This window comes from Sarcophilus harrisii, chromosome X, assembly GCF_902635505.1.
Source record: "Sarcophilus harrisii chromosome X, mSarHar1.11, whole genome shotgun sequence".
NCBI classification, from domain to species: Eukaryota; Metazoa; Chordata; class Mammalia; order Dasyuromorphia; family Dasyuridae; genus Sarcophilus; species Sarcophilus harrisii.
The window spans coordinates 77,737,199-77,801,592 of record NC_045432.1 but is presented as its reverse complement, the minus strand read 5'-3'; the positions used below and the strand labels follow the sequence as shown (position 1 = coordinate 77,801,592).

Genomic DNA, 64,394 nt, shown 5'->3' with positions numbered 1-64,394 from the left:
ACCTCTTTTCTTCCTTTATACTTCTTTAACTATTTCTGTCTTTGTGTCTTCATTCGTTTTTCTCTGTTTTCTCCCATTCTTTCAATTTCTCTTGACTACTTCATATTTCTTCATATCTTTATTTCTCTTTCTTAGTCACTTTTTTCTCTTATACCCTCTCATGTTTTTCTATCCTACCTCTATTCTTTCGTCATCTCTTTGTCCTCAGTCTCTCAGGCCTCGCTCTCACACTTTTTCATTCTGTCTTTTTCCATCTTTGAATCTCTCTTTATATCTATATCCACTCTTATTTCTCATTGCTTCTCTTCTCTAGCTTAGTCTCGTTACTTTCTCTCATATTCTCTTTTTCTTTATCTCTTTATTTCTCTCCTTCTTACTTTTTCCTCTCTGTTTTCTCCCATTCTTTCAATTTCTCTTGACTACTTCATATCTTTATTTCTCTTTCTTGGTCACTTTTTTCTCTTTCAACCTCTCATGTTTTTCTATCCTACCTCTATTCTTTCATCATCTCTTTGTCCCCAGTCTTTCTCAGGCCTCGCTCTCTCACATTGCATCTCTTTTCCTTCTCTTCAGTTATTTTGATCTATTCCTGTTTGTGTCTCAATCTTTTTTTCTCTCTCACTTTTTCATTGTCTTTTTCCATCTTTGAGTCTCTTTTTATATCTCTATCCACTCTTACTTCTCTTCTCCAGCTTAGTCTAGTTACTTCCTCTCATATTCTCTTTTACTTTATCTCTATCTCTTTACTTCTCTCCTTCTTACTTTTTCTTCTCTGTTTTCTCCCATTCTTTCCATTTCTCTTAACTACTTCATATTTCTTCATATCTTTATTTCTCTTATACCCTCTCATGTTTTTCTATCCTACTTCTATTCTTTCATCATCTCTTTGTCCCCAGTCTTTCTCAGGCCTCACTTTTTCATTCTGTCTTTTTCCATCTTTGAGTCTCTCTTTATATCTATATCCACTCTTATTTCTCATTGCTTCTCTTCTCCAGCTTAGTCTAGTTACTTTCTCTCATATTTTCTTTTACTTTATCTCTATCTCTTTATTTCTCTCCTTCTTACTTTTTCCTCTCTACCTCTTTTCTTCCTTTATACTTCTTTAACTATTTCTGTCTGTGTCTTCATTCGTTTTTCTCTCTGTTTTCTCCCATTCTTTCAATTTCTCTTGACTACTTCATATTTCTTCATATCTTTAGTTCTCTTTCTAAGTCACTTTTTTCTCTTATACCCTCTCATGTTTTTCTATCCTACCTCTATTCTTTCATCATCTCTTTGTCCCCAGTCTTTCTCAGGCCTCACTTTTTCATTCTGTCTTTTTCCATCTTTGAGTCTCTCTTTATATCTATATCCACTCTTATTTCTCATTGCTTCTCTTTTCTAGCTTAGTCTAGTTATTTTCTCTCATATTCTCTTTTATCTCTATCTCTTTATTTCTCTCCTTCTTACTTTTTCCTCTCTGTTTTCTCCCATTCTTTCAATTTCTCTTAACTACTTCATATCTTTATTTCTCTTTCTTGGTCACTTTTTTCTCTTTCAACCTCTCATGTTTTTCTATCCTACCTCTATTCTTTCATCATCTCTTTGTCCCCAGTCTTTCTCAGGCCTCGCTCTCTCACATTGCGTCTCTTTTCCTTCTCTTCAGTTATTTTGATCTATTTCTGTTTGTCTCAATCTTTTTTTCTCTCTCACTTTTTCATTCTGTCTTTTTCCATCTTTGAGTCTCTCTTTATATCTATATCCACTCTTACTTCTCATTGCTTCTCTTCTCTAGCTTAGTCTAGTTACTTTCTCTCATATTCTCTTTTACTTTATCTCTATCTCTTTATTTCTCTCCTTCTTACTTTTTCCTCTCTACCTCTTTTCTTCCTTTATACTTCTTTAATTCTATTTCTGTCTTTGTGTCTTGCATTCTTTTTTCTCTCTGTTTTCTCCCATTCTTTCAATTTCTCTTGACTATTTCATATCTTTATTTCTCTTTCTTGGTCACTTTTTTCTCTTTCAACCTCTCATGTTTTTCTATCCTACCTCTATTCTTTCGTCATCTCTTTGTCCTCAGTCTTTCTCACTTTTTCATTCTGTCTTTTTCCATCTTTGAGTCTCTCTTTATATCTATATCCACTCTTATTTCTCATTGCTTCTCTTCTCCAGCTTAGTCTCGTTACTTTCTCTCATATTCTCTTTTTCTTTATTTCTCTCCTTCTTTTCTTCCTTTATACTTCTTTAACTCTATTTCTATCTCCCATTTTCTTTTCTCTTGAATGCTTTCTGATCTTTCTTATTTTCTCTCAGTTTCTCTTTATGTCTGTATCTCACTCTTGTTCTTTGTCTTATTTCTTGCTGTCTCTCCACCTTCTCTCTCTATCATTATTAATCTCTTAATCTCATTCACACATACACTCTGTGTGTGTGTCTTTTCTTTCTTACTTTATCCCTTTTTCTTCCTCTTTATATTTCTTTATTTCTCTTACACCCTCTCATGTTTTTCTATCCTTCCTCTATTCTTTGATCATCTCTTTGTCACCAGTCTTTCTCAGGCCTCGCTCTCTCACATTGTGTCTTTTCTTTCTCTTCAGCTATTTTGATCTATTTCTGTTTGTGTCTCAATCTTTTTTCTCTCTCTCACTTTTTTATTCTGTCTTTGTGCCTTGCAGTCGTTTTTCTCTCTGTATTTCTATCTCCCATTTTCTTTTCTCTTGAATACTTTCTGATCTTTCTTATTTTCTCTCAGTTTCTCTTTATGTCTGTATCTCACTCTTGTTCTTTGTCTCATTTCTTGCTGTCTCTCCACCTTCTCTCTCCATCATTATTAATCTCATTCACACATACACTCTGTGCGTGTGTCTTATATTTCTTTATTTCTCTTACATCCTCTCATGTTTTTCTATCCTACCTCTATTCTTTCTCCATCTTTGTCCTAATCTTCCTCAGGATTATCTCTCTTTTCCTTCCCTTCATTTGTTTTGTTTTATTTCTGTTTGTGTCTCAATCTTTTTATTTCTTACTTTCATTGCTTCTCTTCTCCAGCTTGGTCTCATTACTTTCTCTCATATTCTCTTTTACTTTATTTCTCTCTTGTTACTTTTTCCTCTCTACTTTTCTTTTCCTTCCTCTATACTTCTTTCACTCTATTACTGTCTTTGTGCTTTTCTCTCTATTGTTCTCCTTGTTTCCCTTATGTCTATATCTCCTTCTTTTACTGTTTTCCTCTTCCTTTCCCCCCTTTCATTCACTGCATTTACTCCTCTCTCTCTTTTTTTCTTTCTCTATTTCTGTCTTTGAGCCTCCCACTCTCTGTCTCTTTTCTCTTTGCCTTGCTCTCAATTTCACACCCCATCTTTCATTCTCACTCACTTTTTTCTCTTTCAATCTGTCTTTTTTCTTCCGCTCACATTTTGTTTCTTTTTCTGTCTGTATCCGATTCCTTTGTCTCTTGCCTCCCATTCTCTCATTTCTGTCTTTCCCATGTCTGTCTTCATATCTTGCTGCCTCTCATCTTATTTCTTTGACTTCTATTCTTTATTCTCCCTTTTACTCCCTCAAACTGTCTCCCATTTTCTTCTTTCTTTCTTCCAATTTTTCTGGAATACTTGCTCTGTCTTTCATGCTCCCTCTCTCTTCCCATCTCTCACTCTTTTTATGCCTTTTTCCCCTCTTTCTACTTACTCACTCTTTTTTCTCTGTCTTATTTCCTCATGTTTTTCCTATACCTCCTCCACTCTATTTCTTGCTTTCACTCTCATTCTCTTTTTAAGTCTTTTTCCATCTCTTTGCCCTGATCTTTCTGTCTTGCTCTCTTAAAGTCTGTTTCTCACACATATTGTTTTCCTCCCATTCTCTTCCTTTCCCTCAATTCCACCTTTCATACTTTCTCTACTTTACTCTCAATTTCTATTTCTTTTGCTCTATTTTTTTTGTCTCACATTCTTTTTTCTTTGATTTCTATTCCCTGTCTTCTATTCTTTCTTACTCTTTCATGCACTCAATCTGTCTTCCTTTTAGTTTCACTCTAATTACTTTTCTCTGTATTTTCTCCTCTCTCCATTTTTTACTATGTCCCATTCTTTTCATTCTGTTCTTTCACTCCCATTCCTTATCTCTTTCTCAATCTTCATTAACATCTCTACTCTTCTTTTTGTCTGTATTCCAATCATTTCTCTTTCCCTCTCCCTTCTTCTCTTAACTTCTTTCTCTCACTGTTTTCCTTTTCTCTCCATTTCTGTCTTTGTGTCTATTCCACTCTTATTTCTCACTCCTCTCTTTTCCTTGACAAATATCCTCTCATTCTCTTCCTTTCCCCCAGTCCTACTCTTCCATTCTTTTTCTCTCCATCCTCTCTCTTATTTCTCTCATTCCCTCTCTTTTTCTTCCTCTTTACTTCTTCCTATTCCTTTTGTTTTATTTCTGTCTCCCATTTTCTTCTCACTTCCAATTTCTCTTGACTACTTTTTCTCTGTTCTTCACTCTCATTTCTTTGTCCTTTATCTCTCTATTTCTCTCACTCTATTTTAATCATTTCTTCTGCACTCTCGTACTTTCACTCACTTTCTACTTCCTCCTCTTTTTTCTTTTTGTCTCCCCTTTTTTGTTCTGTCTCAGTCTCTCATGGTTTTCTATATATCTCTCTCACTTTTTGTTTCTTTTTCTATCTATATTCCAGTCTTATTTTTCTCTCCTTCTTGCTTCTTCTCTATTACTCTATTTTCTCCTCTCTCTTTTTTTCTATTTCTGTCTTTGTGTCTCTCTCTCCATTTTGTTCACTGGTTCAGCCTCTCTGATTCCCACTCTTTATCTCTCTCTCTTTCATTCACTTTTTGTCCCCTTGATCTGCCTTCCTTTTTGTTTCTCTCTCCTTCCTCCTTTTTTCTATTTTTGTCTTTGTGTCTCCCACTATCATGTTTTTCTCTCTTTCTATTCTTTCTTGCTGTCTCTCCCCTTCATTCATTACTTTTTGTTTCTCTGTTCTTTATTTCTCTCTCATTCTCTTCCTTACTATCTTCTTTTCCTCCCCCTGTCCTTGTGTCACCTTATCTTTCTCCATCTCTTTGTCTCACCCATGTTTGTTTCTGCCTCTCTGTATCCCACTCTTATTACTCTCAACTTCTTTCGCTTTTTTTCTTTATCTTCTATTCTTTCTTTCTCCTGATCTTTCTCACCCATGTCTGTCTTATTCTCATTCTCTTATTTGATCTCAGAACCATTCTTTTATACTTTCTCTCCATCTTCCTTTCACTTGCATTCTTTTCTCTCGCCTCTCTTCCTCTGTCTCACTCTCCACCTCTCTCCTCATTATTTTCTCTCATTGTCTCACCCTGTCTCTTTTTTTCTCTATTTCTGTCTTGCACTCTTGTTTCTCTCAGTTTCACTCTCATTACTTTTTCTCTGTTTCTGTCTCCCATCCTTATTTCTCTTTACCTCTCACATTCCCTTTTCTCCTATTCTTTCATTCTCTTTCACAATCTTTTCTTTTTTAAAATTTCTGTCTTTGTGTGTCCCTTTCTCTTCTCTACTCTCTTACTGTTTTTCTCACTCTCAAATGCTCACTCTTTTGTTTCCCTCTCATTTTGTTCTTTCTTCCAGTCTTTCACGCTATCACTTTTTCTCTCTCCATTTCACTTTAATTATTTTTCTCTGTCTCCCATTTTCTTCTTTCTTTCAATTTCTTTTGAATATTTGCTGTATCTCCCTCTCTATCTTTTTCATACTTTCTCTTCCACTTTCCTTCTCACTCTATTTACTCCTCTCTTTCTATTTCTGTCTGTCTCATTCATCACCTTTTCTCTTAACTTCTTTTTTTTCTCTCTCTTTTCCCCTCTTTTCCTTTCTCTTTATTTCTGCTTTGTGATTTACATTCTTTTTTCTGTCGATATCCCACTCATTTGTCTCTCCCTCTCTCTTCTTTTTGTTTCAATTCTATTCATTTTCTCTCTCCTCCACTTTCTTCATCTTAAATTTTCTTCTCTATTGTCCTTTATCTGTCTTCTATTCTTTCTTATTTTTCCTCTTCTTCTCCCTTCCAATGTTTCACTATCTCTTTCCCTTTCTTTTTTTTCCTCTTTACTTCGTTCTCTCTCTCTTATTTCTTAATCTGTCTGCATCCCCCCCCAATTTGTCTCCATTTTTGTTTCCCTTTCTCAGTCCTACTCTCTTGCTCATGCTTTTTGTCAAAATCTCTATTCTTTCCTGCTTTTTCTCTCTCCTATTTTCTTCTCTTACTGTTTTATTCTTTCTTACTTTCACTCTTTCACCTCCTCTCTTTCTCTCTTCTAGTCTTTCCTTCCCACTAGCCCTTTTTCTTCTTCTAAATTTCTGTCTTTGTGTCTTGTATTCTGTTTTCACTCTACTTTTCTCTATTTCCTCCCATTCTTTCAATTTCTCTTGACTACTTGATATTTCTTTATTTCTTTTTCTTGGTCACTTTTTTCCCTCTTTCCCCCTCGCATGTTTTTCTATCCCACCTCTATTCTTTCTTCATCATTTTGTCCTAATCTTTCTCAGGATTATCTCTCACATTGTTTCTCTTTTCCTTCTCTTCCGTTATTTTGATCTATTTCTGTATGTGTCTCAATCTTTTTTTCGTTCTCACTCTTACGGTTTCCTCTCTACCTTTTCTTTCCTTCCTCTATACTTCTTTCACTCTATTTCTGTCTCCCATTTTCTTCTTTCTTCCAATTTCTTATTTTCTCACTCTTTTACTGTATTTACTCCTCTCTTTTTTCTCTTTTCTGTCTTTGTGCCTCCCACTCTTTCTCAGTCTCTTTACATATTTATTCATCTTTTTCTTTATGCCTCTCTGTCTGTATCCCCCTCTTATTTCTTGGTCTCCTTACTTTCTCACTCACTGTTTCCCTTTCTGTTTCACTCTATCGTATTATTCACTGTTGATCTCTCTCTGCCTTACTCTCAATTTCACACCCTATCTCTCATTCTCACTCAATCTCTCTTTTTCTTTATTTCTTTTGCTCTATTTTTGTCTAAGTCACATTCTCACGCTTTGTTTCTTTTTCTGTGTCCCATTCATTTCTTTCTCTCTCAATCTCAATCTCTCCCCATCTCTCACTCTATTTACTCCTTTCTTTTTTCCCCTCTCTTCATACTTTTACTCACTTTTTTCTGTCTCATTCTCTCGTATTTTTCTATCCCTCTTCCATTCTATTTCTTGCTTTCACTTTCTCAGTCCCATTCTTTAGTACTTTCTCTTCATCTTTTATTTCTCTCTCCCTCTTACTTCTTTCTCTCACTGTTTCCCTTTCTCTGAGTCCTACACCTTCATACTTGGTCTCATTCTCATTACTTTTTCTCCTTTTCTCTCCATCTCTGTATCTTTTTATGTCTATTCCACTATTATTTTTCACTCCTCTCTTTTCTTTGATTTCTATTCTCTCTCTTCTCAACTTCTTTCATGCAGTCTTTTCCCCTCAATCTATCTTCTTTTTTCTCTCTCACATATTTTTACTCTCTTTCTTCTTTCGCTCTATTTCTGTCTCTGTCCATCTGTATTACACTCATATTTCTCTCCTTGCTTCTTCTCTATCTCTTACTCTATTTCCTCCTCTCTCTCCTTTGCTGTCTCTCCATTTTGTTTATTGGTTCATTTTTTCTCTCACCTTTTCCCTTTCTCTTTTACTCTCAGTCTCACTCTTGCCTCCTTTTCTCTCCCGCTAAAGCTTCTCTTTGCCACTCTTATTTCTCAGTCCCATTCTTTCATACTTTATCTCTTTCACTCACTTTTCCCCTTGATCTATTTTCCTTTTTGTTTGTCTCTCATTCTCTCTCACTCCTCTTTTCAGTCGTTCTGTCTCCCCCTCTCATGTTTTTCTATCCTTCTGTTCTTTCTTTTCTCTTTCACTTTCTCTCTTTTACTCTATTTCTGTCATTGTGTCTGTCTTAAGCTTTTCTTTCTATCTCCTCCTCACTCTCATTACTTTTTGTTTTTCTGTTCTTTATTTCTCCCTCTTGCTTCTTCTGTTGACTTCTTTCTCTCTCGTTCTCTTCTTTTCTCTCCATCTCTTTAGCCTGATCTTGCTTAGGCTTCTCTTCCTCACCCAGGTCTGTCTGTCTTTATCCCATTCTGATTCTCTTACTTGCTTTCAGAACCACTCTTTCATACTTTCTCTCCATCTTACTCTCCCATCCTTTTTCTCCTCCACTTTCTCACCCCATGTCTCTCCCCCTTTCTTTCTTCTGTTCTTTATAATTTACACTCTTTCACCCTGTCTCTATTTCTCTCAGTATCACTCTCATTACTTTATCTGTTTCTGGCCCCCTTTTTTTCTCTTTTAATTTCTCTTAACTACTGCTGCTCTCCTTTTGTCTTGCTCTCTGTCTCTTCTTTCTTTCACTCTCATTTCTTCTCCTTTCTCTGTTTCTGTCTCCTCATCTCTTCATTTCCAGCTCTCTCTCTCACTATTTTTTCCTCTTTCTGTCTCAGTATCTCATTCTTTTTCTCTTCTCCACTCCCTTACTGTTTTTCTCAGTCTCAAATGTTCACTCTTTTTTTTTTTTTTTGCTTTCTCCCCCTTACTCGTTGTCTCTTTTTCTGTCTACATCCCATTCTTATTTCCCTCTTCTCTCAATATTTCCCTCCCTATATCTCTTTATTTCTCTCTCTTGTCCTTTGTCTTCTATTCTTTCTTTCATTCCCTCTCTCTGTCTTCCCTCTGTTTCTCTTTCCATACTTTTTTCTCTGTGTCTCTCATTTTCTATCTCTGTTTCAGGCCTACTTCTTTCATACTTTCTCTTCCACTTTCCTTCTCACTCTATTTATTCCTCTCTTTTTCTATCTACTTTTTCTCTCTCTCCCTTTTCCCCTCTTTTCCTTTCTCTTTATTTCTGCTTTGTGTTTCACATTCTTTTTTGTCTATATCCCACTCATTTCTCTCTTCCACTTTCTCCATCTCAAATTTTCTTCTCTCTTGTTCTTTGTCTCTCTCATTTTCTTTCTCTGTCTTCTATTCTTTCTTATTTCTTTTTCTGGCTGAATCCCACTCTTGCTTTGCTTTCCTTTCTTCTTTGCCTTCTGTTCTTTCACTCTCTCTTCCCTCTCAGTCCCACACTTTCATACTTTCTCCATGTCTTTGTCAAAATCTCTCTCTCTCCTTTCCTGCTTTTTCTCTTTCCCTCTTTATAAATCTGTCTCCCATTTTCTTTTCTATTTTATTCTCTCGTATGTTCACTCTTTCACCTCGTCTCTATTTCTGTCTCTGTACCTTGCAGTCTTTTCTGGACTACTTTCTATTCGTTCTTATTTTCTTTCACTGTTTTTGTCGTTTCAGGAACTCAAGTTTTTCTATCCCTCCTCCACTCTATTTCTTGCTGTCTCTTTCTCTATTGCTCTCCTTTTCTCTTCCTGTCTCTCTCCCTCTGTTTCTCTTTATGGTTCATTCTATTTTATTGGCTCTCAGTCCTACTCTTTCATATTTTGCCTTTTCTCCCTTGTTCTTTTTCCCTGTTTTTCTTCCTGTTTCTTTTGCTCTAATTCTGCTTTGTGTCTCATACTCTCTTTTTTCTCTTGTTCTTTGTCTCATTTCTTGCTGTCTCTCCACCTTCTCTCTCTATCATTATTAATCTTACTCTCATTCACATATACACTCTCTCTGTGTGTGTCTTATCTTTCCTACTTTATCCCTTTTTCTTCCTCTTTATTTCTTTCTTCTAATTTCTCTTGATATTGTCTCCATTTCTTTATTTCTCTTTCTTGATTACTTTTTTTCTCTTATACCCTCTCATGTTTTTCTATCCTACCTCTGTTCTTTCTTCATCTCTTTGTCCTAATCTTTCTCAGGATGGTCTCTCGCACGTTGTTTCTCTTTTCCTTCTCTTCATTTGTTTTGTTCTATTTCTGTTTGTGTCTCAATCTTTTTTTCTCTCTCACTTTTTCGTTCTGTCTTTTTCCATCTTTTACTCTCTTTTTATATCTGTATCCACTCTTATTTCTCATTGCTTCTCTTCTCCAGCTCAGTTTCATTACGTTCTCTCATATTATCTTTTACCTTATCTCTATCTCTTTATTTCTCTCTCCTCTTACCTTTTCCTCTCTATGTTTCTGTCTTCCAATTTCTCTTGAATACTTTCTGATCTTTCTTACTTTCTCTCTATTGCTCTTTTTCGATTTCTGTCTTTGTACCTCCCACTCTGTCTCTTTCCATCTTTATTAATCTTTTTCTTTATACCTCTCTGTGTCCCCCTCTTGTTCCTTATCTCTTTCCTTTTACTCTTGGTCTCCTTACTTTTTCTCACTGTTTCCCTTTCTGTTTCACGCTATGGTATTCACTCTGTCTCACTCTTTCATACTTTCTCTCAATTTCTTCCTCTCTTGCACTGTCTTTCTTTCTCCATCTCACATTTCCATCTCTCTCTCCTTGTCTGTCTTAAACTCTGTTTCTCACACTTACTGTTTCCTTCTTTATCCCACGCTGTCATACTTTCTCTCCCTTGTTATTTTTTCTACTCTTTCACTCCTTCAATCTGTCTTCCTTTTTGTTTCACTCTAATTCTTTTCTTCTCCCTTCCAATCTTTTGCCCTCTCTATTTCTCTCCCTCATTCTTTTCCCTCTTTTTCTTCAGTTTTTACTCTCTCCCTCTGTTTCTGTTTGTATCCCATTCTTACTTCTCTCTTCTTTTATTCTCATTCCCTATCTCTTTCTCTAATCCCCTCTTTAATACTTTCTCTTCCTCTTCCTCTATGTACTTCTCTCTCCCTTTTTCTATTTCTGTCTTTGTGTCTCTCTTTCTTGGTCCCACTTTCATTACTTTGTGTCCGTCTCTCTCCATCTCTGTATCTTTCTATGTCTCTATTCCACTCTTATTTCTCATTCCTCTCTTTTGTTTGACTTCTATCCTCTCATTCTCTTTCTTTCTTTCTCTCCTCAACTTCTTTTACTCACTCACTTTTTCCCCCTCAATCTGTCTTCCATTTTGTTTCTCTCATTCTCTTCTACTCTTTCACCCTCTTTATTTCTCTCTCTCCTGTTCCATTTCTGTGAACCATTTTCTTCTCACTTGCAATTTCTCTTGACTACTTGTTCTCTGTTCTTTCTTACTTTCTCTCTCTCACTCACTTTCTTTTTCCTCCTCTTTTTTTCTCTATATTCCACTCTTATTTCTCTCTCTCCTTGCTTCTTCTCTATTACTCTATTTCTGTCTTTGTTTCTCTCTCCTACTTTCCTTTCATCTTTACTTCTATTTCTCTTGCTCTATTTCTGTCTCGCACTTTCTTTTTAATTCCTCTCAATCTCTCTCCTTCCTCCTCTTTTTTTCTATTTTTGTCTTTGTGTCTCCACCTCTTATGTTTTTCTAATACTCTGTTCTTTCTTACTTATCTCCCTCTCTATTGCTCTCCTTTTGTCTTGCTATCTCTCTCCCTTTCACTTTTTCTCTCAACTTCTCCCTCCCTCTCTTTCACTTTCTCTCTGTTGCTCTATTTCTGTCGTTTTGTCTTACTTTCTCAGGCTTCTCTTCCTTTCCCTCATCCCACTCTTTCATATTATCTTTCTTTTCGATCCTTTCTCTGTCTCTATATACTCCTCTCTTTTGTGTTTCATTCTGTCTCTTTTTTCTATTTCTGTCCTTGTGTCTCCCTATTTCTCTATCTCTTTGTCCTGATCTTTCTCACCCATGGCTGTTTGTCTTATTTTCATTCTCTTCTTTGCTTTCAAAATTTCTCTCCATCTTCCTTTCACTTGCATTTTCTCTCTCCTCTCTTCCTGTCTCTCATCTTCCTTTCCTTTACTTTGTCTCTGTCTTACTCTCTCTCTCTTTTTTCCTATTTCTGTCTCATCCTTTTTCTCCTCTCACTTCTCATTACTTTCTCTGTGTCTCCCCCCCCCCCTGCTCTTCTTTATTACTTCCACTCTTTCACCCTATCACTTTATTTCTCTCTTCCTTTCTTTGTCTTCTTCATCTTTACTTCTCTCTATTTCTGTCTCCCATTTTATTCTCTGTAAATATTGCTCTGTCTCTTCATCTCCTCATTTCCAGCTATCTCTCACTTTGTTCCTCTTTCTGCCAGTATCCCATCCTTATTTCTCTTTACCTTTCACTTACTTCAATCTTTGCCCCCTCTATTTCTCCTTCTCTGTTGACTCCTTTCTCTTTACTCTCTAATTTTTCTCCTCTCATTTCTTTGCCTTCTATTCTTTCTTACTTTCTATCTTTCTCTCTTAGTTCCCACTATGTCATACTTTCTCTACCTCTTTATTTCTCTCTCCTACTATTTACTCCTCTCTTATTCTTTGTTTCTGCCTTTATCTCTCCCTTTTTTCCCCTTTTCTCTCTGTATCTTTGTCCTTCACTTTTTCCTTTCTCTGTCTGAATCCCCCCCTTTTGTTTCTCTCATTCTCTTCCCTCCCTTCTTGTGATCTCTCTATTGCACTTCTTTTCTCTTGCTGTCTATCTGTATCCTACTCTTATTACTTTCTCCCTTTCATTCTTTTCCCCCCTCAATCTGTCTTCCTTTCTCTTTTTCTGTCTTACTCTAAATCCACCTCTCCCTCCAACCTTTCCCCCATCTTACCTTTCCAACTGCTGCCAAGTGACCTTGCTCCACGCTCTGTCTGCTCCACCCGGGGCCAACCTCCCTTGGTGTTCCTCTCGAAGCTACGCCATTCTCAGATGACATTTTCTGTGACTGTCAACCTGGCTTAGTCTTGGACACCGATGTCAGTGTCCCAGCTTACCTGGCTTGTTTCCAGTCCTAGCTCCAATGTCACCATCTGCCTCTCAAGATTCTCTTCCATTTACCCTGGAGATACACTGAGTGCTCAGAGTTGCCGGCACATTGCCTGCCACTTAGAAACTCTCAATAAAGTTTTCTTGAAATGAGCAGAACCAGGAGATCATTATATACTTCAACAACAACACTATATGATGATCAAGTCTGATGGACGTGGCCCTGTTCAACAATGAGATGAAAAAAATTAGCTCCAATAGAACAGTAATGAATAGAACCAGCTACACCCAGGCAAAGAATTCTGGGAGATGACTAAGAACCACTACACAGAATTCCCAATCCCTCTATTTTTGTCCGCCTGCATTTTGGATCTCCTTCACAGGCTAATTGGACACTTTCAAAATAACTGTTTGGACATGTATAGATATATTGTATTTAACTTATACTTCAACATATTTAACATGTATTGGTCATCCTGCCATCTGGGGGAAGGAGGGGAAAAATTGGAACAAAAGGTTTGGCAATTGTCAATGCTGCAAAATTACCCAGGTATATATCTTCTAAATAAAAAGCTATAATAATTTTTTTAAAAAGTTTTCTTGCCTTGACTTTGTGCGTTCGTTATTACCATTCAGGGCACCGTCCACCGACAAGAAAACTTCCTTCCTTAAGCACATCTCTCAGAGACATCCCCTTCTCTCCACTCAAACCGTCCCCACCACCTTGCAATGAGATGCAAGCTCTCATTACCTCACTTCCTGGTCCGGTCCATTTTCCACTCCCTCTCAAAGCAATCTCTCTAAAGCTCGTATCTGACCTTAGCAATCCCCTACACTGTAAATAACGGCACCTCCCTCCAAGATCCAATGGGCAAACCTCTCTTTAGCTCTTAATGATCTCCTCAAACTGTCTCCTTCAAGAGTTCCCATTCAGGAGCTCCTTCACAAAGAACATCCCAGCTTTCCTTGATAAGTCCCAGCACACAGAAACAGCCTCCTTTCCCTTTGCCCTGTATCTATGCTGAGCATCCAGCTGCTCCCATGGTGTCCGCTCCAATTACAATCTGAGTCCTCAAAGGCAGGGCCCTCGTCTATCCCTTCTTTCTCGCCACACTCTCATCCCCCTGCCTAGCACTTAGAGAAGCCAGAAATACTTGATAAATCCCGTTACCCTGCTCAACCTGCCATCTGGGGGAGGGGGAAGGAGGCGGAAAATTGGAACAAAAGGCTTTGCAACGGTCAATGCTGACAAACTACCCATGCATATATCTTGCAGATAAAAAGCTACATTAAAAAAAAAAGCAAAACTTCTATCCCAAACGTATATTTTAGGGATTTTTTTAACCTCTAGTAGAACTGGAATTTGGTCTCCAATCCAATATTCCCAGGGAAATATGAAGTCTGATAAGTATACTAGTGTGCTAGGAAGACAGAAATTGACAGAATATTGCAATACAATCTTGTACCAAAAGCTCCATGTGATGAAAAGTTAAGATATATACCCAAGGGATTGGAATAAATGTTTCAACGGTCAAAAAAAAAAGGATAAATACTATTACCCATCCTCCTCCCAAGCTCTCCATCATCTCCAACTCCTTGTTCAGTCTAACTGCACAGAGCACCTCTGACCACAAATGGTCTTTCCTAGCTTCCCAATACATACTGGTTCTCCCTTCGCACACCACCTCTCAGACATATCCCATTCTCCCTTCACTCCGCTGCCTAATATTCCTAAAGTTCGCACTAATCCCACTGACCTTTCCTTCCAGCTCCCAACCCTCAGCCCCTCGGGAACTACACTGGAAAAGCTGTTGTCTCTGCATTATTTCCCAGATTAAATATAAAAGCCCTGCTTTGGCTTTTCATGCCCTGTCCTGCCTGTGTAGTGTACCCATCCCTTCCATGGATGCTTCCAACTACAACCCTGGCGCAGATGCTTCTCACCACGGCCTTCTCTATGCGTCAGGGAACTCCCAGGATGCCAGGCCATCTTCCACTCGCCTCCCCTAAGGATCGACCGTCTCAGTCCCCTGTTGTGTAAATGTTCTGTGCCTCCCTATTTCATACACACTGAAATAAAAAAGTCTTCTGTTTCTCTCTTAATCTCTTCCCTTTCTAACTTTCCCGTCTTCTTATACTTTGGCTCAACAGACCCTCTAATCCAACACACTGGGCTCCTTGCTGCTCCTCCCAAAGGACAAGCCCTCTCTGCTTTATCCATTTTCTAAGGCTTTACTCTCATGATTGCATATGGGCTGTTTGCGTTCCCTTGTCCCTTTCAGCATCCTGCACGTCCAGGTTTTATCCCATTGTCTGGCACATGGTGCAGACATCCCTATTCTTTTTTATTACATTTCTTATCATAGCTTTTTATTTACAAGATATGCATGGGTAATTTTTCAGCACTGACCCTTGCAAAACCTTCCAACTTTTCTCCCTCCTTCCCCTCCCCCCTCCCCTAGATGACAAATAGTCCCATACATGTTAAATATGGTAAAGTATAAGACATCCCTATTCTTGTTGGAGGGGATGCGGGAAAACTGGGGCTGATGCACTGTTGGTGGAGTTGTGAACGAATCCAACCATTCTGGAGAGCGATCTGGAATTATGCCAAAAAGTTATCCAACTGTGATTCAGCAGTGCTACTACTGGGCTTCTATCCCAAAGAGAAACTAAAGAAGGGAAAGGGAGCTGTATGTGCCAAAATGTTTGCAGCAGCCCTCTTTGTAGTGGCCAGAAACTGGAAAATGAATGGATGCCCATCAACTGGAGAATGGTTGGGTAAATTGTGGTATATGAAGGTTATGGAATATTATTGTTCTGTAAGAAATGACCAGCAGGAGGATTTCAGAAAGGCCTGGAGAGACTTACAGGGACTGATGCTGAGGGAAGTGAGCAGGGCCAGGAGATCGTTATATACTTCAACAACAATACTAGATGAGGATGTATTCTGATGGAAGGGGATTTCTTTGACAAAGAGAAGACCTAACTCAGTTTCAATTGATCAAGGATGGACAGAAGCAGCTACACCCAAAGAAAGAACACTGGGAAATGAATGTAAACTGTTTGCATTTTTGTTTTTCTTCCTGGGTTATTTCTACCTTCTGAATCCAATTCTTCCCGTGCAACAAGAGAACTATTCGGTCCTGCACACATGTATTGTATCTAGGACATACTATAACATATTTAACATGTAGAGGACTGCCTGACATCCAGGGGAGGAGGTAGAGGGAAGGAAGGGAAAAGTCGGAACAGAAGTGAGTGCAAGAGATAAGGTTGTAAATAATTACCCAGGCATGGGTTCTGGCAATAAAAGTTATAATAATAATAAAAAGACATCCCTATTCTTGTAGAGTGGCCATCATCTTCCTAAGGATCCAAGCTTTCCTATTAACCTCAAAGCTGTCCGCTAGTCCCCTCACGTACTCAACTACTACCCCAAGTTGTCCTTTCTACTTTCACAGCATCTCCTATTTTTTCCTTCCCGACAGTCTCCTGTTGTCTATTTTTTCTCTCCACTCCCGCAGTCACTCTCCGATGCAGCCCAGCATCCCCTCTGCTTTGGACTCTGGTCAATTAGCCTTCTCCTTCTCCTTCCCTCTCAAGGCTTTCCCTGATCTAGTCCATTCTCTACTAAACTGCTGAATGTCTGGATATTCTTCACCCCGCGCCACTTCCTACTTTTATAGTCTTCTCCTACTTGCCCTGCACAACGCGCTATGGAACACCAGCTTCCCTGCCCTTCCTTCCACACAGCTAGACTCAGTGTTTCAACAGAAGGCCCCCAGTTTGAAACTACAAGGCTCCCCCTTCTCATTCCTACCTCCTGGTCCTTTGAACATATTCTTCCCCCTTCAAAATGTGACCTTCGCAAGATCAGGAACCAGCCCTGCCTTTCTTTGGATTCCCATTGTTTAGCACATGGCCTGGCCCAGAGGAAGCTCTAACTAAAGGCTGATTGGCTGGACTGGTTTCAAAAGCTTGATGATTTTACCTTCCCAACGTCTCTCTCCCCAAATGCTTCATTCACTCATTCATTCATCCATTCGTTCGTTCATTTATGCACACGTGCTCTTCCATCCGTGCACAGCAGCCCCCTGGCTCGTCTTCCCTGCTGACCAGCCCACCCGGGAGCTCTTTTCCTCTATTTGCAGGGATTTCTCCTGGTCCCCTACAGGCTTTGTCATTTCTCCCTAGACTTACTTGTCCCATGTGCTCACTGGCTGTCTCCCAGACTGTACCAGAGCTACCTGCGACTTCCACTTAATGGCTCTGTCTTCTGCATTCAGGAGTTCACCTCAGTTTGATTTTACTATTTCTTCTATGATCACATATGGGTTTGTTGACTTGCCCTGTCCTTCAGAGGCAACTAGAATTGCCAAGTTGTCTCTACAGATGCTACATGTTCCAGATCAATGTTTTACCTCTTTGGGTGAGTGCCCAGACTTCCCTCACTCTGGAACCTCGGTCCTTCTCCCTTGAGACCTGCTCACCTTGGTACATCACTCTACCATGCTGGCCCCTTTCAGCCACTGGTGAACTCTTTTGAGGTCCCTATTTGGGAAAGGGGCCCAGGCTGTGTAACCTCCATTCACCTTCTGCCTCTATTTCTGATTTCCCAGCCTACTATCTCAACCTCAAACTTTCCCCCCCTTCCCCTTTGACCTTCAGTGGCGGGGGCCTCCTCATGCTGGAACGTCCATCGACGCTGGATCATCAGTCCACCATGCTGGTCTCCTTCTGCCTTTTCTGAGATCCTCCAAAGTTCTCCACTTCAGGGACAGTCCCGGGTCACATAACGTTGATTCTACTTCCAGCACCGTTTCTGAACTGGATGTCGAGCCAATACTTCAACTGTAGTCTCACCTCTGTACCTCTTCCAGTGGCCGGGGCCTCCTCATGGTGGGACATTCATCAGCTTAGGTGGTCTTCTCACAGGCCTGTTCTACACTGGCCTCCTCCTGCCATTTCTGAGGTCACCTCTGGGTCTCTCCTTCAGGGAAGGGCCCAAGTCACATCACCTCGATGCCAATTCCAGCAGGGTTTTGAATTTGCCTCGGATGCAGTCTTGTCCTTGAACCTTTTCCAGTCACTGGGCCTCCTCGTGATAGAACATCCATGCACTTTGCGGCCTTCTCACCCTAGCTCATCAGGCCACCATGGTGGCTTCCTGCTGCTGTTACCGAGGTCCTCCAAAGTTCTCCTTTTCAGGGATGAGTCTAGATCATAAAAGCTTGATTCCAATTCCAGCAGGGTTTCTGAATCTCCAGATTTCGGTCCTATGCCTCAGCTGTTGTCTCACCCTTGAACCTCTTCCAGTCACTGGGACTCTCTTGTGCTGGAGTATCCATCCACTTTGTGGCCTTCTCACCCTGAAACATCCCTCCACCGTGGGGGTCTCCTATTATTCCTGAGGTCCTCCAAGAGTCTCCATTCAAAGATGGGTCCAGGTCACATCACCTTGATCCCAATTCCGGCAGGGTTTCTGAATCTCCATATGTCACTCCAATGCCCCAGCTGCAGTCTCTTGAAACCCTTCCATTGCCTGGGAAATCCTCACCCTGGTATGCGCCTCTAACTTGCCAGCCTCCTTCTGCCATTTCCAAGGCCTCCCTTTCAGAGACTGGCCCAGGTGAAGTGATCTTGCTTCTACTGCCAAGAGTGGATCTGAATTTCCAGGCTTCAACAAAATTCCTCATCTTTAGTATCGTCCTCGAACTTCTTCCAATAATCGTGACCTCCTCATGCTAGAACATCCATTCACTTTGGTGACTTCTTCACTCCCGAATGTCCCTGTCCTGAAGGACTCTTCAGCCCGCAACGTCACCGCCCCAATGGGCTCCTCAGCCCACAATGTCCTTGCCCCGATGGACTCCTCAGCCCGCAAAGTCACAGCCCTGATGGGCTCCTCTGCTCCAATGGGCTTCTCACCTGGAATGACCCTGCCCCGATGGGCTCCTGAGCCAGTAGCGTTGCTGCCCCAATGGGCTCCTGAGTTCACAACGTCCCTGCCCTGATGGACTCTTCAGCCCACGTCGCTGCCCCAATGGGCTCCTCAGCCTTCAACGTTGCTGCCCCGATGGGCTCCCCTGCCCTGATGGACTCTTCAGCCCACAATGTCACTGCCCCGACGGACTCCTCAGCCCACAACATCACAGCCCTGATGGGCTCCTCTGCTCCAATAGGCTTCTCACCTGGAATGTCCCTGCCCCGATGGGCTCCTGAGCCTGTAGCGTCGCTGCCACAACATCCCTGCCCTGATGGGCTCCTCAGCCCACAACGTCGCTGCCCCAATGGGCTCCTCAGCCCGCAATGTTGCTGCCTCGATGGGCTCCCTGGCCCCAATGGGCTCCTCAGCCTGCAACATCGCCGCCCTGATGGGCTCCTCAGCCCACAACATCGCTGCCTCAATGGGATCCCCAGCCCCGATGGGCTCCCCGGCCCCCATTGGCTCCTCAGCCTGCAACATCGCCACCCCAATGGGCTCCCTGGCCCCGATAGGCTCCTCAGCCCACAACATCACTGCCCCGATGGGCTCCTCAGCCCACAACGTCGCTGCCCCAATGGGCTCCTGAGCCCATAATGTCGCTGCCCCGATGGGCTCCTCAGCCTGCAATGTTGCTGCCCTGATGGGCTCCCTGGCACCGATGGGCTCCCCAGCACCGATGGGCTCCTCAGCCCGCAATGTTGCTCCCGCAATGGACTCCTCAGCCCACAATGTCGCTGCCCCAGTGGGCTCCTCAGCCTGCAATGTCCCTGCCCCGATGGGCTCCTCAGCCTGCAATGTCCCTGCCCCGATGGGCTCCTCAGCCTGCAATGTCCCTGCCCTGATGGGCTCCCTGGCACCGATGGGCTCCCCGGCACTGATGGGCTCCTCAGCCCGCAATGTTGCTCCCGCAATGGACTCCTCAGCCCACAATGTCGCTGCCCCGATGGGCTCCTCAGCCTGCAATGTCCCTGCCCCGATGGGCTCCCCGGCCCCAATGGGCTCCCCGGCCCCAATGGGCTCCTCAGCCTGCAATGTTGCTGCCCCGATGGGCTCCCCGGCCCCAATGGGCTCCTCAGCCTGCAACAATGCTGCCCTGATGGGCTCCCCAGCCCCAATGGACTCCTCAGCCCACAATGTTGCTGCCCCAATGGACTCCTCAGCCTGCAACAATGCTGCCCTGATGGGCTCCCCAGCCCCAATGGACTCTTCAGCCCGCAGTGTTGCTGCCCTGATGGGCTCCTCAGCCTGCAATGTCCCTGCCCCGATGGGCTCCCCGGCCCCGATGGGCTCCTCAGCCTGCAATGTCCCTGCCCCGATGGGCTCCCCGGCCCCGATGGGCTCCCCGGCCCCAATGGGCTCCTCAGCCTGCAATGTTGCTGCCCCGATGGGTTCCCCGGCCCCGATGGACTCCTCAGCCTGCAACAATGCTGCCCTGATGGGCTCCCCAGCCCCAATGGACTCCTCAGCCCACAATGTTGCTGCCCCAATGGACTCCTCAGCCTGCAACAATGCTGCCCTGATGGGCTCCCCAGCCCCAATGGACTCTTCAGCCCGCAATGTTGCTGCCCTGATGGGCTCCTCAGCCTGCAATGTCCCTGCCCCAATGGGCTTCTTCTGCCATTCATGAGGTCTTCTGGGGAATCTTCATTTTCAAGGATGGGCCCAGATAAGCACCGAGTTCTGTCTCTCTTGTAACTACTCAGTCTAACTTTACAAATCCATCCATTACCAAATTTTTTCTTCTTTCTCTTCCCAATTTGCATAAATTTACATTACACGAGTTCTCCTTCAGAGAGTTCTGAAGAAATTCCAGTTCCAAGGAAAGGCCTCTGTTTACCTGCCTTGCTCTCCCTTTCCACTCCTACTCCTCACTTCAGGTGCTCTGTGGCCAACCACAAAACCATCTAAAAAGCCCATCCAATGGCAAGGAGAAGAACCAATGCATCTGGCACCAGTGCTGCTGGCTGGGGGATTGGTTTGAGAACTGTAGCACCTAGAGCAGATTTTGTCCCACGCCGCTCAAGCGCCGGGAGTCCAGCCCTGAGTCTATGCCATTTGGCAGAGTTGGGGTGCCTCACGGTCCGTCCCTATCTGTGTCGGCCACCCACATTCATCTTCTCAGGGCAGAAAGGTCTGCCCACGGCTAGCCCAAGCCCCAGCCTATTCCTCCTCCCGCTCTCTGTTTCCTGTCCCGAGCCCACAAGTGTCCTCAAATTGTGTGCTATCCCCTCCCTCAATGCTTGGGCAGCCGCCTTCCTCTCCGGTTCTCTTCCTCCCTCCCTTCTCCACATCCACGGCGCGTCACATAAGCAAGCCGCAGAAGCTTCCACTTACCTGAAGCAAGAACTCTATGTACGGCGCTTCTTTCATGACAAAACTCTCAGACACAATTCAATCTCTCTCCTCACATGGATGCCCCCAGGAAGCAAGAGCCTCCTGCTTGTTCTCCCTACCTCAGATCACAACCGATCCTTTTCCCATCACCTACCAAAGAGATCTGTCTGAGTTATTCTATAAATAAAAGTGAATCTGTTAGCCAAAATCTCAAATACAAAAGAGTATATTAATGTTCTCTCCAGCCTGGGCCTTCCAACATCCTTAGACTTTCCGCTACTCTATGGTCTCTTGGATCCAGCACGGATAGCCTCCCTCGGTCTTCCTATCAAAGGTCATTCCATGGCCACATTATCCACGAATTTCCCCATCCCTGACACATGGACTGCTCTCTATCTGGGTCACTGTCCCAGCATTCCTAGAGCTTGCTGAAAGTCTCCATGAAAATATCACCTGCTGGTAACAGCCTTTCCCTGTCTTCCTCAGAGTAACGCTGTTCCTTCTCAGATTATTCCATTTATCCTCTACATATGTTGACTATCCATAGCTGCTTGCGTATTGTCACGTTTCAAACGCAACGTGATCTCCTAAAGAGTAAGGACTCTCTCTTGGCCCTTCTTTATTTCCATGCTACTTAGCACATTTCCTTTCACCTGACAAGTACATTGGGCAGCTAGAGTGCCAGATCTGAAATCAAGAAGACTCCTCTTCATGAGTTCAAATCTGACCTCAGACACGTCCTAGCTGTGTGACCCTGGGCAAATCACTTAACCTTATTTCCCTCAGTTTCCTCATCTGTAAAATGAGCTGAAGAATGAAGTAGCAAACCACTGTACCATCTTTGCCAAGGAAACCTTAATGAAGTCAGAAAGAGCCGGACGCAACAAAGTATTCAACAACAACAAACAAGTACTTTAGGACAGCCAGAAGACGCAGCAGAGAGATCACCGGAACTAGAGTCAGGAAAACTACTCTTAGCGACTTAAAATCTGGAATCAATCTCAGTTTCTTCATCTATAAAATGAGCTGAAGAATGAAAGAGCAAACCACTAAGAAAACTTTAATGAAGTCAGAAAGAACTGAACGCAACTGAAATCATTCAACAACAACAAACAAGTACTTTAGGAAAGCCAGATGATGCAGCAGAGAGATCGCCGGAACTAGAGTCAGGAAAAATATTCTTCGCATCTTAAAATCTGACCTCAGACACTTCCTAGCTGTGTGACCCTGGGCAAGTCACTTAACCCTATTTGCCTCAGTTTCCTCATCTGTACAGCAGAAGAATGAAGTAGCAAACCACTCTAGCATCTCTGCCAAGAAAACTTTAATGTTAAGTCAGAAAGAGCTGGACGCAACTCAAACTACTCAACAACAAAAAATAAGTACTTTAAGAAAGCTAGATGATGCAGTGCACAGAGTGCCAGATCTGGAATCAAGAAGACTCCTCTTCATGAGTTCAAATCTGACCTCAGACACGTCCTAGCTGTATGACCCTGGACAAATCACTTAACCCTATTTCCCTCAGTTTCCTCATCTGTAAAATGAGACGAAGAATGAAATAGCAAACTACTCTAGCATCTTTGCCAAGAAAACCTTGATGAAGACAGAGTGGGATGCAACTGAAACTACTCAAGAACAACAAACAAGTACTTTAGGAAAGTAGATGATGCAGTGGATAGAGCGCCAGATCTGGAATCAAGAAGACTCCTCTTCATGACTTCAAAACTGACCTCAGATACTTCCTAGCTGTGTGACCCTGGGCAAGTTACTTAATCCTATTTGCTTCAGTTTCCTCACCTGTAAAATGAGCTAAAGAATGAAATATGAAGTCAGAAAGAGCTGGACGCAACTCAAACTACTCAAAAACAAAAATACAAGTACTTTAGGAAAGCTAGATGATGCAGTGCACAGAGTGCCAGATGTGGAATCAAGAAGACTCCTCTTCATGAGTTCAAATCTGACCTCAGACACTTCCGAGCTGTATGACCCTGGGCAAGTCACTTAGTCCTATTTGCCTCAGTTTCCTCATCTATAAAATGAGCTGAAGAATGAAAAAGCAACCTACTCTACCAAAAGAGCCGGACGCAACTGAAAGTACTCAACAATAACACAAAAGTACTTTAGGATAGCCAGAAGACGCAGCAGAGAGATCGCCGGAACTAGTCAGGAAAAGTACTCTTCATGACTTAAAATCTACAATCAATCTCAGTTTCCTCATCTGTAAAATGAGCTAAAAAATTAACCAGCAAACCACTAAGAAAACTTTAATGAAGTCAGAAAGAGGTGGACACGACAAACTATTCAATAACAACAAACAAGTACTTTAGGAAAGCCAGATGACGCAGCAGAGAGAGATTGCCAGAACTAGAGTCAGGAAAAAATACTCTTCGCATCTTAAAATCTGACCTCAGACACTTCCTAGCTGTGTGACCCTGGGCAAGTCATTTAACCCTATTTGCCTCAGTTTCCTCATCTGTACAGCAGAAGAATGAAGTAGCAAACCACTCTAGCATCTTTGCCAAGAAAACCTTAATGTTAAGTCAGAAAGAGCTGAATGCAACTGAAACTACTCAACAACAGAAAATAAGTACTTTGGGAAAGCTAGATGATGCAGTGCACAGAGTGTCAGATCTGGAATCAAGAAGACTCCTCTTCATGAGTTCAAATCTGACCTCAGACACTTCCTAGCTGTATGACCCTGGACAAATCACTTAACCCTATTTCCCTCAGCTTCCTCATCTGTAAAATGAACTAAAGAATGAAATAGCAAACTACTCTAGCATCTTTGCCAAGAAAACCTTAATGAAGTCTGAAAGAGCTGGACGCAACTGAAACTACTCAACAACAACAAAAAAGTACTTTAGGAAAGCCAAATGACGCAGCAGAGAGATCATCGGAACTAGAGTCAGGAAAACTATTCTTCTCGACTTAAAATCTGGAATCAATCTCAGTTTCCTCTTTTGTAAAATGAGCTGAAGAATGAAACAGCAAACCACTAAGAAAACCTTAATGAAGTCAGAAAAAGCTGGACACAACTGAAACTATTCAACAACAACAAACAAGTACTTGAGGACAGCCAGAAGACGCAGCAGAGATCGCCGGAACTAGTCAGGAAAACTACTCTTCGCAACTTAAAATCTGGAATCAATCTCAGTTTGTTAATCTGTAAAACGAGCTGAAGAATGAAACAGCAAACCACTAAGAAAACTAATGAAAGAGCTGGACGCAACAAACTATTCAACAACAACCAACAAGTACTTGAGGACAGCCAAATGACGCAGCAGAGATCGCCGGAACTAGTCAGGAAAACTACTCTTCGCAACTTAAAATCTGACGTCAGACACTTCCCAGCTGTGTGACCATGGGCAAACCGATCAACCCTCTTTGCCTCAATTGCTCCATCCATAAAATGATCTGAAGAAGGAACTGGGCAACTCACTCCTGGATCATTGCTAAGAAAACTCCAAATGGGGTCACTGAGAATCAGACATGTTGGAAAAACGAATGGACCTCATCAAAATAAGTACTTATTGAATCAATAGTTGTTGTTTTAATTGTTGATTTCCCTGTTATTCTCTGAGGCAACTTGGTCAACCATGAGATCAGTGTTCATATCATTTGAAGATAAAATATCTAGCTACCTCCTATAGCATCTACTGTCACATTTTATCCTTTCTGCCTTCCAATACATCCTATTTCTTCCTTGAGACTCTCTCGCACTCACATCCACTTCTTTTCACTCACACAGACACCAGCCAGGTACAAGCCCCCCCCCCCTCTATTCCAGACAGCAGCAGAGGCCTTCTGCTTTTATTATTCCAACTCAAAATCTCTCCCCACTCCAATCCTTTACCTACTAAGTTCTTATTAATAAATATTCCTTGACTCATCCTGTTGATTGCCCTACTCTTCCCTGGGGCCCCTTCATCCTTCCAGATAACCCAAGAGACAAGTCCAGACTAGCTGCACATCTTTGCTCAGTTTAACTCTCTAATATAGCACTGACTGCTACATTTTATCCTATCTTCCTAATTTATCTCATTTCTTCCTTGACCACATCCCTCGGACCCATTCACTTCTCTCTATTCACTGAGACATTATATCCCTGCATAATTCACCATCTCATCCCTAGACAAGAACTACAATGTTTTAATGATTTTCCCTCCCTCAAATAACTCCTCATTCCAGTCCATTTTCCATCATTTGACAAAGGCTTCTTCCTGAAGCTCACGTCTGACAACTTACCCTAAACTCACCCATGGCTCCCTAGTACCTACAAAATACAAAAACTTCCTTTTGACTATTAACGATCTCTCCAATCTTACCTTCCCAATATTAGTTATTATACTATGCTTTCTGTGCTCCAACAAGGATAGCCTTCCTTAGTGTTCTTCCTAATGGACAATCTATCTCCAGATTTTCCACTTTCCATGACTTTCCCTATAACCTCGTCTTGGCCTGCTCTGTCTGGCCCAGTCCCAGCTTTCTTCCCTTGCTTCAAATCTCAGATAAAACATCACAATCTAGAAGCAGCTTTACCCTATCCTCAAGACCAATGTCTTTCCCTTTTAGATTACCTTCCACTTACTCTATATATGTGATAACAGAGTCTGGTTGCTTAGTGTTCCCCTCCAAATACTTTGTGGGACATCAAGTGTTGGGACTCTTTTGGCCCTTCTTTATTCCACACTACTTAGTACATTTCATCTCATCTAATAAGTATTTATTGAAAAATTGATTTGACTTGTTTTCCTGTTATTCTGAGAGACAACATCACCTTCCTAGTCATCATCAGGACAGATTACCTATCACTGGAGAGCTTTATTCGATCTGACTTTACATATAGCATCTGTTGCCACAATTTATCCTTTCTATTTTCCCAATGGATCTTATTTCTTCCTTAATCATCTCTCTCAGATACCTCCCCTTCTCTTCCCAAGATCAGGAACCAGCCCTGCCTTTCTTTGTATTCCCATTGCTTAGCACACGGCCTGGCCCAGAGGAAGCTCTAACTAAAGACTGGTTGGCTGGACTGGTTTCTTTCCCCAAGGCTCCAAAAGCTTGATTTTACCTTCCCACCATCTCTCTCCCCAAATGCTTCATTCACTCATTCATCCATTCGTTCGTTCATTTACGCACACGTGCTCTTCCATCCGTGCACGGCAGCCCCCGGCTCGTCTTCCCTGCTGACCAGCCCACCCGGGAGCTCTTTTCCTCTATTTGCAGGGATTTCTCCTGGTCCCCTGCAGGCTTTGTCATTTCTCCCTAGACTTGTCCCATATGCTCACTGGCTGTCTCCCAGACTGTACCAGAGCTACCTGCGACTTCCACTTAATGGCTCTGTCTTCTGCATTCAGGAGTTCACCTCAGTTTGATTTTACTATTTCTTCTATGATCACATATGGGTTTGTTGACTTGCCCTGTCCTTCAGAGGCAACTAGAATTGCCAAGTTGTCTCTACAGATGCTACATATTCCAGATCAATGTTTTACCTCTTTGGGTGAGCCTGGACTTCCCTCACTCTGGAACATCAGTCCTTCTCCCTTGAGACCTGCTAACCTTGGTACATCACTCTACCATGCTGGCCCCTTTCAGCCATTGGTGAACTCTTTTGAGGTCCCTATTTGGGAAAGGGGCCCGGGCTGTGTAACCTCTATTCACCTTCTGCCTCTATTTCTGACTTCCCAGCTTACTATCTCACCCTCAAACTTTCCCCTTCCCCTTTGACCTTCAATGGCGGGGGCCTCCTCATGCTGGAACGTCCATCGACGCTGGATCATCAGTCCACCATGCTGGTCTCCTTCTGCCTTTTCTGAGATCCTCCAAAATTCTCCACTTCAGGGACGGTCCCGGGTCACATAACGTTGATTCTACTTCCAGCACCGTTTCTGAACTGGATGTCGGTCTAATACCTCAGCTGTAGTCTCAGCCATGAACCTTTTTCAGTGCATAAGGATTCTCCATGCTGGAACATCCACCCTCTCTGGTAGCCTTCTCATCCTGGAACATCATTCCATCATGCTAGCCGCCTTCTGCCACTTCTGTGATTCTCCAGGTCTCCATTTCAAGCATGGGCCCAGCTCCCATCACCTTGATTCCAATTCCTGCACTGTTCCTGAATTTCCAGACATCGATCCAATGCCTCAGCCACAGTCTCACCCTTGATCCTCTTCCAACTGTCGGGATCCCCTCATGTTGGTTCATCCATCCAATATGTGGTGTTCTCACCCTGGAACGTCACTCCATTGTGCTGTCCTCCTGCTTCAAAGTTCTCCATTTTAGGATGGGCTAGCTTCCATCACCTTGATTCCAATTCTGGCAGGTTTCTGAATTTCCAGATATCAATCCAATGCCTCCACTTTAGTCTCATCCAAGAACCTTTTTCAGTATATCAGGATTCTACACACTGGAACATCCGTCAACTTCAGTGGCCTTCTCTCACTGTGGAACATCACTCTACCGTGCTAGCCTCTTTCTGCCACTTCTATGGTCCTCCAGAGGTCTCTATTTAAAGTATGGGCCCAGTTCCCATCACCTTGATTCCAATTCCAGCAGGGTTTCTGAATTTCCAGACGTCGATCCAATGCCTCAGCTGTAGTCCCACCCTTGATCCTCTTCCAAGTGTTGGGATCTCCTCCATGCTGGATCATCCATCCACCAGGCTGACCTTCTTTTGCCATTTCTGAGGTCCTCCAGAGGTCTCCATTTCAAGTATGGGCCCAGGTCCCATTACCTCGATTCCGATTCCAGCAGGGTTTCTGAATTTCCAGACATCGATCCAATGCCTCAGCTGTAGTCTCATTCTTGATCCTCTCCCAGTTGTTGGGATCTCCTCATGCTGGATCATCCATCCACCAGGCTGACCTTCTTTTGCCATTTCTGAGGTCCTCCAGAGGTCTCCATTTCAAGTATGGGCCCACGTCCCATTACCTCGATTCCGATTCCAGCAGAGTTTCTGAATTTCCAGACGTCGATCCAATGCCTCAGCTGTAGTCTCATCCTTGATCCTCTTCCAGTTGTTGGGATCTCCTCATGCTGGATCATCCATCCACCAGGCTGACCTCCTTTTGCCATTTCTGAGGTCCTCCAGAGGTATCCATTTCAAGTATGGGCCCAGCTCCTATCACCTCGATTCCAATTCCAGCAGGGTTTCTGAATTTCCAGACGTCGATCCAATGCCTCAGCTGTAGTCCCACCCTTGATCCTCTTCCAGTTGTTGGGATCTCCTCGTGCTGGATCATCCATCCACCAGGCTGGCCTCCTTTTGCCATTTCTGAGGTCCTCCAGAGGTCTCCATTTGAAGCACGTGCCAAGTCCTATTACCTTGATTCCGATTTCCAGATGTCAGTCCAACGCCTCAGCTGTAGTCTCACCCATGAACCATTTTCAGTATGTCAGGATTCTACATGTTGGAACATCCCTCCACTTCAGTGGCCTTCTCACTTTGGAACATTACTTCATCATGCTAGCCTTCTTCTGCCACTTCTGTGATCCTCCAGGTCTCCATTTCAAGCATGGGCCCAGCTCCCATCATCTTGATTCCAATTCCAGCACTGATCCTCAATTTCTAGACGTCAACCCAATACTTTAGCTCTGTGTCCTCTCAACCTTGATCCTCTTCCAGTTGTTGGGATCTCCTCATGCTGGATCATCCATCCAGCAGGCTGGCCTCCTTTTGTGATTTCTGAGGTCCTCCGGGGGTCTCCATTTCAAGCATGGGCCAGATCCCATCACCTCGATACTGAACTTCCAGATGTGAATTCATTGCCTCAGCTTCCTTCTGACACTCTTGAGATCTTCCAGGGATTTCCATGTTAGGCATAGATCCAGATCTCATTATGGAATATAATTACTACACTGTAATCTTTTTATCTTCCCAATAAAAGTTCTCACTTTAGATAAATTTGCATTATACAAATAAAAACATAAATTTGCATTATACAAATTACCTAAAGAATTCTGAAGAAATCTGCACTCCAAAAAACTGGCCTTGTTAACTCTCCTGGACAACACTATACTCAAGTAAACACTGTGAGAGATCCTGAGGTCAACCACGTCATCCCAGGCCATCATTGGCCAGGTGGAACACCCTGAACTTCAATGACTCTGGAAGAAAGAATGAGGCTGATAACTATGCAATTCTGGGACATTTAAATCCAATTCACAACCAAGGAAAGACCTCACCCTGGGGTGTTATTGGTCCTCTTCCAAAAGGAAGGTCCAACAACAGTACTGGGCTCTTTCTCTGCTCCCACCCCTTGTCTCGGAACGCAATAGCCTCCTAATGTCAACAAGAACCAAAGAAAAATTATCTCCAAATAAGAGCAAAAGAACGAATGCAAAAAGAGACCACAACCTCCACTTTGCTTGAGACATCCACTGAGAAAGGACAATTTTGCCAGCCACCCACAGATACCTGCACAACTGGTCCCTCTTCTCAGGGACTGCACATCTGTCCCCCAATTCCCAAGTGTCATCGGCGCCACCCACTTCTGTCCATACCACGTCTGACCCCCCTGTGTTTCTGCCGTGCCATGTTCTTCCTCCCCATTTTGGCCGAGCCTCCACACATCCTGCCTCCCTCCTCCCTTCCCCACATCACCAGACAAATTCACAGAGACTCTATGCTAGTACGAGCCCTCGTTATCTCTCATCTGGACAATGCCAACAGCCTTCTGCTTGTTTTTCCTGCCTCAAATCACTCTCCACTAAATCTTTTCTCCATTCTCCCACCAAAGGAATATTCCTAATGTCACATCTGACCACATTGCTCTATAAATGCAAATGGCTCCCTAATTAATCTCTCTTTTCCAATATAAAACATCCATTGTCTATAATGTTCTCTCCAACTTCTCCTCTACTTTATATTTGCAACACTCTTAGACCTTCATTACTTCCTGTTTTCTCTGATCCCCCAACATTAGCCTTGCTCCCAAAGGACATCCCATCGGCGTACTCTACATCTTCCATGGCCTTCTCATCACCTTGCCTTGGACTGTTCTTTTATGAGTCACCTTTCTGGCTTTCCTGCCTCTCACCAAGTCTCAGTTAAAATATCACCTTCTGAAAGCAGCCTGATCCCTTTCTTCGCTCCGACCCCTTTAAACAACCAAGTGTCTAGAGTTGTTAAATGGCAACCTCCAATTACAATACGAGCAGCTCAAAGCGGGGATTGTATTGGCCCCTTTTCTCCTAGAACACTGCCTGAGGCCTAAAAAATATTTCCTAACTAAACATTGGTTGATTTGACTTATTGATTTCACTGACACAACATCATCCTCCCAATGAATCTAGATGACAACTTCCCTAACTTTTGCAACTGTTCACTCAATCTAGGGCAGCTAGGTGATGCAGTGGACAGAGTACCTAGTCTTCTAAGTTCAAATACAGCCTCACACCCTTACTAGCTATATGACCATAGGCAACTCATTTAACCACGTGCCTCAGTTTCTTCATCTGTAAAACGAGATGGAGGAAGAAATGCCAAATCCCACAAGCATTTTTACCGAGAAAACCCCAAAAGAGGTCAGATAGATGAGACAGAAATGACAAAACAACAAAATGTTGTATATTCATCTTGAGCAAGTTGATGGCGCAGTGGATTGAGTGCCAGATCTGGAATCAAGAAGACTACTCTTCATGAGTTCAAATCTGGCCTCAGTCACTTCCTAGCTGTGTGACCCTGGGCAAGTCACTTAGCCCTATTTGCCTCAGTTTCTTCATCTACAAAACAAGATGGAGGAAGAAATGCCAAATCTGACAAGCGTCTTTGTTCCCCCCCCCAAAAAAAACCCCAAAAGGGGTTAGATAGATGATATAGAAATGAAGGAACAACAAAATGTTGCATATTCATTTTGGACAAGTTGATGGCACAGTGGATTGAGTGCCAGATCTGGAATCAAGAAGACTACTCTTCATGAGTTCAAATCTGGCCTCAATCACTTCCTACTTGTGTGACCCTAGGCAAATCACTTAACCATGTATGCCTCAGTTTCCTCATCTGAAAAACAAGATGGAGGAAGAAATGCCAAACCCCTCGGGCATCTTTGCCAAGAAAACCCAAAAGGAGCCAGGAATAACCGGACGCAAGTGAAACGACGGAACCACAATAACAATAAAGTGTTCTAGATGCTTTCAGAGCAGATTGGTGGTGCAGCAGATAGAGCGATGGGCTCGGAATTAGGAAGACAACTGTGTATGAGTTCAGATGCAGTCATGGTCACTTCCTAGCTATGTGATCCAGGGCAAGTCACTTCATCCAATTTACCTCAGTTTCCTCATCTGTAAAATGAGCTAGAGAAGGAAATGGCCAACCACTCCAGGATTCTTGCCAAGAAAATGTCAAATGGGCTCACAAAAAGTCAGATGACCAAAATGACGACACAACAACAATTTGGTCTAAGTGTACACATTTTGTTGCATTTTATCCTTTCTATCTCCCCAAAATATTCTCATTCTTTCTTGAACGCATCTCCCAGACTCATCTACTTTCTCTTCATTCACATAGACACCACCCAGATCCAAGCCCTCACTACCTCTCTTTTGGAAAAATAGCACTAGCCTTCTACTTCTCCCTACCTCCAATCACTTCCCACTCTTATTCTTTTTTTCCCATTCATCTGGCAAAGCAATCTAGCTACCTAACTCTCAGGAAGGACCGTGTTACTCTACAAATACAAGCACCACGCTACTACTTATAAAATTCGATGCAAAATGCTCTTACAATGAATGCTCTCTGGTCCCTTTCCTCATCTTACCATCCCAATATTCCTAACCCTTACACTGCTTCATGGTCTCTCTAAGAAATCTAGCCTCCCTTAGTGTTCCACTATCCTATCAGATACTATCTTTCCCATGGATTTTCTGTCAGCTAGTCTTTCTTGATCACTTTCCTGGATTTCTAGGCTTAATTCAACTCTCAGCTAAAACATCACCTTCAAGAAGCAGCTCCCCCACTGTATCCCCTCCAATTCTAAAGCCATTTCCTCTCATCTTATTATGGTATATGGAATGTCCACAGTTGTTCGCATCTCGTTTCCTCCTATTACAATATTAGTTCCTCAAGGTTCAGATTCTTTTGGCCATTTTTTGTTTCCATACTAAATAGCGCACTGCCCGGGACCTAGAATTTCTTGATTGCGTTGTTAGTATCTGAGGCATCTTTTTTCCTCCTGATAAACTTAGGAGCTAACTTCTAGAACATTTGCAACTGTTTTCTCAGTCTATTCACATAGCAAGAATAAAATGTGGCAAGATACCATTTTTCCCAGTTGGATCTCATTTCTTCCTTAAGCACATCTCTCAGAGACATCCCCTTCTCTCCACTCAAGCAGACCCCAGCCAGATACAAGCCCTCATTACCTCACTTCCTGAACAGCAGCAAAGGCCTTCTGCTTCTTTGCTCTCCCTCACCTCACGTCCTGGCCCAGTCCATTTTCCATTCCCTACCAAAGCAATCTGTCTAAAGCTTGTATCTGACCTCAGTAGTCCCCTATGCTGTAAATAACGGCACCTCCCTGCAAGATCCAATAGACAAACCTCTTTAACTATGAATGTCACCACGGCTTTTCTGTCTTTTTTTCAGTCTGCTGACAACTTACACTGACTTACGGAGTCTTTGGACAAACCACATTGCCCTGCTTGCTTCTCTTCCCAACAGTCGCTGCTTCTCCACTTGGTACATATGTCTTTGGTCCTGATCTAATCCTGGTCTGGTCTCTCTCTCCCATGTCTGTGTCCTGACTTGCGACAAACCACAACTAAGACCAACATCTGGAAACAGCTTCCTTTTACTCCCCTATCCTGGTGCCTTTCCCTCTCACATAACTTGTCATCTATCCTGGAGATGTGCTGTCTGAAGGGCTTGCTTGGTGTCTACCTCTAATGACAAAGTAAGTTCTTCTCATCTTCCCTTCTGTTATTATCTCCCTTATTTGTTTATAGGTTTGTGCTCAGAGTAAATTTTCTTCCTCCTGAGATCTTTACTAACTTCAGGCTCTTTCCCCTCTTCTATAGTCTCTGATGCAGTTTCCCAAGGTGCTGGACTTTAGAGCCATCTCAGCCTTCCCCTACCCTGGGAAATTAAATCTTCAGCCTCAGTTTCCTGCATCACCTGGAAGCCAATCTCCTTAACTTCAGGCCTGGTACAGCCCTACACATGTGCTAGTGTTCATTTCTGACTTTCCCCAAGTTACCTAGCTAAGCCCTGCAAAAGGAGCTGGCACTATTAAGCTACCAAGCCTAAGGAGAACAAACTTCTCACTTTCCTCCAAGACACAAAATAGAACTAGGGGTACGGCTGGCCCTGCCAAAGCTTGGTGAAGGAGAAGGGACTAAATGGATAAGGTGGAGATTAAGAAGTATTATTATTCTTGACTTTGCCATTCTCAGCAATACAATGATCCATGACTACTCTGAAGGATTTATGATGAAAAATCCTATTCATACCCAGAAAGGGATCGGATTGTGTCTGAATACAGATTGAAGAATTCTCTCTTTTGTTTAAACTTCATTTTTCTTGAGGGCTTTTATTTTCATTAGATTTTTTTATTAATCTAATTAATCTAAAATTAAATATTCATGAATTCATTATATTTCATTAGAATTTTTCTAGTGAAAAATTTTTCTTTCACAACATGACTTCTACAGAAATGTTTTACCTAACTTCATATATGGTTTCTTTACTGTAGATAGGGGCAAGGGAGAGAAAGAACCTAGAACTCAGAAATTTTAAAACAAATGTAAAAAAAATTGTTTTAAATGTAATTGGGGAAAAATATTAAGGAAACAAAATACAGAATTAGCATCCTCCTCTGCTAGCTCATTATGCTTGCTGAATCTTCAAGGTTGTTGCTGTCTTAGATTAAGGAGATGGCTGAAATTGCTCAATTGATCAGGTATAATTTCTCTTTAGAGATTTGGAAAGTCATGAGACACAGAGTTAGAATAATATATTCTGAAATAAGTGTTCCCAGTTCCTCTGAAGCCTAGTACCTTCCTTCTGAGATTACAACTCCCATTTGCCCAGCATACATGTTATATGTACACAGGTGTTCACATGCTATTGTCCCCAATAATTCTATATGAACACAACTAGAAGACAGGGACAGTTTTTGCTTTTCTTTGTATTCCCAGCCCTTAGCACATTAACTGGCATACAGTAGGCTCTAAAGAAAATGCTTCTTGAACCTTTAAAGACTTGATAACTCTGATAAACACAATAACCAGCTACACTTACAGAGGACTCATGATGATACTCCCTCCTGCCTGCCTACCAGGAGACCTTTGATGGACTTGGAGTACAGGTAGAGAAAAAACATTGTGGGCATGCCCAATACAGGAAATGGGTTTTGTGTGATTATTTGAAACAGAAGTTTTGTTTTTCTTGCTCTCCCAAGGGGAGGGCAGAAAGGGAAAGAAGAAAAGGCAGATTTTTGTTGGAAAATAAAATAAAATTTAATTTCAGGAAAAGTATGTTGATTTGACTTATCAAATCCCTCAATTCTCATACCACAAGTCTAATCTGTTGTCAGTTCTCATTTCTACCTTCACAACCTCTCTCATTCATATGTGTGCATATATGAATAGACCTATACATTTGAACACATATATATGTAAATATGCACATATATCTCCACTCACATAGCCACCACACTGGTGAAATTCTGCATCATCTCTCCCTTGCACTATTTTAATTGTCTTCTACTCAGACTCTACTTTAAGCACTTATTAAACAGAAAAACAATAATTTGTGAGTATTCCAATGGGCCCCCTGTACTTCTAGACAAATCTAACAAGAGTTAAGGATATGAACATCATATTCAAACATTTAGATATGATGGGCATTTAATGATTACTGAATAGAATCACGAGAAGTACACATATTTTGGTCCTTTCCCTGGCACCTTACCCAAAAAAATCCCCATATGCTAAACAGCAGGGAGCCCAGAAATAAGGCAGAAAAGCAGTAGCATTAAAGACTTCTTTTACAGATCACAATGTAAACAATTACAATCAATAAAGGAAATTTCAATAAAAGAATTTACAGTTAAATTGAGACTAAATAATGGCATTCTAAAGAAGGTTCGAATATAAGAATAAATCACAGACATAGTATATACGTAACCTTATCAACAAAAGGAAAACCCTGTCATAACACACTCAAACTTCTAAGGGGCAGTCAAAGCCATTCTTTCCATCTCTCAGAATATTCATCAACAAGAGAGAGAAAGAGGGGAATAATTCATTGAGCACATGACCATAAAACAAAAACATCAAGTTATAAACACAAATTTCTAAATTCATCCTGAAAAATCAAAGCAAAAAAACCTCATTTTGCAAGATTACTTATATATACAAACCATTATTAGGTAATTGGGTCAAAAAAGAGGAAAAACAAATTATCAATATAGAAAATCAAAAAACATTCACAGTAGATAAAAAAAAGACTGTCAGAAACTATTATACTCAATTAATAAATGCCAACAAAACTGAATGGATAATTCAAAAAAATGTAAAGCCCCTACATTACGAGAATAAGAACTAGCAAATTTAACTTAACCACAGAAAATAGTATATAAACTATAAACAATCAATCCAAGATGGCCTCATAATTTAATCATATCAAACATTCAAAATAACAGTCAACTCCCTTATTAAATGATTTTTGTAAAAATCAAGATATAAGGCTCTTTGCCATAATCCCATGAGACAAATATGATCTCAACACCCAAAGAAAAGAAAAAGCAAATTAAAGGCCAATATCATTAATAAACATCGAGGCAAAAAATACTGTATAAAATCTTAACAAAGAGACTACCACAAGATATTAAAATTATCATTAACAATGACCACATTGAATTTATACCAGGAACGTAGGAAGGTTCAGTATGAGGCAAAGTACAACATAAAAGACAATGTAAATAACAAAAACATTTTAAAATCACACAATTCTATCAGAAGATAGAGAAAGCCTTTGACAAAATACAGATCGCTATTTAGTTAACACTAAAAACCATAGATATAAATGAAACTTTTACACATATTACCGCTATCAAAAATGAAGAACTAGCATTATTTAGAAGGAAGAAATACTAGTAATCTTTGCAGTAAGACTGGGTCATGGATGTCAGTTATCAATGATAAAATTTCTTATACCTCTAGAAATTATAGCTATAGCAATAAGACAAGAAAAGGAAATTGAAGGTATATGCATAAACAAAGAAGCAAAATTACCTATTTGCAGATGACATGATGGCTTACTTAATCAGCATCAAAGTAGAATATGAAATGAATCCACAAAAATCATCCACCTTTTGTATATTACTAACAGTTAAACCTAGCAAGACATAGAAAAAGAAATGCCACTTAAAATAATTATAAAATGTATTAAATATCTTGGAGTTAACTTATCAAGCCGGAGTTCATAGGTTGCATAAATGTAGATACCAAACACTCTTTCCAAAAAATAAAAGCTTAAATCATTGGAGACACGGTCATTATTCATGGTTGGGCTATACCAATGTAAAATGATACTATCTAAACTTAGAGATTTAGTGCCATACTAATCAAAGCACCAAGGAGTTAGTTCCTTTATAGGACAAGATAAAATGATAATAAAGTTCATGTAAAAGAGCTAAAGTCAAGAATCTTAAGGAAAATAATGATCTGTGAATTGGTTTGACTTCTGAACTTTTACGCTAAAAAGAACTCACTCAACTGCACATATACTTTAAAAATATACCAATAAGAAAATCAAAAGGACAGATCCCATATATACCAAAATAGCGATAGCAGAACTTTTGGTAGTAGCTGAGACTTGGAATTAGAACTTGGAATTCAAATTCAAACCTGAAAAGAGCACAGTGCATGAAAGTAATAGAATATTATTATATGGTAAGAAATGACAAATATGAAAAATTCAGAGAAACTTGGGAAGTCTTATATCAACCGATGAAGAGCAAAGGAAGCAGGACCAATAGAACACATACAAAATGATAGTAATGTTGGCATTCAGGTGGTCCGGGCTAAAGTGCTAGGCCTGAATTAGAAAGACTAGTTGTATAGCCTTAGACAATTCATTTAATCACTGTCTGCCTCAACTTGCTCTTCTGTAAAACAGGGGTCATGATAGCATACTACCCCCCTTGCTGAAAGGATCAAAGGATGCAATATTTGTAAAGCTCTTTGCAAACTTTAAAGCACAATCTAAATGCTAGCAATGTGAAGGAAAACAACACCAAAAGACATCAATGCAGTGACCAATCACAACTTCAGATGAGTAATGGTGAAACATGCTTGCACTCCCTTGGCAGAAAGACACTGGACCAGGGGTTCAGGATGAAGTATACATCCTCAGACACGGCCAATATATTGCTCTACTTAGCTTTAACTGTACCTCTTTATGACAAGGGAGGGTTTTCATGAGGTGAGAGGGTCACTGAAAAGTGATTGGCAGCTAGATGATACAATGGATAAAGCACTGCTGGAGTGAGAAAGACCCAAGTTCAAATTTGGCCTTCTTAGCTGTGTGATCACCAACAAGTCACTTAGCACAGTGTTAACCACATAGTAAGCACTTGATAAATGCTAATTATAATAATTATTATCATTATAAAGTGGCAGTTATATTCTTAATAAGCATCAATATAACTATTTTAAAAGTTTTTAATAACCTTGAACTCCTCCCTGAAACAAAGGCCCAACTTTTTAATAACAGTTTTCTACCTTCTTTTAACATGGCTGTAAGTCATGGAACAACACTAAAGTCTCTTAAGATTTGAAAATGGGAAGGCTGGAAAGCAATTTGCCAGAAACTGGTGTAGAACAACACCCCACACAATAAATCAAGATAAAATCCAAATGGGTACATGATTTAGAAATAAAGGTAATATCATAAGCAAATCATGGGAGCAAAGGAAAAATTACATGATTTATACATAAGAGCAGAGTTTATGAAAAACCAAGGATCATAGGCGGTAAAATAGATAATTTTGATAACATGAAATGAAAAAGCTTTTCCACAAACAAAATCAATGCAGCCAAAATTAGAAGGAAAGCAGAAAACTGGGGTGGGGGGGATTTTGTAGCAAAAAAAAAAAATCAGAGACCTGAGGCAAATTTATAAAAATAACATTCCCAAATTGTAAAATTATATATCTATAAAAACATTACCCAATTGACAAATGGTCAAAGGATATAAACAGGCAGTTTTCAAAAGAAATGAAAACTATCAAAAATCAAATGAAAACAATGCTCTAAATCACTACTAATCAGAGAAATGCAAATTGAAAAAACTTTGAACTTTTTGTCTAGCATCTTAGCTAGTGGCGCCATAGGTTACCTGCAGTTCTACTAGAGCCACCCTTTCAAATTCAGCCAGCTTTCTCAAGCATGACATTTCTGTTTCCAACAGCAAGGCCTGATCCATGGGTAAAGCTTGAACTTATACTGCCAGTTCTTCTACCAGCATGCTAAGGGCATCGGTTACATCAATTTGGATTAAATTATCTTTATGAACTTGGCTTTGGTGATTAGTCATCATTTTACTGGACTCTAAACAACTATTTGACAAGCCTACCTAAAAACGGACTGTTGTGCATACTATGCTAATTTGTTTTAAAAAATGTTAAAGGTCACCCTGAGTTATGAATAAAATTTTACTGTGAATTTATAAAAACAATGCCTATACCTGTAAGAGTAGCTAATATGATAGAAAAGGAAAATGACAAATGTTGGAGGGAATGTGGGGAAATTGGGACACTAATGCATTGTTGGTGGAGTTGTGAAATGGCCTAACAATTCTGGAGAGCAATTTGGAACTATGCCCAAAGGGCTATAAAACTATACCTACCCTTAGACCCAGTAATACTCCTACTAGGTCTGTATAAAAATATGATAATAAGTTTAAAATAACTATTACCTGGGGGGGGTAATGAAGAGGTTCTTGATACATATAAATAGGAGGAATAAGCATTTATTAAGAATCTATGAAGTGCCAGGCACTGTGCTAAGTGCCTTTTTTAAAATGACAAATATTATCACATTTGATCCTCACCACAACCCTGGGAAGTAAGTATTGTTATGAACCCCATTTTACAGTTGAGGAAATTGACTAAGTGCCCTGCCTAGGATCATACAGCTACTGCCTGAGGCTATATTTGAATTCAGGTCTTCCTCACTCCTTGCCCAAAGCCTGGTGAACTGTCCTTCAACCAACTGCCTCTCAATAGGCTACCATGCATTACAAATAGGGAATTATAAGAGCAAGAATAAAAGATGTTATATCCAAAAAAATGTATGAGTGAAAACAAAGATGGGTTAATCATGTGGTGAGAACAAGAAATCACTGATGAATTTGATTACATGAAATTAAAAAGTTTTTGCGCAAACAAAACCAATGCAGCCAAGATTAGAAGTAAAGCAGGAGATTGGAGGTGGTGAGAGGAATGGACTTACAGCAAGCTTCTCTGATAAAGATCCTATTTCTCAAATATATAGGGAACTGGACCAAATGAGCACTGGGGTTCTTCACTGGCACAATACCTTCTATCGTACAGGATACACAAATATGAATGTGCTGTGATATGGGTGTATGTGTATAATTCATGGATTGATGAGATCATAGATATATTTGAATGCTCAAGTATAAGTGACTCTACAACACTTTCTACAACCTTTTTTTCTCTCTTCAAGTCTTTTACAGCATCCTCTCCCTTCTCCTTCTCAGCAAGGGATCTCATTCATGCTTGTGTTGAAACCAGTTGCTACAGGCTCTCAAGAAATAGTTGTTAAATGTTTAGGAAGAGCATTTATACCTCAGAAATTGGCCAAGGCTACAAACCAGAACTGTATTGGGTTTTTTTTTGTTTGTTTGTTTTGAGGTTTTTTGTTTTGGGGGTTTTTTTTGAGGGGGATGGTTTTTTAGAGCTGTATTGTTTTATCGAATGTTCAGACTTAAAGTGACAGAGAACATGCCACTTAAGTAGATTCCATTTAAAAGTGTTTCCTGTGTTCTTTTTTCTTCTCTAGAAAGAAATTAAACATTTACCACTATACCACAAACTTTACTTCACACTACACTGAGAAAACACTTAGCTAAACACTTAGCTATTCTGATGTTTAAAAAGAGATGTTCCTATCAGAAATGAAAAACAACTTACAACAAAGAAGAAATTAAATAAATTTTCAGAAATTATTTTGCCTAATTATATGCAAACAAAATTAATAAGTAAGGAGAAAGAAGTATTTATAAAAAGTCACCACAGAGATAAACAAAACAAGAAACAGATTCTTTGAATAACCTAATGTCATAAAAAAGAAATTGAAGAAGCCATAAACTTTCAAAGGAAAAAACCGAGGACTAGAATATTTTTAAAGGAAATATAGCAACCACTCAAGAACAATTAATTCTAATATTATATAAACTATGATAATAAGGCACCCTTCTAATATCTACAACACAAATATATTCTTGATAACTAAACCACTGAAAGATAGCTTTTTCTTTTTAATTGTAGACCAATATCCCCAATGAAGAACAGCTAGGTGGACACAGGAGATAAGAGTGCTGGGGCGTGGAGTCAGGAAGACTCATCTTCCCGAGTTCAAGTCCAGCCTCATAATTTACTATCTGTGTGAATCTGGGCAAGTTACTTCACGCTGTTTGCCTCAGTTTCCTCATCTGTAAAATGAGCAAGAGATGGAAAGGGCAAACTACCCTACTGTCTTTGCCAAGAAAACCACAAATCAGGGCATGGAGAGTTGGAAATAACTGAAAAACGATTAAACAATGACAAATATTCCCATGAACACTGGCACAAAAATTTAAAATAAGATATTAATATGTAGCCTACAACAACATATTAGCTAGATTATGAGAAATTCAGGGTCGGTTCAACATAATGACTAAACCAGGGCTTAAGGATATCACATAAGTTAAAATGGACACTTAATTATACTAATTTAAAGTTTTTAATGATGTAAAAATTAGAAGGGAAAAAATAACTTGAGAAAAAAGTTCACAAGTTACTCTAGGAAAGGTCTTATTTCCAACATAAAGGGTGTTCCCAAGGTTTTAGTGCAGTTTTAAGATGTCTCCAGCTCTCTTTGAGAGATCTCTTTCTCTCTCTCTTCCCTCCCCCCTCAATCTCTCTCTTCTTCCTATTCTCACTGTGTGTGTGTTTCCCTCTCTATCTCTCTGTGAGTGTCTGCGTCTGTCTCTCTCCAGGACATTTCTTCCCCCTCCTCTCTTTTCTCTCTCAATCTCTTTATCTCTCTCTCTATCCTACTTCCTTCTCTGGCTCTTCCTGTCTCTCCTCCACTTCCCTGTTTTACTATCTGTTTCTTTGTCTCTGTGTCTTTTCCTCTCCAATATGTCTCTCTCCCCCTCCCTTTTCTCTCCATATCTCTTTCCCTCTGTCTATTTCTCCTTCCACTTCAGTATGTCTCTCTCTCCCCCTCTTTATCTCTCTCTCTGTATTATGATCTTTGTCTCTCTTTATCTATGTATGTCTCTTTGTCTGCGTGTCAATCTCTTTGCCTCTGTGTCTCTGTCTATATCTTTGTTTATTTGTGTATCTCCTCTGTCTGTCTGTCTCTCTCTCTCTCACACACACACATACACACCTCCTTTTGTCCTTCTTTCCCTCCCTTCTCTCTCTTTGCCCTCCTTAAAGCTGATCTTTCTGTCTGTCTCTCCCCTTTCTCTGTCTGTCTGTCTCTCTCTCCATCTGTCTCTGTCTACATCCTTTCTTATTTAGCTCTCTCTCTCTGTTTCTCTCCCCCCCCCCACTTCATTCTCTTTTTTATTCCAATAATATTTTAACTTTCCAGTTGCATATAAAGATATCTTTCAACATTCATTATTGTAAGATTTGGAATTTCAAGCTTTTCCCTCTCTTACCCTTACCTCCCCCCCCCACCCCAAGACAACAAGTGATTTGATATTGGTTACACATGTGTAATCATTTAAACACATTTCCATATTATTCATGTTATGCAAGAAAAATCAGGCAAAAGGGGGAAAAAACACAAGAAAGAAAAGGCAAACAAACCAAAAAGCTGAAAATACAATTCTGCCTCCACATTCAGTCTCCACAGTTCTCTCTCTGAATGTGGATGCCATTTTCCATGCTAAATCTATTGGAACTACCTTGGATCACTCTATTGCTTAGCAGATTCTCACACTATCATAGTTGACCAGCACAAAATCTTGTATTTATTTTCTTATTGAACAACAAGACTCCATTACATTCAGATGCCATCACTTATTCAGCCATTCCCCAATTGATGGATGTCCCCTCAATTTTCAACTCCTTGCAACCACAAAAAGGGCTGCTACAAACATTTCTGCACATGTTGGTCAATTCCTCTTTTAGGATCTCTTTGGGATACAGAGCCAGTAGTGAGACTGCTGGATAAAAGAGTATAGCAATTTGGGCAGAGTTCCAAATTGCTCTCGGGAATGGCTGGATCAGTTGACAAAACTATGACAATAAGGCATCCTTCTAATATCTACGACATAAATATGTTCTTGATAACTAGAACAAAGTAACATTAACCTCTTTCTCCCTTCCTCCCTGTCTCCCTATCTCTATCTGTATGTCTCTCTCCCCCTCCCTCACACTCTGTCTCTATCTCTGTCACTCTCTCCCTCCCCACCTCTCAATCTAACCCTCTGTGTGTGTGTCTCTTCCTCTCTCTCTCTCTGTCTCTGCCCCAATTCCCTGTCCCACGCAATCTCTCTCCCTCTGGCTCTCTCTGTCTCTGTGTGTCTCTCACTTTATCACTTTTTTAATTTCAATATTATTATATTTTCCAATTACATGTGCAAATTGTTTTCAACATTCATTTTTGTAAGATTTTGAATTCCAAATATCCCCCTCTCACCCTTACCTCCCCCCAAAATAGCAAGCAAAGTGGTATCCCTTGTACATGTATAATCACTTTAAACATATTTCCATACTATTCATGTTACACAAGAAAAATCAGACCAAAAGGGAAAAAGCACAAGAAAGAAAAGATGAACAAACCGAAAAGTTGAAAATAAAATTCTGTTATCTACATTCAGTCTCCTTAATTCTCACTCCAGACATGGATGGCATTTTCCATCCCAAGTCTACTGGAATTGCCAGATCACCGTATTGCTTAGGAGAGCTAACACAGCCCATCGGATTGATCACATAATCTTGTATCATTTCTTATTAGACAATAATATTCCATTCCATTCATATACCATAACTTATTCAGCCATTCACCAATTGATGTGAAATCCCTCCATTTCCAACCCCAAAAAGGACTGCTATGAAAATTTTTACATATGTGGGCCCTTTCCCTTCTTTTATGATCCCTTTGGAAGAAAAAAAAAAGCAGTAGTGAGACTGCTGGATCAAAGGGGATGCACAGTTTGATAGCCCTTTGGTCAGAGTTCCAAATTGCTTTCCAGAATGGCTGAATCAGTTCACAAATCCACCAACAATGCATTAGTCTCACTTTCTGTCTGTCTGTCTCTCTCTCTCTGTCTCTTCTTTTTCTTCCTTCCCTCACCTTGTTCTCTTTCTGTCTTGATATCTCTCTCATCTGATTTCTCTCTCTCTTTTTATCTCTAGGTCTTTCTCTCCTCATCTGTCTCTCTTTCTCCCCACTTCACTTTTTAAAATTTCAATAGCATTTTATTTTTCCAGTTACACGTAAAGATAGTTTGCAATGTTCATTTTTGTAACATTCTGAACTGCAAATTATCCCCACTCTCTCCCTTACTTCCCCAAACACCAAGCAGTCTGACATAGGTCATACATATACAATCATTTTAAACGTATTTCCATATTACGCATCATATGCAAGAAAAATCAGACCAAAAGGAAACAAACACGACAAAGAAAACCGAACCGACCAAAAGGCTGAAAACACCATTCTGCCATCCACATCCAGTCTCCAGGTACCTCTGGATGTGGATGCCATTTTACACCCCAAGTCCATTGGAATTACCTAGGATCATTGTATAACAGTCATATGCCATCACTTATTCAGCCATTCCCCAATCGATAGGCATTCTCTCAATTTCTAGTTCCTTGCCAATACAAAAAGACCTGCTACAAACATTTTTGTATATATGGGTCCTTTCCCCTCTTTTATGATCTTTTAGAGATACAGACCAAGTAGTGAGACTACTGAGCCAAAGTTTGGTAGCCCTTTGGGCAGAGTTCCAAATTGCTTCCTAGAATGGCTGAATCAGTTCACAAATCCACCAACAATGAATTAGCCTCACTTTTTGGGTTTCTCTCTCCCTCTCCTACTACCTGTTGCTCTCCCCTGCTCTCCTTCTATCAGTTCCTTCCTTTTTTCTCTCTCTCTGTCTGTCTCTGCCTCTATGTATGTGTCTTCTATCTGTTTCTCTGTGTCTCTGCTGTGTTTCTATGTGTCTGTCTGCTTCTCACTCTCTCTCAATTTATATCTGTGTGTCTTCTGTCTCCCTTTCTGTTTCTCTCAAGCCCGTTTTTTTCCCCGTCTCTCCCTTTTTTCTCTCAATATCTCTTTCCCTTTGTGTCTCTCTCTGTCACTCTGTTTGTCCCTGTGTGTGGGAGTCGCTCTGTATATCTATTGCTTTGTCTCTGTGGTATATAGCTATGCCCCTTCCGTCTGTGTCTCTAGCACTCTCCTCTCCCTTTCTCTGAACTATTTCTTTGTCTCACACTGTCTGTCTCCCAAGACAGACACTGTCTCTGTCTCTCTGTCTCTGTCTTGTCTCACACTGTCTGTCACTCTCTCTTTCTGACTTTATGTCTCACTCTCTCTGTCTTTATCTCCCTGTCGCTCGCTATCTCTGTCCTGTCTCTGTACCTCTGTCTCTCTCCCTACCTATCTCCCTCACTTTATCTCTTGAAATTTCAATAGTATTTTATTTTTTCCATTACATATAAAGAGTTTTCAACATTCATTTCTGTAAGATTTTGAATTCCAAAATTTTCCCTCTCTCCCTTACCTCAACTCCCCAAGACAGCAAGCAGTCTGACACAGGTTATACAGGTACAATCGTTTTAAACATATTTCCATATTAATAATGTTATGCAAGAAAAATCCACCCAAAAGGGGAAAACGCAAGAAGGAAAAGCAAACAAGCCAAAAAGGTAAAAACGCTATGCTGCCGTCCACATGCAGTCTCCTTAGTTCTCACTCCAGATGTGGATTCCACTTTCCATCCCAAGTCTACTGGAACTGCCTCGGATCGCTCTATTGCTCAGAAGATCTCACACTATCAGGGTTGGCCAGCACATAACCTTGCACCATTTCTTATTGAACAAGACTCCGTTACATTCAAATGCCATCACTTATTCAGCCATTCCCCAATCGATGGGCATCCCCTAAATTTTCGACTCTTTGCCATCACAAAAAGGGCCACTACAAACATTTTTGATCTTGTGGGCCCTTTCCCCTCTTTTAGGATCACATTGGAATAGAAACCCAGTAGTGAGACTACTGGATCAAAGGGGGTGCACAGTTTGGTAGCCCTGTGGGCAGAGGTCCAGATTGCTTTCCAGAATGGCTGGATCAGTTCACAAATCCACCAACAATGCATTAGCCTCTCTCTTACCTCTTCTTATGCCATTGTCTGTCTCTCTTCTCCTGTTATCTCTTAGTTCTTCTCTGCATCTCCACCTTCTCTCTCTCTCTCTGCTCTTTTCTACATCTCCATCTTCTCTCTGTCTGTCAGTCTGTCTGTGTCTCTATTTCTCTCTCATTTTATTCTGTCTCTTTTTTCAATTACAATAGTATTTTATTGTTCCAATTATATGTAAAGATTTTTTCAACATTTATTTATATAACATTTTCAATGAAAAATTACCTCCCCTTACTTCCCCCTCCCCAAAACAGCAAACAATCCGACATAGATTATACATGTACAATCATTATAAACATCATATCACTCATCTTATGCAAGAAAAATCAGACCAAGAGAGAAAAAACACAACAAAGAAAAATGAACCAACCAAAAGGCTGAAAACACCATTGTGCCATCCACATCCAGCCCTCACCCATTTGGATGCCAATTTCCATCCCAAGTCTACTGGAATTGCCAGAAATCACTATGATTTAGGAGAGCTAACACAGACTCATAGAACTGATCACATAACCTTGTATCATTTCTTATTGAACAATAAGGTACTGTTACATTCATATCCCATCACTTATCCAGCCATTCCCCAATTAATGTGTATCCCCTCTATTTTCATCTCTTTGCCAAGACAAAAAGGGCTGCCATAAACATGTTTGTCTATGTGAGTCCTTTTCCCACTTTTATGATCTCTTTGGGACAGAAACCCAGTAGTGAGACTGCTGGATCAAGGGGTATGCACAGTTTGATAACCCTTTGGTCATAGTTCCAAAGTGCTTTCAAGAATGGATGGATCAGTTTACAAATCCCCCAATAATGCATTTGCCTCAATCTCTCTCTCTCTCTCTCTCCCCTTAACGTTATCCCTCTATCTCTCTTTTTTAGTTCTTCTCTCCATCTCTCCATCTTCTTTCTGTCTCTCTTTCTTCTTTCTTCCTCCCCACTTCACTCTCTCTTTTTAAATTTCAACAGTAATGTATTTTCACAGTTACACATTAAGATTAACATTCATTTCTGTAAGATTTTGAATTCCAAAATTTTCCCTCTCTCCCTTACCTTCCCAACTCCCCAAGACAGCAAGTCATCTGACACAGGGTATAAATGTACAACCGTTTTAAACATATTTCCGTATTATTCATGTTACACAAGAAAAATCAGGCCAAAAGGAAAAAAGCGCAAGAACGAAAAGGCAAACAAACCGAAAAGTTGAAAATAAAATTCTGTTATCCACATTCAATCTCCTTAATTCTCACACCAGACATGGATGGCATTTTCCATCCCAACTCTACTGGAATTGGCAGAAATCACTATTATTTAGGAGAGCTAACACAGATCCATAGAACTGATCACATAACCTTGTATCATTTCTTATTGAACAATAATGTACTGTTACATTCATATCCCATCACTTATCCAGCCATTCCCCAATTAATGTGCATCCCCTCTATTTTCACCTCTTTGCCAAGACAAAAAGGGCTGCCATAAACATGTTTGTCTATGTGAGTCTTTTTCCCATTTTTATGATCTCTTTGGGACAGAAACCCAGTAATGAGACTGCTGGATCAAAGGGTATGCACAGTTTGATAACTCTTTGGTCATAGTTCCAAAGTGCTTTCAAGAATGGATGGATCAGTTTACAAATCCCCCAACAATGCATTTGCCTCAATCTCTCTCTCTCTCCCCTTAACATTATCCCTCTGTCTCTCTTTTTTAGTTCTTCTCTCCATCTCTCCATCTTCTTTCTGTCTCTCTTTCTTCTTTCTTCCTCCCCACTTCACTCTCTCTTTTTAAATTTCAACAGTAATGTATTTTCACAGTTACACATTAAGATTAACATTCATTTCTGTAAGATTTTGCATTCCAAAATTTTCCCTCTCTCCCTTACCTTCCCAACTCCCCAAGACAGCAAGTCATCTGACACAGGGTATACATGTACAACCGTTTTAAACATATTTCCGTATTATTCATGTTACACAAGAAAAATCAGGCCAAAAGGAAAAAAGCGCAAGAACGAAAAGGCAAACAAACCGAAAAGTTGAAAATAAAATTCTGTTATCCACATTCAATCTCCTTAATTCTCACACCAGACATGGATGGCATTTTCCATCCCAACTCTACTGGAATTGGCAGAAATCACTATTATTTAGGAGAGCTAACACAGATCCATAGAACTGATCACATAACCTTGTATCATTTCTTATTGAACAATAATGTACTGTTACATTCATATCCCATCACTTATCCAGCCATTCCCCAATTAATGTGCATCCCCTCTATTTTCACCTCTTTGCCAAGACAAAAAGGGCTGCCATAAACATGTTTGTCTATGTGAGTCTTTTTCCCATTTTTATGATCTCTTTGGGACAGAAACCCAGTAATGAGACTGCTGGATCAAAGGGTATGCACAGTTTGATAACTCTTTGGTCATAGTTCCAAAGTGCTTTCAAGAATGGATGGATCAGTTTACAAATCCCCCAACAATGCATTTGCCTCAATCTCTCTCTCTCTCCCCTTAACATTATCCCTCTGTCTCTCTTTTTTAGTTCTTCTCTCCATCTCTCCATCTTCTTTCTGTCTCTCTTTCTTCTTTCTTCCTCCCCACTTCACTCTCTCTTTTTAAATTTCAACAGTAATGTATTTTCACAGTTACACATTAAGATTAACATTCATTTCTGTAAGATTTTGCATTCCAAAATTTTCCCTCTCTCCCTTACCTTCCCAACTCCCCAAGACAGCAAGTCATCTGACACAGGGTATACATGTACAACCGTTTTAAACATTATTTCCGTATTATTCATGTTACACAAGAAAAATCAGGCCAAAGGGAAAAAAGCACAAGCACGAAAAGGCAAACAAACCGAAAAGTTGAAAATAATATTCTGTTATCCACATTCAATCTCCTTAATTCTCACTCCAGACATGGATGGCATTTTCCATCCCAAGTCTACTGGAATTGCCAGATCACCGTATTGCTTAGGAGAGCTAACTCAGCTCATCAGATACATAGTCTTGTATCATTTCTTATTAGACAATAAGATTCCACTCCATTCATATACCATAACTTATTCAGCCATTCCCTTCAGTTGCCAGTTCTTTGCCACTACAAAAAGGCTGTCACAAACATTTTTACAAATGTGGCTCCCTTTTTCGCTCTTTTATGATCTCTTTGGGACAGAAAGCCCGTAGTGAGACTGCTGGATCACAGACACAGTTTGAAAGCCCTTTGGGCAGAGTTCCCAATTGATCTCCAAAATGGCTGGATCAGTTCAAAACCCCACCAACAATGCATTAGCTCCATTTGCCCTGTCCGTTTCTGTGTCTGTCTTCTCTGCATCATCATCATATCTGTCTCTGTCTTTGCGTCTCTCTGGCTTTCTGTCTCTCTCTCATTTTCTGTTTACCTCTCTCTCTCCCCCATTGTCTCTATCTCTTTCTCCTTCGGTCTCCCTCTTCCTCTCTCTCTCTCTCTGTCCCTCAGTCTCTCCTTCTAGCTGTATGTGTATGTTTTTTCTCTGTCTCTGTCTCTGATTATCTCTGCATTTTGTTTGTATCTCCCTTTCTGTCTCTCTGTGTTTCCCTCTGGGTCTCTATCTCTCTGTCTTGCTCTGTATCTCTGTGTTAGTGTATCTCTTTCTCTGAATTTCTCTCTGTGTGTCCCTCCTCTCTCTGTCTCTATTTATCTGTGTCTTTTCTGGCTCTTCCTCTGTTTCTCTCCAGCCCATCTCTTTCCCTCTTCTTGTCTCTAATACTGTCTCTTTCCCTCTATGTCTCTGTCACTCTGTGTGGCTGTTCCTTTGTCTATTTGTCTCTATGTCTCTATCGTTCTGAATCTCTCTTTCTGTCCCATCTTCTCTTTCTTTGTCTACTTATCTGTGTATCTTTTCTGTCTCTCTCCAGCCCATCTCTTTCCCCCTTTTTTCTCTCATACTGTCTCTTTCCCTTTATCTCTCACTGTCACTCTGTGTCTCTCTCTGTCTCTGTCTCTATCTCTGTTTTTTACAGTTTCTCTCTCACAGAATCTCTCTCTGACTCTTGCTGTCTCTCTCTGACTCTCTTCGCTGTCTCTCTCTGAATCTCGCTCTCTTCTCTGAATCTCACTCTCTCTCTCTCTCTGAATCTCTTGCTCTCTCTGAATCTCTCTGTGTCTCTCTCTCAATCTCTCTGTGTGTCTCTCTCGCTCTGACTCTCTGAATCTCTCTCTCTGAATGGCTCACTCTCCAAATGTCTCTCTCTCTCTGAATCTCTCTCTCTCTCTCTCTCTCTCTGTCCCTTCCTGTCTTCTCTGTCTCTATTTATCTGTCTTTTCTATCTCTTTCTCTATTTCTCCCCAGCCCATCTCTTTCCCCTTCTTGTCTCTCATACTGTCTCTTTCCCTCTATCTCTATGTCTCTCACTGTCCCTCTGTGTGTGTCTATTTCTTTCTCTGGTTCTGTTTCTCTCTCTCTTTCGCTCTCTATGAATCTCTCTGACTCTCTTCACTGTCTTTTTCTGCCTCTTGCTGTCTCTCTGACTCTCTTCACTGTCTCTCTCTGAATCTCTCGCTCTCTCTCTCTCTCTCTCTCTCTCTCTCTCTCTCTCTCTGAATCTCTCTCTCACTGACTCTCTCGCTCTCTGAATCTCTCGCTCTCTGAATCTCACTCTGTTTCTCTCTGACTCTTGCTCTCTCTCTGTCTCTCTGTCTCTCTGAATCTCTCTTAATCTCTCGCTCTCTATGAATCTCTCTCTGACTCTCTTCACTGTCTTTTTCTGCCTCTTGCTGTCTCTCTCACTCTGTTTCTCTCTGACTCTTGCTCTCTCTCTGTCTCTCTGTCTCTCTCTTAATCTCTCGCTCTCTGACTCTCTCTCTGAATCTCTTGCTCTATGAATCTCTGTCTCTCTGAATCTCGCTCTGTTTCTCTTTGACTTTTGCGCTCGCTCTCTCTCTCTCTCTCTCTCTAAATCTGTCTCTCTCTCTCAATCTCTCGCTCTCTGAATCTCTTCTTCTCTGACTCTTGCTCCCTGTGAATCAATCAATCTCAATCTCTCTCTCTCTCTCTCTCTCTCTCTGTGTGTGTGTGTGTGTGTGTGTGTGTTTGTCTCTCTCTCTGAATCTCTCTCTCTCTGAATTTCTTGCTCTCTCAATCTCGCTCTGTTTCTCTCTGAATCTCTGTCTCTCTCTGAATCTCTTGAGCTCTGAATCTCTGGCGCTCTGAATCTCGCTCTCTGAATCCTTCTCTGACTCTCTTCACTGTCTCTCTCTGAATCTCGCTCTCTTCTCTGAATCTTGCTCTCTCTCTCTGAATCTCTCCCTGTCTCGCTCTCTCTGAATCTCACTCTCTCAATCTCTCTCTGAATCACTCTCTCTCTCTCTCTCTCTCTGAATCTCGCTCTGTTTCTCTCTGAATCTCTCTCTCTCTCTGAATCTTTCGCTCTCTGAATCTCTGTCTCTCTCCCTCCCTGAATCTCTGAATCTCTCTCTGAATCTCTGTCTCTGAATCTTGCTCTGTTTCTCTCTGAATCTCTGTCTCTCTCTGAATCTCTTACTCTCTGAATCTCTCCCTGTCTCTCTGAATCTCACTCTCTCAATCTCTCTCTGAATCTCTCTCTCTCTCTGAATCTCACTCTCTGAATCTCTGTCTCTGAATCTCTCTCTGTTTCTCTCTGAATCTCTGTCTCTCTCTCTCTCCCTGAATCTCTTGCTCTCTCTCTGAATCTCTCTCTGAATCTCTGTCTCTGAATCTTGCTCTGTTTCTCTCTGAATCTCAGTCTCTCTCTGAATCTCTCACTCTCTGAATCTCTCCCTGTCTCTCTCTGAATCTCACTCTCTCAATCTCTCTCTGAATCTCACTCTCTGAATCTCTGTCTCTGAATCTCGCTCTGTTTCTCTCTGAATCTCAATTTCTCTCTGAATCTCTCTCAATCTCACTCTCTTTCTCTGAATGTCTCGCTCTCTCTGAATCTCTCTCTGACTCTCCTTCTCTTTATTTGTCTATTTATCTGTGTCTTTTCTGCCTCTCTCTGTCTCCAGCCCATCTTTACCTCTTTTTTCTCTCATACTGTCTCTTTCCCTTTATCTCTCTCACTGTCACTCTCTGTGTGTCTCTCTCTGTCTCTGTCCCTATCTCTGTTTTTTTAATCTTTCTCTCTGAATCTCTCTCTCTCTCTCTCTGAATCTGTCTCTGTCTCTCTCTGTCTCTGTATCTCTCTCTGTCCCTTCTTCTCTCTGTCTCTATTTATCTGTGTCTTTTCTATCTTTCTCTATTTCTCTCCGGCCCATCTTTCTCCCTTCTTGTCTCTCATATTGTCTCTTTCCCTCTACATCTCTCACTGTCACTCTCTACGTGTGTCTCTGTCTGTCTTTGTCTCTCTCTCTGAATTTCTCTCTCAAAATCTCTGTCTCTCTTTGAATCTCTCTCTGTCCCTCCTTCTCTCTCTGTCTCTATTTATCTGTGTATCTTTTCTGTCTCTCTGTTTTTCTCCAGCCCATCTCTTTCCCACTTTTTTCTCTCATATTGTCTCTTTCCCTCTATGTCTCCATTGGTCTTGCTCTGCTTCTGTCTTCCTCTCCCTCTCCTCTGTCTCTGTTTCCCTCAATATCTCTTTCTTTCTCTCTTTCTATCGGTGTGTATGTCTTCTGCCTGTTATCTGTGCATTTTTGTTTTGTCTCCCTCTCTGTCTCTCTCAGTTGCTCTCTACCACTGTCTCCCTTGTGTCTCTGTCTCAGTCTGTCCCTCTGCCTCTTTTTTCTATCTCTCTCTCCTGACTCTTCTCTCTCTCCTTCCCTCCCATTTCGCTCTTCCCTCCCTCATCCTGCTCTCTCTTTCTGTCTCTGTCTCTCGTCTTCTATGTGTCTTGATCTGTCTCTCACGCCTGCTCACACCATGTGTGTGCATCTGTGTCTCTCTCTTTCCAGGTCTTTCTTACTCCATCTTTGACTCTGTCTCTGTTTCCCTGTCCCCCATTTAACTCTCTTTTATAATTTCCATACTATTTATTTTTCAAATGACATATAAAGATTATTTTCAACATTCATTTTGGTGAGATATTGAATTTCAAAATTTTCCCCATTTTCCCCTTATTTCCCCCCTCGCCTAAACACCAAGCAGTCTGACATAGGGCATACGTGTACAATCATTTTAAACACATTTCCATATTACGCATCTTTTCAAGAAAAACCAGCCAAAAGGGAAAACCACAACAAAGGAAAACAAACCAACCAAAAGCTGAAAACCCCCTTGTGCCGGCCACATTCAATTTCCATACATTTGGGAGCCATTTTCCATCCCAAGTCCACTGGAATTACCCCTGTTTTGCTCAGCAGACCCAAGGCACATCACAAGACTGACCAGCACATACATAACCTTGTACCATTTCTTATTGAACAAGACTCCATTACATTCAGATGCCATCACTTATTCAGCCATTCCCCAATCAGTCGGTATCCCCTCAATTTCCAGCTCCTTGCCACCCCAGAGGGCTTCTACAACCATTTTTGTACAGGTGGGTCCCTTACCCTCTTTTATGATCTCTTTCAGACAGAAACCCAATAATGAGACTGCTGGGTCAAAGGGGATGCACAGTTTGAAAGCCCTTTGGGCAGGGTTCCCAATTGCTCTCTGGAATGGCTGGATCAGTTCACAACTCCACCAACAATGCATTAGTCTCAATTTCTCTGTTTCTGGATTTCTCTCTCTCCTCCCTGTTGTTCTCCCTTTATCTTTCTTAATTCTTCCCTGCATCTCCATCTTGAATTTTTTCTCTGTGTGTCTCTCTCTCTAGCTCTGTCTTCTCTGTCTCTCCCTCTCTCTCTTTCTTTCTCTCTATTGATCTCTGTGGGTGTATGTCTTCTGTCTTCCTGCATTTCTCTCCACCCCATTTGTTTCCCCCTCCTCCCTTTTTCTTCTATGTTTCTCTGCATTCTGTCTGTGTAAGTATCTGGGTGTCTCACTCCCTGCGTCTCTGTGTTTCTATCTCTTAATCTGTGTGTGTATCTCCCCCACATCCTGTCTCTGTCTCTCTGTGTGCTTTTTGTGCTTTTTTGTTTGTGTTTACCTTTCTGTCTGAGTCTCTCCCTCTGTCCCTATCTATCTTGCCCTATTTCATGCAACATTTTATTAATTGCAATAGTATTTTATTTTTCCAGTTACATGGAAAGATTGTTTTTAACATTCATTTTTGAAAGATTTTGAATTGCAAATTATCCCCACTCTCTCCGTTACTTCCCCAAACACCAATCAGCCTGACATAGGGCATACATGTACAATCATTTTAAACACATTTCCATATTATGCATCTTTTCAAGAAAAATCAGACCAAAAGGGAAAAACCACAACGAAGGAAAACAAGCCAACCAAAACACCCTTGTGTCGTCCACATTCAATTTCCAAACATTTGGGAGCCATTTTCCATCCCAAGTCTACTGGAATTACCCTAGACCCCCGTCTTGCTCAGCAGAACCCAAGGCACATCAGAAGATTGACCAGCACATAACCTTGCACCATTTCTTATTGAACAAGACTCCGTTACATTCAAATGCCATCACTTATTCAGCCATTCCCCAACCGATGGGCATCCCTTCAATTTTCGACTCTTTGCCACCACAAAAAGGGCCGCTACGAACATTTTTGAACATGTGGGCCCTTTCCCCTCTTTTAGGATCACATTGGAATAGAAACCCAGTAGTGAGACTACTGGATCAAAGGGGATGCACAGTTTGGTAGCCCTGTGGGCATAGTTCCAGATTGCTTTCCAGAATGGCTGAATCTGACATAGGGTACACATGTACAATCATTTTAACATATTTCCATACTAATCTTAAGCAAGAAAAATCAGACCAAAAGGGAAAAACACAATAAAGGAAAACGAACAAACCAAAAAGTTGAAAATACCATTATGCCATTCACAGTCAATCTCCATAGCTCTCTGTCTACATCTGGATGGCAGTTTCCATCCCAAGTCTACTGGCATTGCCTTGGGTAACTGTATTGTTTTGAGCTAAGGCAAAACATACAATGGATCATCACGTAATCCAGTATCATTTCTTATCAAACAATAACATTCCATTACATTCATATACCATCACTCATTCAGCCATTCCCCAGTCGATGGGCTTCCCCCCTCAATTTTCACCTCCTTCCCAACAGAAAAATGAATGCTAAAAACATTTCTGAACATGTGGATCCTTCCCCTCCTTTAAGAACTCTTTGGGATACAGACCCAGTAGGGACACTTCTGGGTCAAAGGGGATGCACAATTTGGTAGCCCTTTGGGCAGAGTTCCAAATTGCACTCCAGAATGGCTGAATCAGTTCACAGCTTCACCAACAATACTTTAGCCTCTCTGTCTCTATCTGTCTGTCTGTCTGTCTCTCTCTCTCTCTCCCTCCCTCCATTTCTTTCTCTCTATCTCTGTGTGTTTTCTCTCTGTATCTCTGTGTGGTTTTCTCCAGTCCATCTCTATACCCCCCTCCTCCTTCTTCTTACTCTGTTTTCCTCTATGTCTCTGTCACTCTCTCTGTGTCTCTCTCCTTCTGTGTCTCACTCCCTGTATCTATCTCTTTGTTTTTCTCTGTATCTCTATGTGTCTATGTCTGTTTGTATGTATATCCCTCCTTTTCTCTTTATCTCTCTGGCTAATTATCTATGCATTTTTATTTCTCTCTCCTTCTCTGTCTCTCTCAGTCTCTTTCTGTCTCTCCCTCTGACTCTGTGTTTCTTTGTCTTTCTGGCTCTGTTTCTGCCCGTCTATCTCACTTTCCTCCACTTTACTCTCTCATTTTAAATTTCAACAGTAACTTAACATGCAAAGATTGTTTTCAACATTCATTTTTGTAAAGTTTTCAATTCCAAATGTTTCCACCTCTTTCCCTTATGTCCCACATCACCAAAACACCAAGCAGCCTGACATAGGGCATACATGTACAATCATTTTAAACATATTTCTATATCACGCATCTTTTCAAGAAAAACCAGACCAAAAGGGAAAAACACAACAAAGGAAAAACCAACCAAAAGCTGAAAATCCCCTTGAGCCATCCACATTCAATTTCCATACATTTAGTAGCTATTTTCCACCCCAAGTCCCCTGGAATTACCCTGGGCCCCCGTCTTGCTCAGCAGGACCCAAGGCACATCACAAGATTGACCAGCACATACATAACCTTGTACCATTTCTTATTGAACAACGTTACATTCAGACACCATCACTTATTCAGCCATTCTCCAATCGATGGGAGTCCCCTCAATTTTTACCCCTTTGCCAGCACAAAAATGAATGCTACAAACATTTTTGAACATGTGGATCCTTTCCCCTCTTTTGTGATCACATAGGAATAGAAACCCAGCAGTGACACTACTAATTCAAAGGGTATGCACAGTTTGGTAGCCCTTTGGGCATGGTTCCAAATTGCTCTTCAGAATGACTGGATCAGTTCACAATTCCACCAATAATATATTAGCCTCAATAACTCTTTCTCTTTGTTTGTGGGTTTCATTCTCTCCTTCTACTTGTCATTCTCCCTCTATCTCTCTTTCTTAGTTCTTATTTGCATCTCCATCTTCTCCTCTCCTCCTCCATCTCCCCCCACCTCTTTCCAGCCCATCTCCTTCCCCCCTCCCTTTTTTGTGCCAATCTCCCTTATTTCCTGTCTCTCTGTGTGTCTCTCTGTATGTCTCACTCCCCATGTCTATCTCTTTGTCTCTGTCTACCTGTGTGTGCATCTCCCCCTCTTTCTGTCTCTGTTTCTCTCAGATTATTTGTGCATTTTGTTTAAATCTCCCTCTCTAGCTCAGTCTCATTGGCGGTGTTGATCATCCAGTCTGTCTTTCCCCCAATTTACTGTCTCCTTTTTAATTACAATAGTATTTTATTTTTCCAGTTACATATATTGCTTCAATATTCATTTTTGAAAGATTTTGAATTCCAAATTATCCCCCCTCTCTCCCTTCCCCAAACACCAAGCAGCCTGACATAGGGCATACACGTACAATCATTTTAAACATATTTCCATATCACGCATCTTTTCATGAAAAACCAGACCAAAAGGGAAAAACCACAACAAAGGAAAACAAACCAACCAAAAGCTAAAAACACCCTTGTGCCGGCCACATTCAATTTCCATACATTTGGGAACCATTTTCCATTCCAAGTCCACTGGAATTACCCTGGAACCCGGTCTTGCTCAGCAGGACCCAAGGCACATCACAAGACTGACCAGCAATAACCTTGTACCATTTCTTATTGAACAACATTACATTCAGATGCCATCACTTATTCAGCCATTCCCCAACTGATGGGCGTCCCCTCAAGAAACATCTTGCAACCACAAAAAAGGCTGCAATAACCATTTTTGAACATGTGGGCTTTCCCTCTCTTTTATGAGCTCTTTGGGAAAGAAACCCAGTAGTGAGACTACTGGGTCAAAGGATATGCACAATTTGATAGCCCTTTGAGCATAGTTCTCAATTGATCTCCAGAATGGCTGGATCAGTTCACAAATTTACCAACAAGGCATTAGCCCTACTCTCCCTCTCTATTTCTCTTAATCCTTCTGGGCATCACAATCATCTCTCTCTTTCTGTCTCTGAGTCTCTGTCTCTCTTTCTCTCTGTCTCCCTCTCCCTCTCCAGTGCACCTCTCTTTTCCCCTCTCTCTTACTCTCTTTGTGTCTATCTCTTTGTATGTATATCTTACCCCTTTCTGTCTCTTTCTGTGTCTGTCTGTCTCTCTCTCTCTCTCTGTTTCTCTGATTATCTGTGCATTTTTGTTCATCTCCTTTGTCTCTCTCAATCTCTCCCTCTATCTCTCTCTTTGTCTCTATGAGTCTGTGTGTGTCTCGGTGTCTCTTTTTTCTCTCTTTTCCCATCAATTCTTCTATCTCTCTTTCCCTCCCTCAATCTGCTCTCTGTTTGTCTCTGCTGTTCTGTCTTTATCTCTGTCTCACCTGATCTGTGTCGATTTCTACATGTCTGTCTGTATCTCTCATTTCTCTCTCCCACTTCATTCTCTCTCTTTTATAATTTCCATACTATTAATTTTTCAAATTACATATAAAGATCGTTTTTAACATTCATTTTTTTAATTTAACATTCATTTTTGTAAGATTTTGAATTCCAAATTATCCCCACTCTCTCCATTACTTCCCCAAAAACCAAGCAGTCTGACATAGGGTATACATGTATAATCATTTTAAACATATTTCAATATTATGCATCTTATGCAAGAAAAACCAGACCAAAAGGGGAAAACACAACAAAGGAAAACAAACCAACCAAAAGCTGAAAACACCATTGTGCCGTCCACATTCAATTTCCATATATTTGGGAGCCATTTTTCATTCCCAGTCCACTGGAATCGCCCTGGACCCCTGTTATGCTCAGCAGACCCAAGGCACATCACAAGACTGACCAGCACATAACATCGTACCATTTCTTATCGAACAACAAGACTCCGTTACATTCAGATGCCATCACTTATTCAGCCATTCCCCAATCGATGGGCATCCACTCAATTTCCAGCTCCTTGCCACCCCACCGGGCTTCTCCAACCACTTTTGCACAGGTGGGTCCCTTCCCCTCTTTTATAATCCCTTACAGACAGAAACCCAGTAGTGAGACTGCTGGGTCAAAGGGTATGCACAGTTTGATAGCCCTTTGAGCACAGTTCCCAATTGATCTCCAGAATGGCTGGATCAGTTCACAAATTTACCAACAAGGCATTAGCCCTACTCTCCCTCTCTATTTCTCTTAATCCTTCTATCCATCACAATTATCTCTCTCTTTCTGTCTCTGAGTCTCTGTCTCTTTTTCTCTCTCTTTTACTGTCTCCCTCTCCAGAGCATCTCTCTTTTTCCCTGTCTCTCACTTACTCTCTCTCTCTCTCTTTGTATGTATGTCCTCCCCTTTTTGTCTCTCTCTCCCTCTCCCTCTCTCTCTGTTTCTTGGATTATCTGTGCATTTTTATTTATCTCTTTGTCTCTCTCAATCTCTCCCTCTGTTTCCCTTTGTCTTTCTCTCTATGTATCTTCGTGTGTCTTGGTGTCTCTCTTTTCTCTCTTTTCCCACCAATTCTTCTCTCTCTCTTTCCCTCCCTCAACCTGCTCTGTTTGTCTCTCCTTTTCTGTCTTTATCACTGTTTCACCTGATCTGTGTCTATTTCTACATGTCTGTCTGTGTCTCTCTCATTTCTCTCTCCCACTTCATTCTATCTCTTTTATAATTTCCATACTATTTATTTTTCAAATTACATATAAAGAGTGTTTTTAACATTCATTTTTGTAAGATTTTGAATTCCAAATTATCCCCACTCTCTCCATTACTTCCCCAAACACCAAGCAGCCTGACATAGGGCATACATGTACAATCATTTTAAACATATTTCCATATTATGCATCTTATGCAAGAAAAACCAGACCAAAAGGGAAAAACCACAACAAAGGAAAACAAACCAAACCAATAGCTGAAAACACCCTTGTGCCGTCCACATTCAATTTCCATATATTTGGGAGCCATTTTTCATCCCAAGGCCACTGGAATCGCCCTGGACCCCTGTTTTGCTTAGCAGGACCCAAGGCACATCACAAGATTGACCAGCACATAACCTTGTACCATTTTATACTGAACAACTTTACATTCAGATGCCATCACTTACTCAGCCATTCCCCAATCAATGGGCATCCCCTCAATTTCTAGCTCCTTGCAACCACAAAAAGGGCTACTACAACCATTTTTGCCCATGGAAGGCCTTTTCCCTCTTTTTTTTTAAATTATAGTTTTTTATTGACAGAACATCTTTTTCCTCTTTTAAGACCTCTTTGGGATACAGACCCAGTAGTGAGACTGCTGGATCAAAGAGAATGCAGTTTGAAGGCCCTTTGGGGCTGGCTCCAAATTGATTTCCAGAATGGCTGAATCAGTTCACAAATGCACCAACAACACATTAGCCTCACTCTCTCTATTTCTCCACCTTTGTTCTCTGCATCATGGTCTTATCTGCCTCTGTTTCTCTCTCCTCCTCCCTCCTTCTTTGTCTGTCTCCGTGTGTCTTCTCTGTCTCCCTGCCTCTATTTCTCTCAAGCCCATCTTTCCCCCTCCTTCCTTTTTTCTCTCAATCTCTCTGTCACTCTCTATGTGTGTATGTCTGTGTGTCCCTTTCTCTCTCTCTCTCTCTCTGTCTCTGTGTGTGTGTGTCTGTTTCTATCACTTTTATCTGTGTGTGCATCTATCCTCTATATATATTGCTCTCTGATTGTCTGTGCATTTTGTTTGTGTCTCCTCCTCAGTCTTTGTCTCTCTGTCTCTCTCTGTCTTAGGCTCATCCAACCAACCCTTCTATATCTCTTTCCCTCCCTTCTCTCTCCCCTCCTTTCCTCACCCTGCTCTCACTGTCTCTGTCTCTCCTCTAGCCTATCTCTGCATATATATATATATACACACATATACACATATACATACATATATATGTGTGTGTATATATATATATATATATGTATATATATATACTGAGAGAAAGAGAGAGAGAGAGAGATCTCCATCTATCTCTCTTTATTTGTCTTTTCCTCTCAGGCTCTGTCTCTATGTCTCTGTGTGTCTTTCTCTCCCCACTGACCCTTCTATATATCTTTTCTTCCTCATGCTGTTCTCTCTTTCTGTTTCTGTCTCTCTCTCTCAATATGTCTTTCTATCTATATCTCTCTCCATCTGTCTCGCTCTCTCACATGCTCACTGTCTCTCCCTATCTATCTCTCTCCCCCACTTCACTCTCTTTTTAAAATTTCAATACTATTTTATTTTTCCAGTTACATGCAAAGATTGTTTTTCACATTCATTTTTGTAAGATTTTGAATTCCAAATTATGCCCCCTCTCTCCCTTCCCCAAACACCAAGCAGTCTGACATAGGACATACATGTACAATCATTTTAAACATATTTCCATATTACGCATCTTTTCAAGAAAAAGCACGACAAAGGAAAACAAACCAACCAAAACACCCTTGTGCCGTCCACATTCAATTTTCATACATTTGGGGGCCATTTTCCATCCCAAGTCCACTAGAATTACCCTGGACCCTTGTTTTGCTCAGCAGGACCCAAGGCACATCACAAGACTGACCAGCAATAACCTTGTACCATTTCTTATTGAACAACATTACATTCAGATGACATCACTTATTCAGCCATTCCCCAATCGATGGGCATCCCCTCAATTTCCAGCTCCTTGCCACCCCAGAGGGCTTCTACAACCATTTTTGCACAGGTGGGTCCCTTCCCCTCTTTTGTGATCCCTTAGAGACAGAAACCCAGTAGTGAGACTGCTGGGTCAAAGGGTATGCACAGTTTGATAGCCCTTTGAGCATAGTTCCCAATTGATCTCCAGAATGGCTGGATCAGTTCACAAATTTACCAACAATGCATTAGCCCTACTCTCCCTCTCTACTTCTCTTAATCCTTCTGTGCATCACAATCATCTCTCTCTGTCTCTGAGTCTCTGTCGCTTTTTCTCTCTCTTTTTCTGTCTCTCTCACCAGTGCATCTCTCTTTTTCCCTCTCTCTTACTCTCTTTGTATGTATATCTTTCCCCTTTCTGTCTCTTTCTGTGTCAGTCTGTGTCTCTCTCTCTGTCTCTGTCTCTCTCATGATCTGTGCATTTTTGTTTATCTCCTTTGTCTCTCTCAATCTCTCTCTCTGTCTCTGTCTCTATGAGTCTGTGTGTGTCTCGTTTTCTCTTTTTTCTCTCTCTTTTCCCATCAATTCTTCTATCTCTCTTTCCTCTCCTTCAACCTGCTCTGTTTGTCTCTCCTCTTCTGTCTTTATCTCTCTCACCTGATCTGTGTCTATTTCTACATGTCTGTCTGTGTCTCTCATTTCTCTCTCCTCACTTCACTCTTTCTCTTTTATAATTTCCATATTATTTATTTTTCAAATTACATGTAAAGATTGTTTTTAACATTCATTTTTTTAATTTAACATTCATTTTTGTAAGATTTTGAATTCCAAATTATCCCCACTCTCTCCCTTCCCCAAACACCAAGCAGCCTGACATAGGGCACACATGTATAATCATTTTAAACACATTTCCATATTACGCATCTTATGCAAAAAAAACCAGACCAAAAGGGGAAAACAAAACAAAGGAAAAACCAACCAAAAGCTTAAAACACCCTTGTGCCGTCCACATTCAATTTCCATATATTTGGGAGCCATTTTTCATCCCCAGTCCACTGGAATCGCCCTGGACCCCTGTCTTGCTCAGCAGGACCCAAGGCACATCACAAGACTGACCAGCACATAACATTGTACCATTTGTTACTGAACAACATTACATTCAGATGCCATCCCTTACTCAGCCATTCCCCAATCAATGGGCATCCCCTCAATTTCCAGCTCCTTGCAACCACAAAAAGGGCTACTACAACCATTTTTGCCCATGGAAGGCCTTTTCCCTCTTTTTTTTTAAATTATAGTTTTTTATTGACAGAACATCTTTTTCCTCTTTTAAGACCTCTTTGGGATACAGACCCAGTAGTGAAACTGCTGGATCAAAGAGAATGCAGTTTGAAGGCCCTTTGGGCCTGGCTCCAAATTGATTTCCAGAATGGCTGAATCAGTTCACAAATGCACCAACAACACATTAGCCTCACTCTCTCTATTTCTCCACCTTTGTTCTCTGCATCATGGTCTTATCTGCCTCTGTTTCTCTCTCCTCCTCCCTCCTTCTTTGTCTGTCTCCGTGTGTTATCACTCTCTATGTGTGTATGTCTGTGTGTCCCTCTCTCTCTCTCTCTCTCTCTCTCTGTCTCTGTGTGTGTGTGTCTGTTTCTATCACTTTTATCTGTGTGTGTATCTATCCTCTATGTTTATTGCTCTCTGATTAACTGTGGATTTTGTTTGTGTCTCCTTCTCAGTCTTTGTCTCTCTGTCTCTCTCTGTGTCTTAGGCTCACCCAACCAACCCTTCTGTATCTCCTTCCCTCCCTTCTCTCTTCCCTCACCCTGCCATGTCTCTGTCTCTCCTCTAGCCTATCTCTGTCTCCTAATCTCTCTGAGTATGTATATATATATATATATATATATATATATATATATACACACATACACAGAGAGAGAGAGAGAGACAGAGAGATCTCCATCTATCTCTCTTTATTTGTCTTTTGCTCTCAGGCTCTGTCTCTATGTCTCTGTGTGTCTCTCTCTCCACACTGACCCTTCTATATATCTTTTCTTCCTCATGCTGTTCTCTCTTTCTGTTTCTATCTCTCTCTCTCAATATGTCTTTCTATCTATATATCTCTCCATCTGTCTCGCTCTCTCACATGCTCACTGTCTCTCCCTATCTATCTCTCTCCCCCACTTCACTCTCTTTTTAAAATTTCAATAGTATTTTATTTTTCTAGTTACATGTAAAGATTATTTTTCACATTCATTTTTATAAAATTTTGAATTCCAAATGATCCCCACTCTCTCCATTACTTCCCCAAACACCAAGCAGCCTGACATAGGGCATACATGTACATTCATTTTAAACATATTTCCATATTACGCATCTTATGCAAGAAAAACCAGAACAAAAGGGGAAAACACAAGAAAGGAAAACAAACCAACCAAAAGCTGAAAACCCCCTTGTGCCGGCCACATTCAATTTCCATATATTTGGGAGTCATTTTTCATTCCCAGTCCACTGCAATCGCCCTGGACCCCTGTTTTGCTCAGCAGACCCAAGGCACATCACAAGACAGACCAGCACATAACCTTGTACCATTTCTTATTGAACAACAAGACTCCGTTACATTCAGATGCCATCACTTATTCAGCCATTCCCCAATCGATGGGCATCCACTCAATTTCCAGCTCCTTGCCAGCACAGAGGGCTTCTACAACCACTTTTGCACAGGTGGGTCCCTTCCCCTCTTTTATAATCCCTTAGAGACAGAAACCCAGTAGCGAGACTGCTGGGTTAAAGGGTATGCACAGTTTGATAGCCCTTTGAGCATAGTTCCCAATTGATCTCCAGAATGGCTGGATCAGTTCACAAATTTACCAACAAGGCATTAGCCCTACTCTCCCTCTCTACTTCTCTTAATCCTTCTGTCCATCACAATTATCTCTCTCTTTCTGTCTCTGAGTCTCTGTCTCTTTTTCTCTCTCTTTTACTGTCTCCCTCTCCAGAGCATCTCTCTTTTTCCCTGTCTCTCACTTACTCTCTCTCTCTCTCTTTGTATGTATGTCCTCCCCTTTTTGTCTCTCTCTCCCTCTCCCTCTCTCTCTGTTTCTTTGATTATCTGTGCATTTTTATTTATCTCCTTTGTCTCTCTCAAATCTCTCCCTCTGTTTCTCTTTGTCTTTCTCTCTATGTGTCTTCGTGTGTCTTGGTGTCTCTCTTTTCCCACCAATTCTTCTCTCTCTCTTTCCCTCCCTCAACCTGCTCTGTTTGTCTCTCCTCTTCTGTCTTTATCTTTCTCTCACCTGATCTGTGTCTATTTCTACATATCTGTCTGTGTCTCTCTCATTTCTCTCTCCTCACTTCATTCTCTCTCTTTTATAATTTCCATATTATTTATTTTTCAAATTACATGTAAAGATTGTTTTTAACATTCATTTTTTAATTTAACATTCATTTTTGTAAGATTTTGAATTCCAAATTATCCCCCCTCTCTCCCTTCCCCAAACACCAAGCAGCCTGACATAGGGCATACATGTACAATCATTTTAAACATATTTCCATATCACGCATCTTTTCATGAAAAATCAGACCAAAAGGGGAAAACACAACAAAGGAAAAACCAACCAAAAGCTGAAAACACCCTTGTGCCCTACACATT

The 64,394-nt window shown here is 41.1% G+C and overlaps 1 long non-coding RNA gene across 1 annotated transcript; it reads right to left on the bottom strand.

Moving 5' to 3' along the window:
• Nucleotides 1-24,495: 24,495 nt before the first annotated feature.
• Nucleotides 24,496-33,445, bottom strand: LOC116420318. The gene is made up of 2 exons (XR_004230611.1): nucleotides 28,601-33,445; nucleotides 24,496-27,992 (listed from the first exon to the last, which is right to left on the bottom strand). It is a non-coding gene; the product is annotated as an uncharacterized LOC116420318 (long non-coding RNA).
• Nucleotides 33,446-64,394: the final 30,949 nt, after the last annotated feature.